A 72,089-nucleotide genomic window follows, 5' to 3' on the forward strand; every position below is an offset into this window, starting at 1 on the left:
AACGTAGACGTAGGACGTACGTTAACACGTACGTTTTTACGTAGCTATGTATTGCAGTGAGGCCACATACTTTACCAACGCTCGTGTTGTGGCGCTATGTCCTATACAGTACGACGGCAACTTCGTGACCTCTTTTGTTCGACAGAAAATTTATACGGGTTGGTGAACACGAGTTACGTAACGCAATGTTGAAATTTTAGCCGGCAAACACGTTTTATCAAAATAGCTCCAGAAATGGAAGACACGGGTCGTATATTGCTCCATTTATGTACCCTAACCACAGATAAGATATCAAACATTGTGTAAAGCAACAAATAACTTGTAAAAGTTGAATTAAATGGACAATAAAGAAGCTTGAACATGTCCAAAGTAGCTCGGAAAATGAGAAAATTGCATGTCACGAACACAAAATGTTCATATCATCAAGCAAGAAAAAGCGCCGGAATCAAAATGGGTGTCATGTTATAGAATAACTTAAGTGAGCTTGCCTGAAAATTTCATCAATTTTGGTTGGGGTATATTCCGAGTCGTATATTGAACATGTTGAAATGTTTATCTTTGTGCGTGACTACTGTCACGCGATATATTGTAAGGCCGATGTTTTTCCTGCAAAGAAACTTGCATTGTCAATTGTTCATTGTTGGTTATTTACCTTGAAAATAATACTCCCAACGTTTAAACAATTTTAAAGTCAGCATAAAGGTTTGTGTTACATTATTTGGACGGTGTTAATTCATTCCAGAAATAGAATATACGAGTGAGCCATGAGTGGGAATAACATTGCTATTATTACCGTATCTATCAAATCACTGGTATGGCTTGGTGGTAAATACCGGGGGTAAATTAAATATTTGGAAGTTCGATCTTGGTTCGAACCCCGCTAGCACCTCTCTTTGATTTTTGATTTTATTTTAACTAATTTTTTTTAAATCCTAGTTTTCATATTTTTATTAAATTTGAAGTTTTGTAATTCCAAAAATTATAACAATATTTATAATATTAATAAATAACTGTCAGGAAGGTTTTCACATTAGGCCTACATTTGAAGCAGGAGTAGCGAGATAAAAATGAAAGAAAACACCTAATATCTTGACCGCTTAACTGTGGTGTTCTATAATGGAGGATTAAATAAGACATCAAAGCTCTCTGGAAAACGAACTTCTGCTGATTCCAATAATCCGAGGTGTAAGTTGGACATTGTGTAAAAATGACAAATATGCCAAAATATTAGGTTTGAAATTCGTGCATCTCGTGATTTAATATGAATGCATAAAAGCTCATAAAATATGTTGTCGACAGGGAGGGTCTAGTCCAATTAAAAATCGTGAAAATCTGTGTTGATGTTCCTTTATTTGATAGGCCTATATATATCTTGAACTAAAAATTACTTAAGTTTGACATGCTTTATTTGAAATTATTTCATGAAAGCTACTGAACTTAAATGCAATTTTAAAAAAGATCAAATCAAATCGAATGTAGGATTAGGCCTAAATATGAAATACTTAGCAACAAGAAATAAATCATGAAAAAGGTGGGCCTTCAAGCTGCATTCATTAGGCCTATATTATTAAAGACAAAAGGGAGAGAAAAAAACGAACTGAAAAATTCTAAGAATAACATGATGGGAATCGAACTCTCAACCTTCCGCACTGCAGACCTTCGCTCTGTCCACTAAGCCATCGCATCTTGTTCTTGCAACGGGTATTATTTTGCTATGTTATTTCTCGTTCAACATGTTCAAGTATCTCACTCATCAACAGTCTTTTTAAAACTGCGTGTACTTAAATGAGATGATACTACCTTCTTTGACGACTACAATATTTCGTTACACAATAGAGTATTTTGCATTAATAAAATATATAACAATAGACGTTTTTAATTGCTATATTGATCAATATAACATGCATAATAGACAGCGCCGGCTGGGATCCATTTCGTGAAGCATCGTGACACTTGCAACGTGCGCTTACGACACGAAAACTCAAAGAACACAACTTTTCAACCTACGACTAGGTTGTTCCACCGCTCATTTTCGCTGAAAATTTAATACAAGCTCTGGTTAATTAATGTTTATCATAACAGAAAAGCATTAGACCGGCGTTTCCTCCAAGCTGTAGATATAACCATTTTAGTGATCGTGACATGCATTTTCTCTCATTTTTTAGGCTACTTCGCGCACCAAAAGCATTCATTTGTCCACAATAATTCAACTTTTACACGTTATTCTTTGCCTTATACTCATGTTTCATATCTTATCTATGGGCTCAATATGGAAAGGAAGGGAGGAACGACTCGTGTATTCCATTTTTTTGATGTTTTCTGAAAACCCGTATTTGCCACCTGATTTTCAACATTGCGTTACGTAACAGCAGAGGTCACGCCGGTAAAAATTACCGGAAGTGAGCTAAGTTGCTGTCGTACTGTATAGTCAGTCATCTGGTGATTTGTTTTGCATGAAATCAGCCCGGGGTAGTCGGTGGGGTCAGGGATCAATAAAGGGATCTTAATCCTCTCTACGTCATACATAAATTCGCCCAGTCTCATTTCCCTAATATTAAATTTTAAAAAATGGAATTTCAGTTCGGCACAGGTGGGCCTCGAACCCACGCCGCTGCTACATACAGAATACAGAAGTCCAGCGCACTAATCCACTGGACCACATGACAGTTCGGTAGCCATATTGAATTTTAAACATATAGGCTATAGGCAACTCCAACATTGATCGGGTATAGACCACTTGACATGTGACGTCATTGCCCGGCAGTATGCGCGCGAACTATGACAATTTCCATTGTTCTTTGTCCTGCAGTGTGCGTACGCATCGTAGTTTGCTCAGGGCACGTGCATTTCAAATCGCCACCATATTTCATATAGTACAAGAAAGCCATTGAACAGTGTAGCGGTTTGTTTGAGGATATCGACAGACGAGTCCCTCGCCTTTGTTGATAAACAATGATTTCATATTAGCATAATGACAGTACTCATCAGTTAATAGCCACTTGGTGAATAAATGGGCATTATCAGCTGTCAAAGAGATGTCTTATGCAGCTGCCAATCACGATAGAGGCTTGAACACATTTTGTTATAAACCCAAAAGAGATATAAGGACAAAACTGTGCATGTTGGTACTTGATTGTTTGGATTCTTATATGTTGAAAATCCCTTGTAGCAGACACAGACTTTAAGCACCGTATTTCGAGGCGCGGAAAGACACCAAATTGGTGTCGTATGACCTTTGACATTCTTTTGTGGCGAGGACATGGTCTTTCAATTCACGCCGAGTGTCCTTGACAGGCTTGACTATGCTTCAGTGGTCATGAAAGAATTCAAAAGATAACCTCTGCCCCAATAATCCCAAGCTATTGTCTGAAACTGCACCTCGGAAGATGTATGGTAACAACTCAGTCCTCAAATGATAGTCATATAACGACCAAAAGATAAGTGACTGACTATCATTGAGGACTGAGTTCCGCAGTCTACCCTTGTAGTAGTATTTTTTATGTGTAGTGTATATTGTTTATAAATTATACAGCTTTTCAATTTTGGGCATTAATGCTCTGCACTGTTTTCATCAACCTATTTTATCGTAGTGCATTTCTTATGTGTGTGAGCCGAAATGTCGTGGTAGATTGCAATCATGCTTTTGTTGAACTGTACTCCGCCATAACTACGATGAAGGACACAGGTTCAAATCCTTTGTTTGGAGCCAATCAATAAGAGAATGCAGGGCCTCTATAAGTTAAGAAGTGACGTAATAATCGCAATAGATGAATACAATGTTTGAATAGATCGCCCAACCATACCAACACAAGCAGATTGCACTAATCACCTGTGTATGTCTGCAAACATAGATTGAATATAATACAGCTCTTTTCAAAAATACTAATCTTATAGGTGCGAGTGAACCGTTGCCTTGCCAGAGGTCTATACTTTGAATTTGTGTGTTAATAAATAAATAAATAAATAAATAAATAAATAAATAAATAAATAAATAAATAAATAAATAAATAAATAAATAAATAAATAAATAAATAAATAAATAACCGATCAGGAATTGTGCATATTTGAACGTGTTCCTAATGTTCCTAAAATATCTGAGCCAAACTTTCCTTGCCCTCCCCACCCAACTTTCGACCTGCAAAAAATGCTTGTCCCCCCTTTGACCTGCCAACCAATCTTTGACACCCCCACCCCTATAATACTTCACCACCTCGGGGATACCCACATTTATTGCACCACCCCTCAGCTGTACAAGAAACACATGATATTTTGACTATAACATTCGTAGAGAAACACTCGTTCTCTACGTTTCCTTTACCTAGACTCGAGGTAAAATCAGCCTATTTCCACGTGGAACCATGGTGGAACGTACGTTTTAATGCTACGTTGAGTCCAAAATGTCAAATCGCAAGGTAATTTTATATACGCAAAGTATCACACACATTTCAATAGACAATCTCTGCGTATGAATATTGCGTTTAAATTTAGTCCATTTTTAACACATCGCTGTACCTTTATTATAATGATTTGTTACAAACAAAAGGATCATAATAATAATTAGACTTTCCTTCGTATGTTCATTATCCTTGACTGTCTCTAACATATTGTGAAATGAACAAATTTTGTGCATTTTCAACGATGTATCTACGTCGATTTCGCACGTGGAATATCTTCAAAAATAGCTAAATACGTGACCTCGCTTCGATACAGGAGAGTGGTTTTGAATAGATCAACGTACGTCCGATGTCTACGTTTGGAAATCGCAACCTCTCTAATGTGAATATTTTTTAGCACGGACAAGCGTTAGTTATATATATGATACTGGTTCTGGGCTAATTTTGATGGTGCATGTAGACATGCAGTATTATCCCGGGTTAAAGGTAAGATTACGTCCATTAAATATGTTCAGCAGTCGATTTTAATTAACCAATTGAATGTTTGAAATCGTGAAATGACGTCATAGGAAAAGTGTTAGCCAATCAAAAAGGACTCGTTTCTTATCATTGTTTGTGTGGAGATAGCGGAACGAAACTGGCGGCTGAATAACACAAAACGATTGTAACACAAAATGTCGGGTTATATAAAAGGTACGTATATAAAGGAATAAAAGTTACCATAACATTCAAAAACATTTGTGATAATCTCCTGCAAATATTCTCACATAATGTTATTGAAGTGTGGACAAAATATTTGGCAAAAAATGTTTGCCAAAAATATTGATACTTTTGTACTCCATGCATTTGCATGTCCTCTGGAGGAAGATTTGAACTAATTGTTTTTACGCCGCCTTCGGAAGCGATTTTTGTTTTTTAAATTTATTTTTCATTTCAATATTAATGTACACCTTTATACAAAGTTGGGTGGTGATTTTTTTTTGTCCTCACCAATATGGTGGCCAAGTGGTATCACTTTTACTGTCGCCGCTCGCTATCCATCGGTTTCGGGGCGTAGTTCACTTATCTCACCACCTGATATTGCAAGAACTTTCATAATATTAAAAAACGAATCGAGGCTATTGCATATGATAAACCCGATAAAAATTTCACAGCAGCATTAAACGATTGCATACCATTAATGTTACATTCATCGAAATATTCAAAATATATACAGATAACATGATCTTAGTCAAGATGAAATTAAACCTTGTCGTAATGGTTGCTGGAATTTTCATCATGTTTTGCAAATTTGCGAATTCCGAGAAGGAGGACTGTATCATACTCTGTCATCAATGCGTTGTGGTCTCGGATACACTTAGCCATATGGAATGCACTAAACATTGCGAGGAACTCGAGCAGAGAGATGGTGGGAAATTTTCGTGTCAGCTATTAACAGGTATCAATTTATAAGCGCTCTTTAAGCAAAGTCATTGTTCATTTACAACCGTATGACAAAACAAGCAAAAAATAGTAACTTTTCGCACAAGATTTGAAATTTAAAAAGAATTGACCATTGCTCATTGAAATGAACCTAGTAAACTTATATGGACAATATATGTGTGTGTTCTTTCATTTGAAAGGATCAATCGGGGCTTTGACTTTTAAAACCTACACATTGGTCAAGAATTGTGCGTGAAAACGCCATTTTTAACAGATTTACCACAATTGCCTTGTAATAAACATCTCCAATCGGCGACTCGTGGCTTATGTAGAGTATTTCCGGCATTTTTATACTAAATGTTTCACCAAGAGTGCCAGACATACTGCAGTTACTGTCCGTTTTCCTATACACAATACACAGTGCTCTCACCATTGACGCGTGACCTCTACAAATGATGTATGTTGGAAGAATGGACACTTGCCTAGTTAACATCACTGTGTGAAAAATAACCAGCCAATATTTTATTTATTCTCCAAAACTTCTAGCAAATATATTTCTCTAACATGACCTAAAATTACAGCTAGGTTAGATGTTCAGAAATGGTCGCACTTTTGTAAAATATGAGTGAGGGCAAAGCATAGCTAGCTCATAGCTAGCCAACTCCCCGTGTTAATTGAATGGAGATTTGACCGAAAATATTGAGCTATATTGGTAACGGACCGCTCCGTTCTGAAGGATGCCACAACAAAACGGTACAAGCTACATTTAAACTATTCTAAATAGGTTCTAGAAAATATAGTTTTGTAACATGTCCTAAATTTTTAGCTAATTTAGATGTTTGGAGAGGGTCGCACTTTTGTGTTTTAGGAAGGATATGTAAACGACAGATAACACCAAAAATATGAAGAAATTATTTCCAAACCGTGTTAAGGGATCTAAAATGAGCGTTTATTGCGTTTCGACAGTATTTTTTGTGGGACATGAGAGCACCTCAGACCTATCGAATTGCATTCTGAATACGAAGCATCTCTTTCTGATATCAAATAATTTTCATTTTTGAAAATCACAATATAATACAAATTTTATGACAAATTATAAAAATTTGATATTTTTCAAATTTTTGATATATAACAGTCCTCGAAGTAAATTATATAAATCTAATGATATATTCTTAAAGTGTATGTAGCAGGGAGGAAAAGCCGACGGTCAATTGAAAATTTTGACCTTTCATATTGAAGATATGGATTTTTTCCCAAAAGACCTAATTTTTTTTGTGTTTTGGGAAAAAAATCCATATCTTCAATACGAAAGGTCAAAATTTTCAATTGATCGTCGGCTTTTCATCCCACCTACATACACTTTAAGTATAAATCATCAGATTTATAAAGTTTGCTTCAAGTACTGTTAAATATCAAAAATATCAATTTTTAATGATTTGCCATAAAATGTGTATTAAATTGCGAATTTCAAAAAATCAAAATTATTTGATATCAGAATGACATTCTTCGTATTCAGAATGCAATTCGATATGTCTGATGTGTTCTAATGTCCCAAAATAAATACTGTCCAAACGTTCATACCCCAGCCCTTAAGTCAACAATCATTATGTTGCTCATTTTGAAGAATGCTGGTTAACAAAAAGCAGGTCTTTGTCTCATTTCGTGAACAAAGGTACACATACCATTGTTTCCTTTCGTTTCCTTTATAATCGGTTACTCAACTGAAGCTATAATACCAGCTTTATTGCGATGTCGCACATTGAAAACAGACACTTGTGCACAACCAGAGAAGATCTGATTTAATCAGTTGAGCTGCTTCAATGAATGTTATCTTGGTTTAATAGCTTTTAATGGGGTTTAAGTCCTGCAAAGGTCGAGATGAATTCTACTGTAGACATGACTGCATCATGAGTGGGCAAACCTTTTAACTATTGGACTAAATTTTCATATTTTACTATCTCGTTATGATTATGATGATATTGCGGATCTCCAAACTGGTATTTTTAAAATAAATTGTTGAACCCATAACTTTTCTTTTCAGCACCGATTAAAGGCAGTCCTTCCCTTGGAGACGAGATCAAAGCATTTAATGCGAGAGTATCAGACCTGTTTGCAAGCGGTGATTATTCTACCATTGCTGAAGAGTTATATGCTGACGATTGTGTACTTGTGACTAATGGACAAGCACCCGGATTTGGTAAAGAAGGTAAACATTGCAATTACTTCACCTCAATTTCGAAATTGAAGATCGTAACGCTCACATTGTATTATTAACCATAACACTTAATGGGAGGCACCCGTCCGAATATTGTGGTATTTAGTGTGGTTACTACCTGCGCCCTTCCAATCGCTTCACAAGACGCCCAACCACAAAAACCTACATACCATGCCATTCAAGAACTAAATGTTTTAAGAACTCGTTTGTTCCACGCACCATTGTCGACTAGAATTTGCCCACCTGATTTCCACTCATTTTAAGGGAACATATCAATTCTTCAGAAAGCAAGACGCAACCAATAATATCAAAAACTAAATCATAAGGCGGAGGCTCCCTTTTTAGCGATAGCTTTGGATATTTAATTATTTTATTACTCTTCCACCCGACTTACCTGGATGAAAAATCAATAAAATAATTAAATATCCAAATTCAACATTAAATAGGGCGCCTCCGCCAAATGAATAGCACCGTATTATGCAATCGCTCTCACACCAGTCAGGGTTGGCGGTTGCCAGCTCTTTCATAGGTGGGGAGAAGCGGCCCAATGCAGGCATTTTGCTGTGAATATATCTCTGGAAAACCTCTTTCACAACACAAACGTAAAGTCAAAATGTATAAGTATAATTGCATCTTTTAATACTACGTCATACCATGTCATGCTGCAATGAGGACGTGGCTTTAAAATAGTTTTGACTATGCGTGATGAAATTTCGAGTTCGAGTCCCAGATCCGTCTACAGGTCATTGTTTCGTATTCCATGTGGAATGGGCTTCGGCTTAAATTGATATTATACGCTCATGTGCCAGGCCAAATATTCTACAAGTTAAGAGTGTTTATTAAGAATATTAAGATGTTTGTTTCCCAAATGTAAAACAAATTGTTTGCCCTCGGATCAACCTACACGTATATGTAATGATGTGTGGTGGAATATGTGGCTGATTTCCAGACACTGGAAATCGGCAATTTCTTCTCACGAGTATCATCTATTGTTTTCCTCGCATAGATTGGTAAAATTGTCGCTAGCATAAATATCAGACTGGGAAGGTGTGACAGTATAACAGTAAACGTATTTTGTTATAGTTTTCAGTGGTTGCTCTAAAAAACAAAAATGTATGTATGATATATATCATTTACCGACATTTAAAAAAAATTGTAAAAATTAAATTAAAGACAGGATAAAGTGTACTTTTTTATACTTGTTTGAAAAGTCCGTAGCTTCTTTTAAACACAACTACAACAACAACAACAATATTTTTTCGGAAAAGTTGATAATACATTTTGTGGGACTTCTTCGCTTAGTAAACGATTTTATAGAAATGTCAATGGTGAGGTTAGCGCTGTTCTGCATGCATAAACTTTGTAGATGCATTCAATGGTGTTTTTGACCACACTTCTGTTGGGCCCTAATAGTCTTAAGGGGAGGATTGTTTGGAGATGCCCTGTATGCTGTCCGTCCGCCTCGTTGATATAAATCCAGTGGATGCGCAGTGCGCATCCATACACGCATTGATATTAAATTTTGACTCTTGCATGATCTTTCACCTACATATCTCGCTGAAATCACCAATGCTTATTATACTGCCAGAACTAATCTTCACTCTGGTCGGGACAAGAAACATCTGTGTATGTCCTGTGCTCATTCATTAGCTCGTTCCTCTGCCTCAGGCCCTAAAGTTTGGAACAATCTTCCATATCATAAAAGTCATTCAACATCACTTACTATAATAAGAACACTTTAAAAAGGCCTATTTTCAATGCTTAACCCTAGAACTACTGATTCATATTTTGTAACACGGACTACGAAGGGGTGTACCCCCCTAATTTTCAGTTATAAACGTCACATACCACTAAAAGCTATGGGTCTCCTCTATCCAGTGATACCAAAATAAGTACAAACATTTTCCACATAATATCGTTATGACGTCATAATGTGAGGCCAGGCGCCCATTTAAATTGAGGAAATTCTGTACAAAACTATAGGCTAAAAATTCACAAATACGATTTTCATCGAATTTTTTCCTAAATATCAAAGGAAATTACTATTTCAACCTAACTGATAAGTAAAAAGTCTAATTTGCCTAGAGTGAAATAAAAAAATCATTGATTTCAATGTAGAAACCAATGGTGGGCACACCAATCCCCTCCCCCTCTATTGTGATCTTTGACGACCGGTCTTACCCCCGGGTAATATGCCAAGGTAAAATTTTAATCACTAAAAATGAGCGCAAAGGATGGACCTACGATTACCTTAGGTCGTTCGGCGTAAAGGGGTGCATTTTTTGTGACGGATAAAAATATTACCAGCCCCCCCCTCCCCGTCGTAGTTCCAGGGTTAATATATATATTTCAATGTGTAGTAGTTTAAAGAATTTGTGTAGTACCGTAAACAATAGTATTATGTATTTTTTTAAAGATTAATATTTTCAGGCTTTTAAACACGCTGTGATACTGGGCTTCATATGTAAGATAATTTTATTGATACGTTCACTATGATATTACTATGATATGTCCTGTGAGTATGTCTTTCTGTGTGCTTATTGTATTATTTAATTTTGTTCAGATATTAGACAAGTTTTGGTCGACTTTATCGATAACTTTCCCAGCGTCAATCGGATATCATACACTTCTACTGCATTCGATGAGAATAATGGATATGTTTGGGAAGATGGTACCGGGAATGAATATCATGACGACGCCCTTATTAATTCGTGGCGGTAAGCTTAAGGAACTTCCGTATTAACATGATTAAAAAATAACTGTCTAAATACATTCGCCCTTTCTCGTCATTTTTTTAAAAAGGGACAGAATCCCCATTAACATACTAGCAGTCACAACGAGTGACAGAAAAATTTGCCACTGATCCTAGTAGTTATGGTACATGAATAGTACGTATAGTATCCAACCGCGGCTTTACCACGCTTAAGCTGATTTCATTCATGGTATAAAGTAGCCAAATAATCAATTAGCCTCAAAATGAGAGCTTTGCACAAAGACTTTGGCTACAAAAATCATAAATAGCTGCCCATATGTGTGCGTAGATTCCCTCTTATCTATTTAAGACATGGTGGCTCTGAAAAGAGCCTCTTTTATATTGGATTATCTTTTACTACAAAAGAGCCCCGTGTTCACTGATATTGATAAGGAGTCATTAACCCTAACCGAATAACAAAACTCAACTCTCAAAGCATATGCACGCCGATTGTCTCGCGTGATGAGATTGCGTCATCATGCAAACATTCATATGGCCACGGAAATCATGACCTGTCAAGCTAGACCCCGTGGGATGGTAGGCATGTACACGGGTGTAAGACCCGAGGGGTCGGGGGTTCATAAATTTATGAAAAGGATACTCTTCTTTAATAGTCTTATTCTCGCACTTCTTCACGCAACTTGGTAAACGCAAGCGCTTACGACACAATTAGTTTCTGCCAACCAAAATCATCATAGATACGTAGCTTCACCAAATAATGTCGCCATCGGTGGGAATAGATTAGGCGGTTCCGAAAAGAGCCGTTCAAGCTGGCTGCCCTTAACACCTTCGTAGTCGTGGTAGTTAAGGTTCATGAGTAGGTTCGTGAACTATAGGGACATTAACTTCTTAAATCTCAAGGGACGTTTTTGACCTTTAATGAGGTCAAATGGTCATCTCTATTGAACATTCTTTACGAACAGGCCGTTGATGCGGGGCAAAAATGATTTACGATGTGATCATGTAGGAAGCAATGATGAGAGATAGAAGGGAAAGGGGAGAGGCAAAAGGAAGAAGAAAGAAGAGAAAAAAGCGAGGGAGGGGTAGATTGTGTGGGAGAGCCAGGGACGAGATGGGATTCCATCATAACTGAGTGCAGTGGCGAAACCAGATTTTCGGAACGATGGTGGGGGTGCCCAATAGTTGTAAATTTTTGATCCACATTTTGTTGACCTAGAGCGCTAGGGAATCACAAATCTGCGGGGGTTGTTTACCTGGTATATTTTGAACATAAGCAGCCGAAAAGAAAGAAGCAAATCGCAGATTTTGGCAACATGTGCTATGTTTCTTCATTTCCCCCCTGGACTACTGGAAAACACGGAATTGTGAATTGCTGGCCCCAATTTTTACCAGGGTACCCTGGGGGTTTCGACGCCTTGTGATGTACAAAAAGGCCACGATGATCTGCGGGGGTATCTCCACTGGCTACATCACTGGATGAGTGATTGATAATTGGTGTGGCGACGAGAGTTGTCACCACCCTAAGCATCGTTATAAGCCAAATTGGAGTTTACCTGTTACATAACAATTTGGAGTACAGGGAGACCCATCCACCAAAATGCAAAAAAAAAAAATGGCAAAATGCATGATATACTAGTCAATAAGTAACGAGTTAAAGGTGAACTTCATTGAAAATAAAGTTATATATAAATAGAAAGCTTATGATGTCAGGATACTAAAAATAATTTTTTCTGATTTTTTTGATGGCCAATAAAGCTGAAAATTTTAAAACAAATAATGAATTTTTGGTCTTTTTTAAGGCGCCCTAAAAGCACCCAAATCAATCAACCTTGGGAATGCTCGTGACGTAAGCTCATGGTTCGCAGTCACGTGATCCTACTCGGAAACATGTAAACAAGACTTGCTTCCTGTACTTTGCAAGCTGCCCGGCAAGTCTGATTTTCACAATAAAGCTTGAAATGAGAGGAATCTTCAAGCTGCTGATTCCTTCTATATATATTAGAAATAATAGAATTATTGTCAACACGTACCCCAAGTAAATTTTCCGTAAATTTTTGACAAAATCAGTCATAACTGGCTGGGTATAACTGGGTAATTGAGTTTGAATTTCGCGCTGGGATCAATTCCATGCGCAAATGCTTGCTGCTACCGTTCATGTCATGGACTGAATAAACATGATCAAATAACAAATTAAATAACTTGTTTGTGACATTCCCTATTCTTGATTCATTTTAAGATATCTGATTTTTTTAAATATCGTCTTGTAGTATTCAAAAATTAATAAAACAAACGCCGATTTCATCAAATCCAGCCCGTATAAAGGTTTTCCGTATTTAGCGCATTGCGGTAATACATTCTTTCCACACAATCACGATTGAAAGAAACAGATTCCTTATTATAAAATAAATACAATTTAGGCTTAGTAGACCGTTATTTGATGGAATTCTGAAATCTGAATAAAATTAAAATATTGTCACTTGTGTCATGATTCTTTTTATGATAGTACAATCAGTGTACTGAAAAAGTGAAACATTCATGTTTTATGGATTACCGAACACGATGCGTAAATTACTGCTGAAGAAATTGCAGGGAGCCGATCAAGGTGGATATGCACACACAGCGACTCGCTTCGTCATCCGGTACAGTCCGGTAGCACTTGCGCCGAGTGTTTCAGCAGATTTGATCAATCGTTCCCTTATATTTGGAGCAAATATCAGATGTGAATATCAAATCGGTCATTTTGTCTGCAAGTACAGTACAGTTGCGGATACCGAACACTCGGCGACTGAGACTCAGTCAGTCACTGAGTTCATCCCGTATGTATCTACGAGTTCGCCTATCATACATGACCGGTTGTAAAGTTAAGAAATAATTAAAAAATCCTGTACATGTACCTTATTCTATTCCTTCATTTTCTCATTGTGATAAGTTCATCTCAACTTGGTGTGACGATCTGAACGAACTGGTATAGCACTAGCAGTTATTTTTTGCAATCTGTTTTCATTCCGGTTCTTCGGCGAATCTTCGCTCTTCGTGCTATTCCCTGCATATCGGGGATGGCTTGGCCTATCCCAAATCACCCCCGGCCAGCAGTTTCCCATTTTGGAATCCACACACTTTATTCAGGAACTTCATTCTTGATTTGATCATGATGTTTCCTTCATGTTATTCTTATTTTATTGAAGATATTTTTCATGTAAAGTAAGTTGACAATGACTGAGTTCGTGCGTTGGCCCACCACAGTAATGCATGGACATTGTGTTTACAATCAAACCCGGAAGTAACTGTGTGTCCCTGTGCTGACGTCATCAACGAAAGCGCCCAATTTGAACGATTTCGTTTTGTAATATCCAATTTTGCATGGAGATTATGTCTATCTTGGTACGTTATGCAAATAAGAAATATTCTTTTCTGCTTCCTGACATCATAAGCTTTCCATTGATATATAACTTTATTTTCAATGAAGTTCACCTTTAACAAGACTTTATTACCAAAATAACGTTAATAATAATTCTGCCCAAAATATTTTGTGGCTACTACCTGCAGGAGGAGGAGTATTATTAACATGACATAGACATATCATTATTTTGAAGCAGATCGTGTAGCTAGAAAACGTTACGGTTTTGCTAAACCTCGTTACACCTACTTTAGGCATTCTTTCTTGTATATGTTATTCCAAGAAAACCTGGCAAATATTTTCGTCTCCCAGGGAACCCTATGGCGTCACCATTTCTGAATTAAAAACGTAACACCTGTTGTGGGCATTATTTTCTATATTAATCCCTCAATTGCCAGCGCTATTACATTTGCATTCGTTTTCTTCCCGCAAATTACCCGTCGGTATATATATACCTGCGTCTGATACTTTCAACTACTGATATTTATAATTCAATAAGGACTCGTTGATCCCATGTTCCCTCGTTATAATTGGAAAAAGTTTTTTATGATTAAGAATGAGGTGGGATTCGATGAGGTGGGATTCGACTATCATCCTTAAATCTTGGATTGTTGCTAACAACTTCACAAGGAGTTCTTTGGTTCCTTTTTCACATAAATAAAGACATGGCAAAACCCAAAGGCGAAGGTGCCGATATCAGTCTAAATAGCAATTTCCATATAATTCATGAAATCATTTTGTTTTGTGTTTTTTCAGGTATATGTATGTTTACAAACGCGTCAATGGAAATTTGTTCCTTTTCATGGACATAGACTTCTAAGGAAATACAACAAGTTCCGTCTCTGCTTACAGTTTGCGAAATGAAGTTTGCTAATTTACTTCAACATCTACATCACCTGCAATTATATCGATTGATTTATTGCTCTGATTTACTTCTACGCAAACGTTTCATGGTCATATTGCACCAAGAGCGTCTTTGCGCTTTAACTCGGGACATGTATATCAATACAGTCTAAACGCAGGACAACCGATCTTTTGTTCTGCTTAGTCGCGCTAAAAGTCGATCGATACATGTTAAAATCAACACAATTCCGAGATACACCTTTTTTCTATGAAATTTATTTTCTCGGTCAAATATAAAGCAAAATTTTTTTTTTCTTCAGTAATGTCAAATAAAAACATAGTGCTTGGATGAACATTTTTTTTAAAATCCTGGTGTTAACATTAAGCATCAAATTGTGTCTTTTAGTGTGATATTTTTGATTTTTATAGGCCTTTAGTTCGCCCGTGAGATTTTTACAGAATTCATTTTTAGCGTCTCAAACTAATATAGTTTGCTAAAGAAAGATATTTCCCACCTCTGTAAAGCACATCGTGTGGGTCTATATATTCTAGTTTTGTCAGAATTTCCGTTTTTATTTTACCCTTTTCCCCTTCATGCTCCGAAAATGCCAAACTTAGTACTTTACCTCGAGAGCAACCAGCAGAAATAATCGATATTTCAATTGTTGTCAACCCAGGTCCCTTTTCCATTGAAAACCAGGATTGCCTGACCAGCGATTTGGTAGCCCAAATCCCCAATTCTGGTAAATGAGGTGGATTTTGGAAATTTGCTCCCGTGATAGCCTGCAATTTCAATTTATAGGGGCTATGGATTCCATGATTATGAAAACCATTTTGTCTGTGTGTTTGTTTGTTTGTTTATTTATTTACCTAGGATGAGGTCCATGGGAAAATCCACTGTCCAAACCTAGAAAAATTCGCGTGTTATTAGAGGGGATTTTAATTTTCTGTCCCTCCTATCTCCAGGTGAATTTTGAATGACCCCCCCCCCATCGCGGGTTGGCATTCTCATTACACCCTTCAGACTTGCGTTCGGGTTTGTGTAGGCCTATTTGTCATAATTTAGCGCTATAGGACCTACTTTCTAAATGTATAGCTATAGCCGTGCTATATAAATATTATAAGGTACCGGTATGTAATATTATGTAGGCCTATGGGGGTGGGGTGGGTACTCAACACATTTTAACCATGACTTACAATGCAAGGCTCATTGTTACCATAAATGATTTTTCCTTTAGGTCATTATAATAGGTTGTTATAAACTTCCGTGTTTAACCTTGTATTGTTTTGGCTGCTTCATTATGACTTTCGGTGGGTTTAAGCAATTTCAAACAAACACAAACAAAAGGCACTATACCGAAACACTAGGTAATTTCTTTGCTATATTGAAGTTCTGGCAAAACTGTATCCAGGCCGGGCACCCAGAGATATCGATCCACAATGCTAGTATTTCACGCGTGGATTTGAAATTTTTTCAGCTGGTAGTCAAAAATTATGGAATCAAAACGGAAATTCTGACAAAACTATGATATATCGCTCACGGTGATGTGCGTTAGAAAGTTGGGAAAAATCCTTCTTTAGCGAACTATATTACTTTGAAAAGCTAAAAGGTTGATCCAAAAAAGGCTCGCGGGCAGAGTTGAAGCCTATCAAAATCGAAAATCTTACACTAAATGACTGAATTTCACGACTAAGTTTAACACTAAGATTTGAAAAAAAATACAGTATCAAGCATTACAGTTTTTCGTGACATTTACTGAAAAAATGAAAACTATTGCTTTTCATTTGGCCGAGAAAAAAAATTTTACACTGAAAAGGTGTAACTCAAAATTTTGTTCATTTGAATACCAAATTCGATCGTTTGTATTGCCTTATTAAATGACTGAGTGAGCCTTGCAGAACAATAACAATCGGTTGTCCAGCGTCCTAACTGAATAGCTGATCAAAAGAAAGGCACGTAGAAAATGTCTACCTTTTGTTCTGTCAAGGGGATGTTTGTCAAACGACAAAAGACTCTACATTAGGCACTTAATTTAGATAAGTACGAGGGGTTCAGTATGTAATGAGTGTTGACTTGTAGTCCCATAATGGATTTTTGATGGCATTTCTCTATGACCACTGTGCTTTTGGCTTTCAAACAACACATGTATAAATTATAATCACGCACTTAATTACGTAACAGCATTAGGATAAAATCAATGGTCTACAGTCACTGGCTGAAAACAAGTCGTTTTTGTTAAGGGAAATATGAGTTTAAAATGAGATATTGCTGTATATTTTAGAAGAGTTAAAGAGTGCTGCCTTTTTGGAATAGTAGTAGAACACAGACTGCCAGCTCAAAAAACCACCTTTGTCGGGCTATAGAAAAATGTGCAATTCATTTATAATATGTAGTTAAATATGTGTTATTTTTTGAAAAAAAACAAGGGTTTTCTTGCTATAAAAAATGTTGATATTGCCAACAATAGCAAACGTGGAAATATGTGTCTGTTCTACTTACTAATCCCCAAATATCAAAAAGGAAATCTCTCTGGAAAATATTTGTAACCGTGGTTAATAAATATTTATACAATATGTAGTGGCACAGAGGGAGACAAACAAAAGCAAGGTGGCGCATTAGTTAGTGCCTTTAGGGTGTCCATAGATGTGGGGTCAAAGGTCATTAAGAGTTCACTTCCGGTCTGATGCGAAATACCTTCAAAATTCTGCCACAAACAACATAGCAAGATGACAGCACATGCAAATAGACATTTACTTATAAATCTAAACGCTCCTAAGTATCTTGAATGTTTTGCATTTTGATTAACAACATACAATTTGTCCCATAAAAAGGTTACATGTAGAAAATGAACCGCATTTTGTGATGGTACAACAAAATAATGTCGTTTTTCCAGATATTATTTTATTGATCCTTCTTGTAACTGTTTGCTAAGTTTCAATTCCGTATCTTAAGGGTGGTCTGAACCCTGGAATTATGAAAACTTTCGGGCCTCATAACTGCTAAATTATTAGTCTAAAGAATATAAAAGTATACATTTTAGACTGGAAATGACTTGCTGAATTCATCTGTGAGGTACAATTTGGGCCAAAATGCTCATTTTTGGAGAAAATCCCAAAAAACAGGTTTTTTGGCCCAAATTTTCGTGCAACGTAACAAAAAAATTGTTTGGCCAAAAAATTGTTTTATTAATTTTTAAAAACTAGATAAAAATATCTAGGGAGCGTTTTTTGATTTTTTTGATTTTTGACCAGCTTTGAGAAATTTGCACCAAAAATGGTCAAAAAATGCAAAATTTTCAAAAAAATCATTAAAAAAGCCTGATTTTCGCCCAAATTTCAAATATTTTTGGTGAAGTTGGTCAAAATTCAAAAAAATGAAAAAACGGTCCCTAGATATTTTTATCTAGTTTTTAAAAATTAATAAAAAAATTTTTTGGCCAAACAATTTTTTTGTTACGTTGCACGAAAAATTTGGGCCAAAAACCCGTTTTTGGGATTTTCTCAAAAATGAGCATTTTGGCCCAAAATGGACCTCGCAGATGAATTCATCAAGTCATTTCCATTCTAAAATGTATACTTTTATATTCTTTAGACTAATAATTTAGCAGTTATGAGGCCCGAAAGTTTTCATAATTCCAGGGTTCAGACCAACCTTAAAAGCAACTTGACTTAAGAGCGCAAGATGGCAGGGGTGTTAAGAGTGGCTAAGCATCAAAATATCGCGAAAGTTGAACATACGCACATCACCTTTGTTTTCTCTTATTTTTCATTGGTGAACTTATTGAACAAAAGAAACATATTGAAAATAAATCAGTTTTAGAACTTCTTGACTCTTGGTGGTTACAAATAAAGGAAGGTGTTCATTTGAAAAGAACACGTTTTGGTGAAAGCAGTTCTGCACGCTGTATCTCCTGTCATCAACATAGTGTAATGAATAACAATATTTTGGTTGGGCCTACTCAAGTGTCCCGCCAAATGGACGGTGGTATAATGAACCTCGTGTTGCATTATGTCACGTAAAGAGCTTGCTCAGGAATGTGTGGAATGCGGATTAAGTACGTAGCTTCTGAACTTGACATTCTCAGGGGTACTAGTAGAGGGTGCATAGATTATCTCATGAAAAGGATATCTTTATTTGTTAACATTAACTTAAATTATTTTCAAAAATCGTCATGTAACCTTTTTTTTGGGACACGGTATTTTAAACATAATTCCGTTTAACATGATATCAGTGAACCGGCTGTGTACCTTAATCGAGCTGCAGCTGTAAGTAAAAGCTCAATTAACTTAATTTACATTTTAAATGAAAATCTACCCTTCAAATAACTCCAACCAATTTCGTTTCTGATTAACATTTTATAATACATAATACAGTTAATCTTATATTAATTAACCAGGTGTGTACTATCATCGTGCTGTAGCTAGATGCAAAAAATGAGGTTAAAAAATCGAGTCGTATATGCACATTCAAAGTCTATATATTTTATGTAGCTTGTTTGGCAGAAGAAAGGCATATCACAAAATAATGAGCCGTTTGGTTACCATGTTCATTATTTGCAATACACAGTCGGATCAATCGTGTAAAATATTCTTAGAAACAAGAAGTTGTCTTTACGATGATATTACGCCAACATTAGAACAATTGTAAATAAAAATAACTATGTTATTAATCTTTTAATGGTGTTCCACAAGGGAAATTCTTGGACCACTGTTGTTTATATTATATTATAATAAAACCATCAATGAACCATGTGTGTACTGCCATCGAGCTGTAGTTAGATGCAAAAAATGAGGTTAAAATATTATCGAGTCGTATATGCACTTTCAACGTCTATATATTTCATGTAACTTGTTAGTTATGGCAGAAGAAAGGCATATCACAAAATAATGAGCCGTTTGGTTACCATGTTCATTATTTGCAATACATAGTCGGATCAATGGTGTGAAATATTCTTAGAAACAAGAAGTTGTCTTTACGATGATATTACGCTAACATTACAACAGTTGTAAATAAAAATAATTATGTTATTAATCTTTTTTAAATGGTGTTCCCCAAGGGGAAGTTCTTGGAATACTGTTATTTATATTATCATAAATACATCAAGGATGGTCCAATTTATTCTATTTGCTTATAAGAATATAATAATATCATACTTTGATCAGCTCGTAATCGGTTGGCCTTATAACATCGCGGATTAACATCAAATATATTTTATTTTGAGAATATTCTTGTCACACCTCTCCAGAAGCATCACCGATATTATTAATGTAAGTCCTATAACTTATCTACTTTCTGTAATACACAAAATAAAGACCGGACAGGTCAACTAATAGCTCTCTTAACGTGGGTATACTTTTCGGCGTAGTGGTTAAAGCCTAACAATTCCGGCCTAGCTATTACGAGGTGATCAAAGTTTAATATTAAAGTATTTTTATCTATCTTATTTTATCTATCGCCCAATATCTCTTCACAGTTTTTTTTTTCGTTGATCTCCTTAACCTTTCATTCGTTCTCCGTATCTATTTCTTCTTTATATCTGTCCGTTTTAATAATACTTTTTATTATCTAAATTGGGCTATTACAGTTAAAATTCCTACCCCTATGGAAGATGTGACCTTAAAGGGAGGTACCTCAATTGGTTAAGGATATGGATATCCCCTCCTCCTTCATGCGTGTGAGAAAAGGAGAACAATTCATGTGAGTATTTAGCGCAATTAGCAAGCCAATACGTTAGTATACGTGAAAGGCATTATGTTCCGGCATCTCAGAACACTGTCATGACTGTACATAACATGTTCAATCTGAGGCTATTCGCCGTAGAAGAGAAGAGTAACAAGATTAACTACCACAGCAATTCGCTGTAGAAGTGACGTAATAATCGGATTAACTACCCTAGCAATAGATGAATACAATTTTTTACTATATCGCCCTGCACTACAAGGTTCACGCGGTACCTATGCATTGAACCATATCATGCTGATCACTTGCACCTGTAAGATTAGTATCTTTGAAAAAGCGGTATTGTATTCGATCTATGATTGCAGACATACACAGGTAATGTGTGCAACTTGCTTGTAGTGCAGGGCGATATAGTCAAAATTGTATTCATCTATTGCTATGGTGGTTAATCCGATTTATTACGTCACCTCTACAGCGAATACGCCGTACAATGATGTAATAATCGAAATAACTACCATAGCAATACATGAATACAATATTTGAGTAGATCGCCCTGCACTAGAAGCAGATTGCACTAATCACCTGTGTGTGTATGTCAGCAAACATAGATTGAATACAATATAGTATAGGGCGCTATTGGGTGATATTTTAGAAAGCATTTTGTCTTGCTTCATTTTATAGTGGAATCAATGATTTTTAGCATCCGTACACCTCAAATGATAAAACTAGAATTGGTTCCATTTTTTCTATGCCCCTTATGCTTTCCACGAGCGGTCGAAGGTCATAATGGGGGCCCAAATGTTTTTTTTTCTATCATGTTATAATGTATCTTAACTTGTTCCTCTAATATAAATGACAATTGTCATATTGCACTAGGGTGCCCCTTAGTTTAGGAGTTATAGAGTAAATTAGGTCAAATGTCAAATATCTCAAGCATAGAGGCCAAATTTTCAAAATGCTCCGATCCACTCGCGTTTTGTCTTAAATTACTCCTCTCGACAAACGAAATAGGAATATATTTTGTTTGAGAAATGTTTAACATCGGAATCGGAAGAAATCATGGGTCAAAGGTTATGCATGTACATTTCTATTGGACTTGACTGCATTAACTCTAAAGAGGGGCCAGGGCAATGCAAATTGCACCAAATTTGTGAATTAAGAATATGTTTGAGATTTCTTATGTCAAGGGGAGTAATTTGATACCAGTTTCGATGAAATCAGACCATTTTTAAATTTTGACCCGTGTATGACAATTTTAACATTTGACCTATTCGACCTTATAACTCCTCAACTAAGCACTCAGCACTGTACAGAAATAGGGCGATTGAATTTGTATTCCCTGCGATGAGAGAAACAATTTGAGATAAAATACGACATGGTGGAACTGTTTTTAAGTTTTGGCCTCACTGTGACCTTCGACCCCTCGTGGGAACCACAGGGGACATAGAAAAAAATGAAACCAAATAAATTTTTATCCTTTCAGGTTTAAGGATGCAAAAACACTAATGTAGCAAAAGAAAATCCCAAACCCATAGCACACAGGTGCGAGTGTTCAGCCTTTCTTTGACATTTATGGTTCAGTGCATAGGTATCAAGTGGACGTTGTAGTGCTGGGCGATACATTCAAAATTGTATTCATCTGCTATGGTAGTTAATCCGATTAATTATGTCACTTGTAATACTTACATAAATGGAATAAATTAAATGGTTACATTTCACATAATTTTACATAATGTGTAATAATTACACTATTCTGTTTTACATGGCCTTTTTTACTTAACGTATGCAGATTTTCTGTGTGTGTACTCTAGGCAATATTTTTATCGCCCACAATTTATATAAATACGAATTTTGATTTGACAATCATTTTCAGGAGAGACGCCAACCAAATAGAACAACTGTACTGGTAAGTGTTTGATTTCTACAGTCTTTAAGCACAATACAAGGCCTTGGTGGGTGCTGAAATAATGATGGTTAATTTGTTTATGAATGCATAATGGGCGCAACCATTAATTTGATTAAAAACCACCTCGGAACAAATGTCTAGTCACGTTTTTCCTATGCATACCAAATAGTAAGATTTTGTTGTGGCAATTTCATATATTTTACTTCAGCACTTAACCACAAGGAAGTTGAAACTTAAGGACTCACTTAGTCCTCGATTCACATAATTTTGTCCAGGCCCATCATAATGATGCAGTTGATCAATTATGATCCGAAATTCTTTTTTATGAAGCAAGCTAAGCAACTCATTTCCCTTTATTTGTATCAATTAGTCTTTAAATATTTTTTTGTTGACAACTGCTTCATTTACGAACAAAAAAAAAATAATAGAGAGATTGCGATTTCCAAACTTTAGGGGGTGATCTCTGAACCACTTAGTGAGATATTATTTCAAAACTTGTGGACATAGCTATAGTGTTAGTGGGAAAATGCCTTTTGTTTCATCCGATTCGGTAATTTTACCTCCTGGACTTGGGGTCTGACGATATTGAGTGGTTTTTTTTGCAAGTTTCTGTAAAGGACTATAAATATTTTAAAACTTTGGTCAGAGATCACCCAACCCCCCTCCCAGTATTGGACGAATGTCGATGTATTCAAAACCACTCTCCTGTATCGAAGCGAGGTCGTGTATTTAACCAGTTTTGAAGATTTTCACGTGCGAAATTAAGGTATATAATACATACATCGTTAAAAATGCACAGAATTTGTCCATTTCCAATTATGTTAAAGACATTCAAGGATAACGAGCATAAAAAGGAAAGTATAACTATTATTATGATCCTTTTAGTTTGTAAGAAATCATTACAAGGCCAAGAAAAAGTTTGGTTGTACTACAACTGGTCCAAAAGGTAAGGTCGGTCGGTAGGATTTTTTTTTTATTTCTTTTTTTTTATGGCCTTGTGGAAGCAAAACAGGCAAAGTAAGTTAAAGACAATGTTTGTTGCATGGTGTTTAGGTTTATCATGTTTATTAAACACGTATGCAGTTGTACAACAACATTAATTCATGTATGAATTAAGTCGATTTCCGTTTGCAGTTAAACGGTAAAATGGCTGTTTAAACGTAAAAACATGTAAACGCCCTCCAGAGTATACCAGATTTTTATTTCAAACTTTTGGCTGCAAGATGCCCAAATGCTGTATCCAAAATCGTTGGTTGACTATATATCTGCCAAAAAATGTTTAAACGCACGGTCCACATGCTGCATATGGAACATCACAATCTCGCTAATCTTAAAGGGTTTTTTTGTGATTCTGGTATGTTTGAGTTTATAATCACGAAAAAGTATATTCCAAAAATTGGAGATTATTCACATTTTGCGTTTACGAACATCGCTCCATAGGCTTGCTGCGTCAAACGTTTGGAACTGTTGTTATAGACCTTTTTCATAATTTTTTCACTTAGTTGACGGCGTTTGGCTCTACTAACTCCAATTAGGCCGAGCAGAAAACTGAAAGCGAGGCCCAATATGTAAATTACATACTCCTAATAAATTATGTAAAGTTAATTTGCCAAGTAACTATAAGGACTACCTATTTAAGACTTGGAACATAACGTAGTACAAATAAAATGGAAGTATATTACGTTTAGAATTTTGCTCATTTCAATCTGCATAATCATGATGGATAATGGGACAAAAAAGAGGGCAAGACATTTATCTGTGGATCCAAGGAAGCCTATTATTTTTCTCTATTTTTGCATTTGTTAAAGTCACGGAAACTAAATAACTTCACTTAATATGGAGTTGTAAAAACGAAAACATACAGGTCATTAATGTCACATTCATCAAACCGTAATACAGGTAATATCTCAGTTAAGATGAAGTTGAACCTGGTCATCATTGTTGCTGGTATTTTCATCATGTTTTGCAACTTTGTGAATTCCGAGGCGGAGGACTGTATCACACTCTGTAATCAATGCGTTGTGGTCTCGGATACACTTAGCCATATGAGATGCACTAAGCATTGCGAGGAACTTAAGCAGAAGGATGGTGGTAAATTTTCGTGTCAGCTATTGACAGGTTAATGTTTGAATTTTTGCATCGTATTCTAGTATATTATTTTAATGTCAGCGATTCCTTACCAAAAGGCAAAGCCAAAAAAACACCAAAACAACAACAACAACAACAACAAAACAACAACAAGCAAACAAGCAAACAAACAAACAAACAACAACTACAACAACAATTGTTTAATTTTTTGAATCAATCCATTTAGTGCAATGGGGACGAATGTCGTAATAATTAGATGCGCCTAAGTTGAGAATTGACTGTCCCACTCGTTTTGTGAAAAGGTCGCGAACCCTTTTGGTGGACCCAAGTAACTGTAAAGTAAAAAGTGGGTAATGGTGAATCAAACGGACAAGGACACAAAACACATCAAGGATCAATAAATGATACAAGAGGATACCTTGAATATGAACAACAGGAAAGAAAAAAAGCAAGGTGCACCAACTTGATGTGGGAAAACAAATAAAATGCAGACTAGACAGTACGCAGGGGGACAAAAACAGCAAATGTAGGCATAAGAAGTAGGCAAAGTTCGATAGCCCAAAATTACCAGTTCCAAGGCCCACAGAAGTGCTGAACCTGCAAAAACAACAAGGTTCAATAGTAATACAAAACTGCACTAGGACAAGTGATGAAAACCACTGTGCATATAAACAGACACGCTAAACCAAACATCCAGAGTAGGCACAAAAACAGACAAAGTTCGATGGCCAAAAATTGCCAATTCCAGAGCCCACAAAAGTATCAGGAAAACAGTACACTGAAAGTGATGAAAATCACTGTGTACATAGCAGTCAAACAACACCAAACAGACAAAAAAACCACCGACGTTTCGTGCAGATAAACTGCTCTTCTTCAGGGACAGACAACAAAATATAAAGCAAACAACAATAACTACATGCTGTAGTTTAAAAACAAATTCAAGTCAAAAATTGAAGGCAAGTTCAAATTGAACTAAGTAGCAAATAAAGACAGCAAACTCAGAGCAAAATAAGCTGTGTCTTCTCTCAGAGAGAGCGAATTTACTACGGTAGTTTTTGTGCCTGCTCTGGATGTTTCAAGTTGGTTTATCGTGTCTGTTTATATGCACAGTGATTTTCATCACTTGTTCTAGTGCAGTTTTGTATTACTATTGAACCTTGTTGTTTTTGCAGGTTCAGCACTTCTGTGAGCCTTGGAACTGGTAATTTTTTGGCTATCGAACTTTGCCTACTTCTTATGCCTACATTTGCTGTTTTTGTCCCCCTGCGTACTGTCTAGTCTGCATTTTATTTGTTTCCCCACATCAAGTTGGTGTACCTTGCTTTTTTTCTTTCCTGCCTAAAATGAGGCAAAATTGAAAAGAAATGGGGTTTTAAATTGAACTTTGGAATTTGAAAAGTATAAATCACGCTGGGTCTAAGGCTGTGCTAATACTTTTCTTTGATGACTTTGACCACAACTTTTATTCTTTCAAATATCTTAAAAATACAATAATCTAAGCTAATTGAACAGACAGTAAAAACCAAGAAACATTTTTTACAGAACATGCCCGAAATATCTCGAATCGGCTATTTATGGCTATAAGGCTAAGTACGGATCTTTATACAAACTGGCATCATCTTGAATAATAACTAACCCTTACCCTTTCTTTTCAGCACCGAACAAAGGAACTCCTTCCCTTGGAGACGAGATCAAAGCATCTTATCCGCGAATGTATGAACTGTTTGCAAGTGGTGATTATTCTACCATTGTTGAAGAGTTATACACTGACGACTGTGTGATTGTGATTAATGGACAAGCACCTAAATTTGGTAAAGAAGGTAAACACTGGAACTACTTAACAACTCAAATTTTAAAATTCAAGATCGTAATGCTCACATTGTAATAGGTAATATTAACCTTAAAGGAAGTCTCCGGTAATCATAACTTTATGCCTTGTATGTTAGAAAAATAATTATCAAACACGAATCACATGGTTTTATTTAAAACAAACTCATATTGACCATAAAAACAAATAAAAACAGTCGGCTCTCAACACGCGATATTAAAAATTCCCGCGCCGAAATTGTTTAAGTGCAATGACGTAATGGTTATTTGTGCTCATTGTCGTCAGCCTTCATTGTATTACATGGACGTCATTGCCCTCGACAATTTCGGTGCCCGGGAATTTTGAATAGCGAGTGTTGAGAGACGGATGTTTTTATTGGTGTTTATGGTCACTATCCGCTGAGTGCACCAAATCCGCGTAACTTACTAGTTTAGTAGCTTACTTCTTTAGTAACTACTCCGCAACTGCCGCGTATCTTACTAAACTAGTATTTTTGGAACTTGCGCTGAAGCGTATCTGGCGAGTAACTACTTCTTTAGTATCTTCGTTAATGGAGCAGTGAATCCCAACCAGCACCTTTAATATCACGTTTTTAAACACGCGGTCAATTATTATTAAATTTTAACAATAGGCAGTGTTATGTCATTAAATACCCCGGTACAAACAAAATACCCTATCAGTGTATTTAGCGTGCTTTGTACATGTAGTAGGCCTATAGGTTTATGATTATGAAATTTTGTCACACCATGACAGAAGGGGTAACCCGCCGGGGTGGGGGAGTGTAGTTTTTATTAAAATCCTTTCGGGGTCAAAGTAGTTTACATGTTCAGTCGCGTATCAGAGTCAGTTGTAGGAGAGGGAAAAGACAAAAACAAAATTTGGTGGGCATCATTTTGGTCCTGTGTTATTGTGATAATTGCTAATTTCAACTTATTGTACACCATTTTAGCCCAAAATGATGGTGATATGTTTTGTTTTATAATGCCAATATTTATTTATTTTTGCCCAAATAAGGGTAAAATTGTGTGTTTAGGGGGTTGAAATTTTTAGGGGGTTGGTTTTAGAAAGTTGACATTTGTTTTGTGAGATTGGTTTTAGGGGGTTGGGATTTTCTTTGGGGGGCAACCCCCCCCCCCAAGGCACCTTGGTACTCAGTTCAAATGACCGTACGTCATGATAATAAGCCACAAATATGGATGTCACTTTGGGGCCTCTTGTATCATAATGGTCCCCATTCATGTACAATTTTAGTATAAAGGTTTGTATTTTTCTAAACATCACAAAAAGCGCTTTTTGTATTTTTAATAATATTTGGTAACAATGTCGCAATATTGTTTTCAATTTGGGCCAAATATCTGACAATCATGGGCCTACTCTATTCAAACATTAACCGGATGGGGTGGGATGGGGGTATATAGCGATGATCACCCCTTACAACATGCCTTGTTCTCCCTTCCAGAATAAATGCCATCATCGGCATTTCGGGTGATAATAATAAGTTTTTTCGTAGTGCCAACCTGGATTTCATCGCTTATGATATACCATCATTATTTCCTCAAGTGTTTGCCATTTTAAATATAATTAGTGTTCTTTTACATAGGCATACAATTATGTTTGAGCAACTATGAGGTTTCCATAGTTTCATGGTTAAGGCCAACCTTAACTTAAAATGTTCCGTCAGTAGGCCTACTCGAAAGGTTTGCGGTGTGCCGCATACGAGACGCTCCACGCGCATAATGCGAAATATCTTATTATTTACTTTCAAAATCTTATCAATATCAATGATTTTCTCCTCTATCTATGAATCGATTTGCGTACTCGCCAACTTACTCCTACAACGATGAAGAGTGCGTTGCCGAGTAAATAACAATAGCTGCAGCGTAACTTTACTAGTCTAGTAACTTACGCACATTTGGAAGTCACAAAATTCTGAGATACTCGCCAACTTACTCCGCAAAAGATGAAGAGTAAGTTGCCGAGTATGATAACAATAGAACTTACTAGTCTAGTAACTTACGCCGATTTGGAAGTCTCAAAATGCGAGATACTCGCCAACTTACTAAACTAGTAGCTTACTCCGAAGTTACGCGGATTTGGTGCACTCAGCGGTATGAGTTTGTTTTAAATAAAACCACATGATTCGTGCTTGATAATTATTATTTTTTTTAAATAACGCATAATGTTGTGATTGCCGGAGACTTCCTTTAAAGCTAATGAGAGGTACCCGCCTGTATTTTGTCATATTCATTGTGAATAGGATTAACCAAACTCGAGTTGAGCTACGTTGTGAGGTAACAGCCCTAGGCCTAGACACGAGGCAAAAATAGAAGGCGCTCGGGCGCCGGCGTGTTCAAGAGGACCCATAGCCGATACGGCACAGGACAGGGTTGGTGGTTGTCAGCTCTGTCATGGGTGCTGTATTCCTCAGGCCCTAAACTTTTGAACAATCTTCCATATCATAATAGTCATTCTTTATCACTTGCTAAATTTAAGAACACATTTCAAAGGCCCATTTTTTAACGCTTGATAGATATTTCTATAAACAGTAATTTTAAGAGTTTGAGTAGTACCGTAAACGATTCTTTGTAATTCTTAAGATAAAGGTTTTCATGCTTTTAAAGGCGCTTCATGGCTTCCTATGTAAGAGCACTTAATATCAATACATTCACTGTGATATTATGCTATGCCTTTCTGCGTGCTTATCGCATTATATAATTTTGTTCAGGTGTGAAGCAAGTTTTTGTCGAGTATAATGTCGAAAACTTTCCCAGCGTCAATCGGATATCATACACTTCTACTGCATTCGGTGAGAATGATGGATATGTTTGGGAAGATGGTACAGGGTATGGCTACCATGACGACGCCCTCGTTAATTCTTGGCGGTAAGCTTTAAGGACTATCCGTATTAACATGATTAAAAATAAATACACCCGTCATCTCTCGTCATTTTTTCAAAAGGGGCCAGAATCCCCTTCAACGTACTAGCAGTCGCAGCGAGTAACAGGAGAGATTGCCATTGATCAAATCCCGGCAGAGATTGTGTAGCGCGTACATTACCTAACCGCGAATTTCAGTCGTTTTTTTTTTTTTTTTTGTTTGTTTTTTTTTTTTTTTTTTTTTTTTTTTTTTTTTTTTTTTTTTTGTTTTTTTTTTTTTTTTTGGTTATTAAAATCGGTTGCCAACAAATCGCGTCATTGCAACTGGCAGGCAGCGAGCCGCCACTTGAATCGCACGCACGGGGCGCATAGGCCAACCTGCATGCCAGATACCAGTGGACGCAATATAAGGAAAGAAAGAAAAAATACTGCTGTATCGAATAATACAGCTACTTACTTACAATGGCAAAGAATATCAGTAAGTGCTAAACTTACTATCAACGAAGTGCATATAGTTTTATATTTTAATGGGGAAAACATTGGAATGAGGTAAACTTGTACCCACGCCCGGCTCGTCCGAGTCCGAAAAAAATGGCTCACCGGGTAGAACATTTTCAAAAAATGGAGCAAAATTTTACGTATTGTTTCTAATTTGAAAATTTTCAATACAAATTTGCTGAAAAAGAGATAATTTGAAAGTTTCCACATAATTTTATGGCATTTGGATTATAAAATTGTAGAACAAGATGGTCATTGGTTAAAGGTCACTACACCACAACACACACCGCTCCCTATAAACACCTACCCTACCAAACCTCACCCACCCACACCGTTGACATTTCATAATCATCATCATCGTCATAATAATAATAATACAGCCGACAAGGGGAGTTAAGGGGGGTGCGTTATCCCTGGGCCCGGGGTCCTAGGGGGCCCGTAAAAATAAAGAAATTATACCTTAATGGGTCCATAAAGGCAAAGAAAAGAGAGTACAGGGGGCCCGTTAAAAAGGGACCCGACGTTAATTTTACCCCGTGCTTGTAATGGCTCTCGGCGGCACTGTGTATAATATTAATTCTAAACATCTTTTCAAAATTAGACTGTCCCAAACAAAGGTGCAGTGAGTAGTGAACACACATAAACCACAGACACCCAAGCCCAATGGATGAGTATCCCAAGTTACTGAGTGGGAGCTGGTGTGTATGGTCCAGTGTGCTGTGCATGTTTCTCTCTTTAAGGATACATACAGTATACTGGTTTGATCGGTCGAAAAAAATATTTTTCATTTTTTAGCTAGCTGATATGAGTATGGATCATGTGAAATAAAAAAATCAATGAAAACAAATTGTGAAAGTGTCATTTTTCACCTATTTTGGTAATTTTGACTGGTTGTTAAGGATGCTTATTTGTCGATAACCATAATCAGTATTAGACTTGCTACCAGTCCTACATATACGTATATTTGGGACTGGCACACGGCGGCCAATGTGCCCTTCTAGTCTCAGGATCGGGCATTTAAAGTAAAAATTCTCATAATTCGGTTATTAAGTTTGTTGAGATAAATTTAGGGATCGAATGCCTTTCAGTGTCCAAAAGGGGCAAGATTATCGTCAACTTCCGTCGAATTTGGCACCCTTGCGAAGCCCTCTGACGAGTGCATTGGGAATAAAAATATCCGATCTTTGCGATCAAAAATACAAAATTACAACTTTGGACGTATTATGGTCAAAAAACACTATTGCCAAATAATATAGAATAGAACATTTGACGTCAAATTGACAAATTATTGAAGAAAATGTGCTGATAAACATTAAAACAATATGCTGAACAATTCTCATTCAAATGCGTGTGAAGCAGAACACTGGACTCAAGACTACTCAAAAGTTCAAAGTTCGTCGTTCCAATTGCGTAGCACTTTTTGGCACAACATAGAGCACAAGCTGTAAATATTAATGAGGTGACGTCATACATAGTATACTACTAGGCCCAAACCATATCCATATAATATATACTTGGTACAATGCAATTTATGAGGATGCTTGGAACTATATTAGAAGACAGATGCAAAAGATAGAATCAAATAAATCATGGCTACAATTTTGGAGATTAAAAGAAGGATAACAAACAATTGTATAACAAAAAACATACAACATGTTGGGGTTCTATTGGGGCTCTAATATTAAGTTACCGTAGGCCTACATGTATATTGGTTTTTTTTAAAACTAGGGATGGTATAACTACGGTATGTTTGGTGGTGAACTGTTGGGGGATTAATAGGGGACAAAGATTTTTGGCAGGCCGGGGGGGGGTGGCAGGCTAAAAAGGGGTGGGGGAAACAATTTTGGGCAAAGATATCATGGGCACTATTTCTATTTTCGATATAATACGTTCTATGGTGTAGAAACATGTTAGGAAACGTGCCCGTTCAAATTTTCAAAATTCTGGCATGGCATGGCACGGGTAAAGGAGCGGAAATATTTTTGGCATGTTAAAAGGAGGGGGCAAGCAATTTTTTGCAGATCCCGGCAGACCATAATTGACGTAGATGTTCTGATCCGCACTCATCGTCTCTAGGTTCCAGAGTCCTTCTCGCTTGGCCCTAATAAGGTGTTGAGATGTATTCAACTAGAACTAGAACCACCTGGGGTAGGACCTACACCGTAATTGGCCACAGGCTGTTTACAATGTTGAGCCCCCCCCCCCCCGATACAATTTTTAAACGGCGTGCAAAAATGCTTCAAGTACCCCCTTTAGGCCTGTCAAAAATCTCTTTCGGCCTGCCAAAAATACCCCCCCCCTCATTTGCACATGCCACATTTTTGGAATTCCAATTTGCAAATCTAATATATATTGCAATCGCAGCGAACAGGAACATTTGCATAATGCATTTACCCTGCATTTACCTATATAGCTCTATATTTTTTTCCTGAGCCTTTTTGAGCGTTTTATTTAAAAGGCCCTCATGAATGTGTGACAAAAATTGCTTGTCCCCCCTCTCGGCTAGCAAGCGATTTTTCGCAGGTCGAGAGGAGGGACGCAAGCATTTTTGGCACGCGTTTACTCCCCCTCCCCACAGGATGGGGGGGGGGGGGGTACAGACACAAACTAACTAGCTAACTAACTATTATGCCTACTCACTTATTTATTAATAATAAATCAAATAAATAATCAAATAAATAATTAAATATTCAAATTTGAAATAAATAAACAAACATTAAACAATTAATTAATAAATAATATTAATATTTCTAGGTGTAGGTCTGTACTAGTGCACATAATTGTAAAGCATCTAAGAAAATAGAAGTGAGTTATTAATGCCATGTATGTGAGTGAGTTAAAGAAAATTAAAACAAACCAACTCCATGATATTATAGGCCTAGGTTAATGGATAGATAAATTAAGTAAGTAGGCCAAGTAATCAAAGCTAATTAATTAAGTATTTTAGTATGGCCACATGAAAGTAAATAGGCCTCCGTCTACATGAAAAAATAAATAAATAAATAAAGCACTACATACAAACGAAGTTTTATACATTTTTTAAACTTAATTTGATATTATGAAACCTGGCACAAATTCCCCACAGAACGGATAAAACCTCATTAATATTAGCATGAAAGTTCATCTGTATTGGTACATGGTAATTCATATAATTATAAAGATTTTAAGTCTTCATTTCAATACAATATTTACCTCCGTAATTTTCCGATGTAAGGTCTACTATCTTACATCGTTCATCCAAGTCAGCTGAATATGATATCTCATTAATTATTCATGACCTACTCTACGTGGTAGCGTATAGTATTTATCAGCTGATTTGAAATGGCGTCGACGCGTCGTTCACAGTCAGTGTGTGGAGGAAAATTACACTTGTGGAATTTAAACATAATATGGATGACAGATTTTAAGTATTCTATTACGTGAACATGGTGGTCCAACGGCAGCTATAAACGTGCCCATTTTTAGCTGACCTTGTTATATAACTAATGAAATATAAACAAAATCAGACAGAATTATTATAAAATATTGGTACATACTATTGCCTCAAAGGTTACATATGCTTGTATTAACATATTCAAGGAAGTCTTGCAATTTTTTAACTTTTCGAAATAACGAATCTAACATTGAAATACAGCCAGTTTAAAACAAAATTGGGCATACGAGAAGTTGAGTGTAAAATTTGTGTTTTCTAGAACATATATTTTATATTTGCGAGACCCAAAGGTCAAAATTATACAGGCAGGATGTAACTTTGGGGTGTTTGATACATGTCTACAGTTTGGTAGGAAAATCAGGTAAAAGCAAATCTATGAAAAAAAAGGGAAAAGAAAGAACAGCGAGTGGCCCAATCGATAATCAAATGAATGCACTCCCAGAGAAAATCTGTTGAAGCTAAAAACAATATAAATGCAAGAAAAATAATCGGTAGGCCGTCCTCTATCCGATGCACCATAATTTTTTTGTTTCCGATAATTATTTGTTGGCAAATTTGGGTACTGAATATGGCAAACCCCCCCCAATTCTGAGAAAGAGAATGTAACCTTAGAAAGTTAGAAAGATTTTTTATGTAGTCCAAATATTTAATTGACAATAATGATTCTGTTATTAAAGTGATAGATAAATCTAAATAATTTGGTTGATATGTAGGGTTTATGACAACCCCAATTTGACAGCCCCAATTAATTTGGAAAATGGCCACATAATTATGTGAAGTCATCAAATGTTGACATTTTTAGATAATCATTTCACATTTTACATATATTTAATTGAACTGGACTTGGACCGGACTCGGTTTCGAGTCATTCTGAGTCCGAGTCCGAGTCCCAGTCCGAGCCGACTCTTTTTGTGTCCGAGTCCGAGCCAAGTCCGAGTCCATTAAAAGTGAACTCGAGTCCGAAATCGAACGATACATCACTGGAATGAGGTCGGGTCGGACTATCATCCTTAAACCTTGGATTGTTACTAACAACTTCACAAGCAATTATTTGGTTCCTATTCCACATAGAGACACGGCAAACCCAAAAGGGAAGGTGATATCAGTCTGAATATTACCTACCATAATTAATGAGAACATTGTGTTTTATCCTTTTGCAGGTATATATATGTTTACAAACGCGTGAAAGGAAATCTGCTCCATTTCATGGACATAGACTTCTAAGGAAACACAACAAGATATGTTTATTGTCCAGAGTGAGACGACATCTTTAGTATAAATACTAGTCTTCATAGTATTCAAAACTGTGGCTAATATTATAAGCAAATGCAAGTGAATTATATAACCTGTGACCCGTTAAAATTTCATTTAATTGCAACTTTCAAATTTTTGAAACTATAATCAAAAACAGAACCTATTTTCTTATTGCGTTACTTACATTGAGTTATAGCGGGTGTCCCAAAAAAGGTTACATGTAGATTTTTTTAAACCAAACACTTAAGGGGACTCGATCTTTTGTGCGTAATTATAAAGGGCCAGGGGATTCACTTTATCATTAAAAAATTATTTGAAGAAGTCAAAGGGCCCTAGGAATAAAAACTGTAGTGTAATTCACGCCAGATACAATTTCTTTATACAACAAAAATTAATTTTTGTAATCGATCAAAAAACGAACGTTTTATATCAATTTTAAATTTAGCCTGAATCCGTAAATATGGTACCTCTCGCCCTTTTTTAGGTCAAGGCTATTTTTACCATTATGCAGCGAACCATTGTTGAAGGTATTTCACATACATGTACAAAACATTCTAGAGAAAGAATGAGGACATATAGTGTTGAAATATCTTTTGTTGATTTCGAATGATAATGTCATGAAGTCGTAAATTTTAAGGTCAAATTCCTAAAACCAAAACAAAACATTGCGACGCAGATAATTCCCGACTTACGCAATTTCATCATCACATCAGTGTCTTTATTATTTGTTTGAAACCTTTCCCAAACGTGCGTGCTATTTATGCATAAAACGGCTAATCTATCTTTACAAAACGCGTCTTTTTTAGTAAACAAAAGGCTAAAGATGGCATTATGAGATTTATCTTTTATCATTACACTCATCCGCTCAACTGCCACGGTGGCCGAGCGGTAAAGCGCTAGACGCGTAATCGAAGGAGTTCAGAATCGAAAGTTTAGAATCGCTGGTTCGAGTCCCAACGAAGCCTGTAGAAACTTTGTTTTCTTCAAAATTCATGATCGCATACTGAAATGAGTCACTTGTCGGTAAATCATGTATCGTATCCTTAAGGGTGATAAAAAGAGTAATGGAATAAACAGAGTGCCAAGGTACATCTTAGACTTGGCTGTTTGTGTTTTAGGGATTCAACTATGTTTCACCGTTCGTGTTGTTCATCACCGTTTAACAACGATGCTACCGCGTCGACTGCGTGGTTTACTTTATGCTGCCCGAGCGAAGTAAACCACGCAGACGCGTCGGACGCGAGTTGTTAAACGGTGATGAACAAAAGTGAAACATGATTGAATCCCTTTCAACAACGAAAAGAAGCTAAAGATCGTATAATTCACATGATTATTTCATGATGAATGTCAGTTAATCATTGCCACTCAGCCTTACAAAACTTCGATGATTTCTCTGTTGATATCAGCAATAAAACTAGAATAAAACTGCCATGTTTAGCCGCTACCTGAAAAATAATGTAAATAAAACTAGTAAAGCTTGTATACACACACAGGTTCCAGGCATGACGAATTTTACGCGCTCTCGCGTAACGCGTAGTCTCGCTCGCGTTCGCGTATACGCTACAGTAAAGGTGTGGATTCATCACGGATTAACAACGGTTGGCTCCTGTACAAAGGTATTGGGGAAGTTGTTGAATTAGGGATTCAATCATGTTTCACCGTTGTTCATCACCGATTAACAACGATGCGTCCGCGTCGTCTGAGTGGTTTACTTCGCGAGGGCAGCGAAGTAAAACACGCAGACGCGCCGGCCGCGAGTTGTTAATCGGTGATGAACAACGGTGAAACATGATTGAATCCCTTTCAACAACGAAAAGAAGCTACAAATCGTATAATTCACGATTATTTTACGAGGAATGTCAGTTAATCATTGCCACTCAGCCTTACAAAAACTTCGATGATTTCTCTTTTGATATCAGCAATAAAACTACCGAATAAAACGGCAATGTTTAGCCGCTACCTGATAAATACTGAAATCAATTTGTAAGCTGGCATACGCACAAAGGTTCCAGGCATGACGAATTTTACGCGCTCTCGCGTAACGCGTAGTCTCGCTCGCGTTCGCGTATACGCTACAGTAAAAGTGTTGGTTCATCACGGATTAACAACGGTTGGCTCCTGTACAAAGGTATAGGAAGAGTTGTTGAATGTGATTTTAAGAGGAAAGGGAATATCCGAGGCGAATCCTGTTGTGGGGGTTTCATGACGGTTTACGTGGGCGATGTTTTTCATGCTTTTCATGCTTTCCTAGGAAATGAAATGGTGCGCCCCTAAGCAACATCTTTTTATTACCTATAAAATTATATAGATAAGAATATTTTTGATTTACAATCATTTATCAAAAGGTGCGCTCCTGAGCAACATATTTTTATTACCTATAAAATTCTATAGATTTTTGTTTTACAATCATTTTCTCTGGGGACAACCAAACTAGGTACTTCGACCACATCAACTGTTTACTGGTAAGTGCGTACTTAAGTAACCATTTGATAGGTGTTGATAAATTAGGGATTCAATCATGTTTCACCGTTGTTCATCACCGTTTAACAACGACGCGGCCGCGTCGTCTGCGTGGTTTACTTCGCTCGGGCAGCTTTACAACGGTGAAACATGATTGAATCCCTTTCAACAACGAAAAGAAGCTAAATATCGTATAATTCACGATTATTTTACGAGGAATGTCAGTTCATCATTGCCACTCAGCCTTACAAAAACTTCGATGATTTCTCTTTTGATATCAGCAATAAAACTACAGAATAAAACGGCAATGTTTAGCCGCTACCTGAAAAATACTGAATTCAACTTGTAAGCTGGCATACGCACAAAGGTTCCAGGCATGACGAATTTTACGCGCTCTCGCGTAACGCGTAGTCTCGCTCGCGTTCGCGTATACGCTACAGTAAAAGTGTGGATTCATCACGGTTTAACAACGGTTGGCTCCTGTACAAAGGTATAGGAAGAGTTGTTGAATATGTTTTCTATAACTAATCTTTGCATTTCAATCCATATCGTCGGCCGTATCACATAGTGACGTATTCAAAAATTTTAGCATTTTTGAGAAAATTGGTACATTAGTTTGGTATGTTCTACCCTATATGTTCACCAAAAACCATGCGTCAAAGTGGCTTAATTAGTAACATATTAATTAATTCAATTATGTCGTATTTGCACAACCTTGAAATGTCTGTATCACATAACGATCATCTATACTGCGCAAGGCCAGTATGCCGTATCTGTAATTTGAAGAATTTGCCGTTTCACATAGTTACGTATTTGCGCGATGTATTTGCGCAACTTTAATGTCATTACATGAGAACCAGTGGCTTTTTTTGGCCGAAAGTGATCCCGCCCAGGCAGGATCACTTTTCCTATTTCCTCCTTTAATCATTGCTCGACGGCGAAACTGATAAAATTGCATCATAGTTTTAATGTCATTGTACGGTAAAATTGTTGTTTTGTCCTTTTCACATATTGACATATTTGCGCAACATTTTCACGTAGTAACGCATTTGCACGACACAATTGTCATTTGAATGGCGAACTTAGTCCTTTTTACATAGTGACGTATTACTTTTTAAAATTATTAATAAGTTAAGCTCTGTTAGCGATAAGTGAAGTACCGAAAACATGGTCAATTTGTATTACTTTTAACCAGGTTTTAATCGACAATGTTTCAATCACGAGTATGCAGAAAATGAAAATATAAGATAACTAGATTTCGCGGTTCTCGGGTCGGGCGCTTCTCGTGATAGGCCTATTTCTAATTACCCAAACCCGTTACCCATATACCTGCCCTGACTTTTAAACTACTATGAAATGCGTCTCTCAATGATCAAGACCCAACTTGACACAACTTAATCAACGCTGTTTGTTTTATAGGTGTGATGCTTACTTCGGTAGTTCGGTAGGCCTACCCATAATCTGGAAACCCATCATTCGCCTCTTCCAAGCCCTGCCCTGTTACCACATTTAGAGAAACCGAAATTAGTATCTGGACGTGGATATAGGCCGTTACTAAAGTAATGAAAAATCGCGAGAAACGTGAACGCAAAAACGGTTATAGGCCTTACCACAACGGATAATTTTATGTTAACCATTCTGGAGGATTCCGGAAATAGTCATGTTCTGCTGAAATAGGCCTATATGCACGTGTTTGGTGTGTGCACGTGTTCGGTATTGAAATATGTGTTGAAAATAAGGCCTATAATTAATTATTGGTCCGATGAAATGCACCTGTTAGTCACACTGTAATGCTTTTCCGACTCCGCGATCACGCGATAGTGCACCGCGTGAACGCGAACCGCGAGGACGCGAACGCGATAGCGCGTGGACGGATGGACGGACGGACGGACACGCCGTTATTAGTATTAAGATGTCTAAATACTGTGGTCACCGTCCACATTACATATAATCAACAGTTGATCAGACATTGAACAAAAGAAACATAATGAAAAAGAGGGCTAGATATATATCTGTGAATAAGTTAATCCTTCTCAAGGAAGCCTATTATTTTTCCTATTTATTTGTGTTTGAAAAAGTCACAGTTACAATAAATTTACTTCAAATGAAATTATAAAAACAAATACAGGAAGCTATTAGTAATATCACATTCATCAAACCATGTATATACAGGTAATATCTCAGTCAAAATGAAGAGGAACTTGGTCGTCATGGTTGTTGGTATATTCATCATGTTTTGCGAGTATGCGGATTGTGATACGGATGACTGTATCACACTCTGCAATCAATGCGTTGTGTTATCGGATACAATCACCCATATGGGATGCACTAAACATTGCGAGGAACTCAAGCAGAAGGATGATGGTAATTTTTCGTGTCAACTATTGAGAGGTAAATATTTATATGTTAGACATTCCTTACCAAAGACAAAGCAAACAATCCAAACAAACAACCAGACAAACAAAAACAAAACAAAAAAAACAATTGCTGAGGCAATTCAACGGATGGTTGCCGGTATTTTTATAAACTCGGACAATAATATTGGAGCTCTACTGTTCATCATACATTTTGCTCAAATAGTCTGGTGCTGAAATGAATATTTGGATTGACTCAAAAATAACGTCCGCACAATGTTTTTTGATGTTTTCTATATCTCTGATACCTACTGATTCAGAATCTGGCGGGTGCCACCCTAGTACCCTTGAACATTTTGAAATAAATTACCCCAAAATGACCCCATGTGGTTATACAGGGGTCACAAATTGAAAATGTTCAAATATCACTTCAAAGTATATCAAATTATTCGTCTAGCCCATATGTAATACGACCTATGGTTCAGAGATAATGTGCCGCAACGGGCCAATGGTCATTTTCCAGTTTGCATAGGGGTCAAAAATTAAAGTTGCTCCGATTTTTGTGGAAGTTGCAGCAAATTTTTCGTCTACCAAAAAGAATTCGGAAACATAATAGTTTGCATTATCTACAATGTAAAATTATTAAGATAGACGATACCAAAGTTCAAACACCAGAGGTTGCCATTTGATCCTGAGATTATTGACCTACGCAATATTTGTCTCCGTAACTCATCAACCAGACATCTTGGGCCATTCATTTCAAAATTCCCAAGTGTGACAGGGTGGCACGCGTTAGATTCTGAATGCTAGGTCTCGGAGATATAGAAAACACAATAAAAACATTGTGCGGAAGCCACTTTCAGGTTTTTGGGTTAGGCACCAGACTAAAATGTACATGTATATACTCTTGGTGCACAGTGAATGATCATAATGATATGCACAAAAGTGGTTAGGATAGACATTGTGTTCTAAATTGTTGGTTGATATATATGCTTGATTGTCTCCCGGGGTACTTTTTATTTTGACGGAAATGTGCGGCTCGAGATGACAGAATATGAGAAGGGGAAATGCAATTTGTCATGTCCGTACACACACCTGTCTATCATGTCTATAGACTGTTTCATCTCAAGTTGAGAGTAACGCCATGTCGGATTTCAGAATGGTAGATTAAAATCACGCGCTAACCTAATCCCGTGGGGTGTAAGTACATTGAACACGCGTAAAAGGTGATTCGTCCGAATGCTGCCGACGCAAACGCGACGTAAACAGCGACGTAAACGCGCTGATTAGAATATGCCGCTTCAAAATCCAACACGGCGTTACTCGCAACTTGAGATGAAACACACTACGTAATTTATTAAATAGGTCATGTCGAATACACATATATAGGTCTGGTACTCATGAGAGCTCTGTCACTGCATCTGTCACGCTCATCCCAGTGATCTTCTTTCTTGATATCATCTAACCAGCTTGCTGCTGGTATTCCTCTCTCCGCCTACCTTCCACCATCCCTTTTACAATTGATCTCTCAAGGCATACGTAACATGTTTAAAATATGACAGCTTTCGATGTAGTGTCTTTGTTCCTATCTCTAGCTCTCCTAGGATCCTCCTTATGACTCTGCGGTTGCACCAAAGTTCGAATACATCTACCATCTTTCAATTTGTCTATGATAATAAATCATATGATGCTATTGCGAAGACTGTTGACTTGACAAGCCGTACCTTAAGGATATTTGGAAGTCTACTTTACCAAATCTGAATATGATCGTTTAAATACCCAGTTTTGGCCAATAGGCCTACAGAAACACTACACAGTCAGCCACCTGGACAACCGATTCTTTAGAAATGCTTAGTCGCGCTAAAAGTCGATCGATACATGTTAAAATCAGCACAATTCAGAGATACACCTTTTTGCTATGAAATTAATTTTCTCGGTCAAATATAAAGCTTGGTGCTTGGATATACATTTTTTTTTTTTTTTTTGGTGTTAAAATTAAGCATCAAATTGTGTCTTTTAGTGTGATATTTTTGATTTTTATAGGCCTTGAATTCGCCCGCGAGCTTTTTACGGAATTCATGTTTTAGCGTCTCAAACTAATATAGTTTGCTAAAGAAAGATATTTCCCACCCCTGTAAGGCGTGTGGGTCTATATGTTATAATTTTGTCAGAATTTCCGTTTTTGTTTTACCCTTTTTCCCTTCATTCTCCGAAAATGTCAGACTCAGTACTTTTATCTCGAGAGCAACCAGCAGAAATAGTCGATATTTCCTTTGTTATTATCCAGGTCAATTTTCCATTGAAAGCAAATTGCCCGACCAGCGATTTGGTAGCCCAAATCCCCAATTGAGTGTTCTGGTTAAACATGATCAGTAGGAGCGCTTTATAGGCCTGGGAATTTCTTTGCTACATGAAGTTCTAGCAACACTGTAGCCATGCCGGTATTCCTATTAAACCCAGGGATATCGATCCACAATGCTAGTATTAGCCTTAGATTTCACGGGTTGATTTTGAAAAATTTTCAGCCGACAGTAAAAGATGGTGAAATCAAAACGGAAATTCTGACAAAACTACGATATATCGCTCACGGTGATGTGCGTTAGAAAGTTGGGAAAAATCCTTCATTAGCGAACTATCTTACTTTGAAAAGCTAAAAGGTTGATCCAAAAAAAGGCTCGTTTAAGCCTATCAAAATCGAAAATCTTACACTAAATGACTAAATTTCACGCCTAAGTTTAACACTAGGATTTGAAAAAAAATACAGTATCAAGCACTACAATTTTTCCTGACATTTACTGAAAAAATGAAAAGGATTACTTTTCATTTGGCCGAGAAAATTAATTTTACATTGAAAAGGTGTAACTCAAAATTTAGCTCATTTCAACACCAAATTCGATCGTTTGTATTGCCTCATTAAATGACTGAGTGAGCCTTGCATAACAAAAGAATCGGTTGTCCAGGTTGCTGAGTGTACAATCAACAAACACACGCAGTTTGTACGGTACATGCCCGAATTGTCTCGAATTGCTATAAGGCTAAGTACTTCCGATAGTTTTTCTATTGATTTTTCACACCGAGGGCCGAATGGCTAACTTTATTTATTGTAAATATTAAATATATATGTATATACTAAATGTTCATATTCTACCTACCAAAATGTAAATTTCTGCACTTCTCCACAAATATTTCTTTTTTAAAAAACTTTCTCTACTAACCAAATACAACTAACCAGATGTACGACGTTTACTGCTTATCTAAAAAAATAAAAAGCAAATTGGACGAAATCAAGAACTTGAACATTCATTTTGACCATAATTCACTGATAATTTGCATTCCTTCATCCTGATTTCCCCTGAGTGCCATTGAAATCGGCGAATGTCATTTGCAACATTTGTGAAACCTATCTATCTTTTTTATGATGATACCATCGTTGCGGATCTTTATACGAACTGGCATCATCTTGGATAATTTAACTGAACCCTTACCCTTTCTTTTCAGCACCGAACAAAGGCAAACCTTCCCTTGGAGACGAGATCAAAGCATTTAATGCGAGAGTGTCGGAACTCTTTGAAATCGGTGATTTTTCTACCATTGCTGAGGAGTTATACACTGACGACTGTGTGATTGTGATTAATGGACTAGCACCTGGATTTGGTAAAGAAGGTAAACATTGGAATTACAGGGTGTGTCTAAAAATTGCAATAGGGTAAAGAATCGATATTTACGTGAGAACCAAGTTGAACTTTCCCACTGTTGAAACTTTCTATAAATTAAAAAATACTATTACTCAATAGTGACCTTTTGTGAACAATGACGTGAATCGCAGCTACCGCTTAATTTTTATGAGTCTTTTCTGCTGTGATACCCAATTTTGGTGGGTTTTTTGTCCACGAGGCACCACGTATTTTGAATGAGCACTCAATGGGTAATAACGACATCAGAAATCAAGGTTGAATTTTGTATTCTTTTAATTTTTATACCTCACCGACTCCAACTCCAGTCTTTTTATTGCCAAGTTAAGGGATACTTTGTAATTCACTCCATTTCGATTTGCACGCATTTCCTTTCGGCACTTAAAAAACCCGCCAACGAATTTGTATTCTTTTATAGAGAATGAACATATTTGAAGTAAAGGTAAGTATGAAAAGTGGGCGTTAATAGGATTAATTAATCACTGGTTGAGGCTAGGTTGTGAGGCTCGGCCTCCGGGGCTATCCTCATTGAAGGATTACGAGAGTGTGCCACGATGTTTGGGTTATTTTCTTTGGTATATCGATGGATAGGTTTTCGGTGGAGACCCATTTGGGCAAAAGTATCTTTAAATGCGCCCAATTAGGGCAAATCTGGGTGTTTTTTGTGAAAAATTGGTAGTCTGATGTGTTGCAAATACAGCAAAAGGTAGGTATAAAGAAAGTCAGCATCCAAAAGTCTCGGTGGCACATCCCGTGCAAAATGTTTCAATACTTGTGAACCACCTAGAATCAATCTTCACTATGTGTATGACAAGCTAGAAACGTTTGTATGTTCCCTCTGTCCATTCATTAGCTAGTGAAAATGGTTCCTCTGCCTCAGCCTAAACTTTGGAACAATATTCAATATCATATTCGTCATTTGACATCACTTGCTAAATTTAAGTTAACTTAAAGGCTCATTTTAATGCTTAACATTATGTTGCTTACTTACTTGTTTATGCACAGTAGTTTTCAGATTGTGTAAAGTACCGTAATTTACGATTATTTGTTGTATGTCAAGATTTGTATATATTATGTTTTCATGCTTCTGAAGCGCTACACATATCGGTTTACATTATATAATTGTGTTCAGATGTGAAACAGGTTTTTGTCGATTGTGCCGTTAGCCATCCCAGCGTCAATCGGATATCATACACTTCTACTGCATTCGGGGAGATTAACGGATATGTTTGGGAAGATGGTACCGGAAATGCCTACCAGGACGACGCCCTCGTTGGTTCGTGGCGGTAAGGTTATGGACTACCCCTATTCCGGGGGGGCACTCAACTGAAATTTTGTTAGGGGTGTGCGGTGCGGAGCGCCGAACTTTGGGAACTAAGAACTGATTTTTGGAAAAATAGGGGCTTGATGAACTGAAATGTCAACATTTTTGGTGGGTCTTGTGAACTAAAATTGGGCCAAATTATAGGCTTTGGAGCTAAAAAATTCCAAATTTTCCAAATTTTGGTTAAAGAGCTACAATTGCCAAAGTTTCAGGCTCAAAGAACTGGAGCATGATCCCAATGGGGGTCTTAAGGAACTGCCGGGGAGCCTGAAAAAGGGACCCTTGATCGCCGCACATACCCATACCCCATTTACATGTGAGTACCCCCTCCGGGCCCCTATTAACATGATATTAACAAAATAGCTGTCTACAGAATGCTTATTTACTTTCTAGCGGTCGTAGCGAGATACAGGAAAGATTGTACAGTGAACGTACATTAACTAACCGCGCTCAAACTGATTTCAGTCGTGTTAGAAAGTTGTCAATTAATCAATTAGCTTCAAAACTGTTGGGAACCTTTCACATAGACCATCCTTCCCATGGTTATATATGGCTTCCCTGTTTATGCATGCGTAGATAGCCCCTTGTGTATTTAATTGATTGTGACTCTGAAAAGAGCTGTTTATGATCTCACACCACCAAATCAGAGTCCCATAGAGATATGTGCTAAATTTGCCTTAAGAAAACGTCATTTTTTCTTCACAGGAGCGACTCAGTTTTAAGCGACAGCTATGATGGCTGAAATCAGCCCTTGCCTGATCCCTCTGGCTGGGAAAAAATATAGGTTGACCGTCATTATTTTTTATGACTGGCCCTCGAAGTCTACGATGTCTGGGAATTGCCTATTTTACAGGCAAAACCATGCCAGTGTTTCTGTTAAGAAAAGGCTGCTTAAAATCATTAAAAGTTATTTGATCTCGACCAGCTGTGGTACACTTGCAGGAAATAATATTACTAATCATGACCAATCCAAATTTGGCTAAAATTATGCACATTTCTGCTCATTTTAATGCTTAAATTGAGAATGCATGGGTTTTTCTAAGAAGTGACAACGATATAATTCTATTTGGTGGTGTGAAATCTGAATGATCCAACATGTTTCTGATTGTCCTTAATTTCAGACTATTTTAATCTAATTAACTTATTTTTAGCATAATTTGAGCAAGAAGCTGGTTAAAAAAAATTCAAGCAGAATCATTGTGTCTCTGACATCCGCTATCTACTGAAGATAGCATTGTGATTACCAAGTTAAAAATTCACCAAGACTTAGGCTTTCAGCAATTTACAGTCATGAGGGACAAGAAGCCAGGCAGACACACAGAAACAAAGAAGAACATGTCCACAATGCCTGAATTATAAGTGTTGAATTATATGGCCTATTAGTGAAATCTTAAATCTACCCCCCCCCCCCCCCCATAAGCTTACCTGATCCATGGGCACATTTTATGAGCTCCAACCAGTGCCCTAGCCCACGTGCCACCATATACTGATGTCTTCTCCATCTGATACTGAGTCACTGCATACCATCATGATTGTAAACATTACATGGGTTACCAGTAGTGGAATCATAAGCTTAGCCTACCCCCCCCCCCCCAACACACACACACAAACCGTAAGCTTACCTGATCCAGGCGCCTATTTCATGAGTTCCGACCAGTACCCTAGCACCATACTGATGTCTTCTCTATCTGGCACTGAGTCATTGCATGCCTTCGTTCCTTCGTTCCTTTTAAACAAAAAAAGGCATGGCAAACCCCATCGGGGATTGAAATATCAGCCTAAATAATACCCTCCATAACTCATGTGACATTGTGTTTTGTCTTTTGCAGATATATGTATGTATACAAACGCGTCAATGGAAATCTACTCCTTTTCATGGACCTAGAATTCTAAGGAAAAACAACATGTTCCCAGTCTGCTTATATTACATTCTCCAGACGAGATGGCATGGTCGTCGTATATCGTAATTTTTATCTCATTCGAATTTCTAACCTGCTTCCACCAAGCTGTGAATTCTAGCTGAGGACCCTAAGATTACATGTCAGCGTAAAGTCGCAATTTGGTAGTTTCAAAAATGTTCTTTGTTTGATGCACATCGTCGGGTGTATTACATAGTGACGGATGTTGAACTTCGCCAGAAAAAAGTTTTTGAGTTAGACGCGATCAAAGAGTACGCCGATTTGTGATCAACCATAGCAGAACATTAACAAGTAAAATCCTCCAAAAGTTGCTGTATTTTAAAAAACTAGTATCTAAAGTATCTTGAAACATCTATCACATGAAGAATTATTCGATATTAAATCAGTAAAATGATTACAAAGTTATACGTCAGTATGTAAAACGTTGCACCCTAACATCCGTCACACATCCGTCACTATGTCTTGCGCCAATATCGCGCACGCTAATCTGGTCTCTCGTGTTGATCTATGGACATCCGTCACACATCCGTCACTATGTCTTGCGCATAAAAGTCGGATCAAGGAAGGACTTCGAAGCATCCGTCGGTTCTTTACGTTTATTATTAAACGCTTTTTTCATGATAAACCCGACTCGTCACGAGTGCCCACGACATACATGGCATATTGTATTTGAGTATTTACTCCTGATCTTACTAGTTCTCACTCTCATGATATAGCTAATCACACAAGCTGTAACTTCTTTTTACAAAACGCCAATGATTGTATTCAGTTTTTACCAATTTACACTGTATTATCTGTCAATTTGGAGCCGCCTCTAAACGCCTCTGAACATATTTTGATCATCTTTCAATAACCTACTCATTAAAAAGGATCATATTTTCATTTTTTATTACTTAATCATCCGTTTTATATTGTAAAGCTTTGAAATAATGTCTCTAAATAATTGTTGAATCAACTCCAACCATTAAAAATTTATAAAAAGTGATATTTTACTAAAATAATGATCCATTGAATATCTGCTCTACGTAAACGTTTTTGGTTTATACCCAGTTATCAACATCCGTCAAGAAATCATGTAGGTTTCAATGAACAATATTGAATTACGTACGTTCAAATTGAAAAATAATGTTTTTACATAGTGACGGATGTGACAGATACGCCATACAATTTAGTTGTTTTTCCGAGTAAACGGCGTTTTACATAGTGACGGATGTTTACATACGCCACTATGTAAAACGTCGGGTAATGCAATATATCAACATCCGTCATTTGCATAATTAATTATGCAAACTTGAGCTTCAAATCTTGGTAATATTATACTACTCACTATTTAAAATACATTGGCCAATTTTCATAAAAATGACAAAATCAACATCCGTCACTATGTAATGCACCCGACGACATGTGCAAGCCAGTAGTTTGTCCTTACAGTCTTGCATTTTGTGGCTCATTCACAAAAGACATGCTGCTGCCACAGAGAATGTCCCATGTACATGGGCCAAAACTTTGACAAAATGGCCAAAAATGAGCTAAAATGTACAAAAAGGGCTACAAAGACTTCTCACAGGGGAAAGCTGCTGTCCCCCTTTGAACCAACCAAGCGGGTATTTTGAGGGGCTTTGGGGCGCGAGCCCCCGGGGTAAAAGCAGGGGGCGGCCAAAACGAAGGGGCGGCAGAAGAAGAAGTGGCGGCAAAAAGAATTAGTAAAGAAAAAAAATATGTTGCTTTTAGGGCGCTAGCGCCAATATTCCTTTTTCTTTTTCTTTTCTTTTTTTTTTTTTGTCTTCACTTTTTCAAACCACCGAAAAAAATGGGTCAACCCCCCACCCCCACCCCACCACACCCCAGGCTACGCCACTGTTAAAAAGTCATATGTTCATCGATCAGCAAGCTTTGTTTCTATGTCAATTTGTATTAACAATGGAGACCATAATCGCCGTGATTCAAATGTCTACTGCTGTGGCATAAGTTTACTTTTACCATAGAATAGTAATAGCCTTAGAGCCAACAAATACGATTCCATTGGCACAAGATTTACAGATTAGTATTTTATTGAACCTTACAACCCTATAATAAGGATATGATCATCGATTATCTAGCTTTGTGTCTTTGTTAATAAATTTTTACAATGAAGACAATGGGCCGCCACGCCCAGATGGTTCATATGTTTGCCGTTTTTGTTTTGTTTATGTTGGTTTTCTCCATCAACAAAACGAAGATTCTCTAGTCCAAAAATATGGTTGGCAATACACAGTGTATGCAAGAGATTAATTATACATATTAGATACTGGGGGTCTTTTTATCTTTTCAGTTTCCGTAAGTCTATTGTTCAGATACGAAAACGCAGGGGATTCAGTAAGTTTACTGTAATCTGACTTCATTGTTAACTTTGAAGTACCAATCAGGTTATTTCAATACAGGGGATGCCTATGTCAATAAAAGCGGGAGAGACAAAGTTATGAAACACCGGTGTTAACACCGGTGTTTTTAATGGTCTAGCGCCCTCTCGTCTGACATTTTTAAATTGATCTACATTAATTTGACAAAATGCATGCCAATCCGAATGACAAAGTCCACGTTTTTCTATAAAAACGTTGAAAATAAACCTTTAAATCACAAAAGGTCCGATTATGAGCCTGTCGCACCCCAATGCACTTGTGCGGGGCCACAGTGTCGCCCTTCCCTCGTATCAATGTCCATCTCCCTATTTTGCTTCCTCCTGCCCCCCCCATGATCAGTCTCCCCACTCCCTCCCCGGTCCCTACTGTCTCCTCTCGAGTTCTTCTCTTTCTAGTCTTTACGTCTCTCCCTCTCCACTCTTTATTCCTCACCCCCTCCCACTCTCACTTGTTCAGTCTCAAGTATCTCCCGCCCTCCCTTGCGAAATTTATCAGTATGATCCATGACTGAAAATAAGCTCTGCAAAAATAAACATTTAAAATAAACCCAAGGGTCTTTTTATCTTTTCAGTTTCCGTAAGTCTTTTGTTCAGATACGAAAACGCAAGGGATTCAGTAAGTTACTGTAATCTGACTTCATTGTTAACTCTGAAGTACCAATCAGCTTATTTCAATAGAGGTGATTGCTTATGTCAATAAAATCGGGAGAGAACAGATTATGTTAACACCAGTGTTTTTAATGGCCTAGCGCCCTCTCGTCTTTAACATTGGTAAATCTATATTAATTTGACAAAATGCATGCCAATCCGAAGGACAAAGTCCACTTTTTTCTGTAAAAACGTTGCAAATAAGCCCTAAAATCACAAAAGGTCCGCTTATGAGCCTGTCGAACCCCAAAGCACGTGTGCATGGCCACAGTGTCGCCCTTCCATCAATGTCTATCTCCCTATTTTGCTTCCTCTTGTCCCCCCCCCCATGATCAGCCTCCCACCTCCCTCCCCAGTCCCTACTCTCTCCTCTCGAGTTCTTCTCTTTCTAGTCTTTCAGTCTCTCCCTCTCCTCTCTTTCTTCCTCACCCCTCCCACTCTCACTTGTTCAGTCTCAAGTATTTCCCTCTCTCCCTCCCTCCCTCCCTCCCTCTCCGTCCCTTGCGAAATATATCAGTATGATCCATGACTGAAAATAAGCTCTGCAAAAATAAACATTTAAAATAAACCCGAGCCTTGCATATAGACCCAACCAATTATCAGATTAGCTTGCCAGTGATACGAATGAATAGAATACATTATCTTTGCTCCAATGCAATCCTTTTGTATTGTATTTCAATATAAAACATGATTACCAAATCACCACTTGTGCGCGCCTCATTGGGAGATATTTGACTATTTTAGACGCTCGTTTCATCGCCAACATGAAAGACTTTTGCTTATAACTTGGCAAATGGTTAGTATATATTTCAATGCAAGACAATTTTTACGAGCCACTTACGTCTAGGCGTAAGTGCATATACACCAAACACAAGTCAATTGAAGCCGTACAATTTACCGCGAATTTAGGACCGTAAAATTTAGACTCTTCGTTTGTCTAGATTACCACCCAACCGCACATCTGAAGGTTTTATGTAAACAATCTATATAACTTACCAAAACGAAAACTGAAATTCACGAGCTTCAAATTTTCAGTAACTAACAAAAGGCTAGAATAAAAGATTGGCCACACCTGGGAGACTACCACTTCAGAATAACAATGACTTACAAAAACTATTACGGTTACGGAAACAGAAACTGAAAAGATAAAACGACGGCAAGTCTCGCATATAGGCCCAACCAATTATCAGATTAGCTTGCCATAATTGCTACGAATGAATAGAATACATTATCTTTGCTCCAATGCAATTCTTTTGTATTGCATTTCAATATAAAACATGATTACCAAATCACCACTTGTACGCGCCTCATTGGGAGATATTTGACTATTTTAGACGCTCGTTTCATCGCCAATATGAAAGACTTTTGCTTATAACTTGGCAACATGGTTAGTATATATTTCAATGCAAGATTATTTTTAAGAGCTACTTACGTCTAGGCGTAAGTGCATATACACCAAACACAAGTCAATTGAAGCCGTACAATTTACCGCGAATTTAGGACCGTAAAATTTAGACTCTTCTTTTGTCTAGATTAGCACCCAACCGCACATCTCAAGGTTTTATGTCAAAAATCAATATAACTTACCAAAACGAAAACTGAAATTCACGAGCTTCAAATTTTCAGTAACTAACAAAAGGCTAGAATAAAAGATTGGTCACACCTGGGAGACTACCACTTCAGAATAACAATGACTTACAAAAACGGATACGGTTACGGAAACAGAAACTAAAAAGATAAAACGACGGTGGGTTGAATTTAGTGCTTGAATAGATCATGTAGATCATTATGTCTCCGAAGCTAATTGTGGTCCAATGTAAACAAAGAAATCAATAAACGAATTTGAAATAGTTAAAGAATAAGTCATGGATTCTCCATCTAATTTGAATTTTATCTGAAATGATTTACATTTTTCACTAACAATAACATTGCTTATAAGTATGTTCATGAAAGTCATAATCAATATTGCTTATTGTTTAGAAATAAGTCGTCGGCAGAGTGCTACACTATCGTAAGTGCATTTTGGACAATTTTACAGGAGGAGCATTTTTGTGTTTTGCGTAGCCGTTTGTTTCCATGTTGCCATAAAATTACATGGGAATGTAAAGCAATTTAATTTTAATAATATAAACTATATAAATAGTGTTAAAGTTAATAAATCGATGAATTATTTACTGATTTAGATGTCGTAAGTGCCACATACGATAGTAATTAGTGTAGAGTGCAACACTATCGTATGTGCCACATACGATAGTGACACTCAAATTAGAATTGAATGTAGAGTGCAACACTATCGTATGTGCCATATACGATAGTGTAGCATTAAGTGCTAAATTAGATATTCGTAATATCGTCTCAAATTTCCAATATATGCCATTTTATGTTAATTAACAACTGTTAATTTATTTCGGCACATAATATTTACAATAGCAAGACACCATTTGCCCTAATGTTATTTCTCAAGATTTATTACTGAATCTAAGAATAAAAACACCGGATTTGTCGTCTCTATTACCAGTCATGGGAGCTATGAACTTAGCCAGCTTGGTGACAACGCATACAGCCGTCAGCGTCACAGCCAGTGATGTGTTAGAGACTGTTTTGCATTCACGATGGTGTAGCATTCCGTGATTTTGTTGTTTAGGCCCAATAAAGTAGCGTATGTGGCACATACGATGGTCTTGCAGCAAATGAAAAACAAAATTAGCGTGCAAGACTATCGTAAGTGGCACATACGATAGTCTTGCATGCATTTATTAAAATTGCATTGCACTTGCGATATTTTATTTTATTAATTAAAAATCTCAAACCATCTGCTTTCTCTGTCCAAGATTTTAACATCCTTGTTGTCAAATGAATGTTTTGTAATGTTCAAATGCGTATAGTGCTGGCTCGTCAATGCTGGTACATGCGTTTAGCAAGTGGTTGTTTAGTCTCCCCTATATACAGCTCTTCGCATCCACTGTCTTGGCACTGAATTGCGTAAACGATGTTGCTTTGCTTATCTTTAGATTGTTTATCTTTGGGGTGGACTAGCGCTTGACGTAAAGTGTTCTTGGGGTTGAAAGATACCGGTATCTGTGTGCGTGTCCTTGCACACACCTTGGTCTGGGGCGGACATTTTATAAATGAATTTAGAAGAGCAGCAACGCCACCACTTGCATTACATTCCAGATGTTAAATCTACATCATATGCAACATTTGAGGAAAAATGAACGCGTCAGTTTTATTTTAGGGCCATTTGTCTATAGCTGGTCTTTACATGTAGCCCTATGGAAAGAGTGCCCGTTGATGGCGCTATAATCCCAATTTTAGGAACAAAAATGTGATTTTAAAAAAACTGACCCGTGCGAATTTTCAAATATTTTCAGAGTATGTAATATGAACACGTAGAAATATAATCAAGTAGTTGCCCTACCTGCTCTTCTCTGAAAAAATAAAAAGTCCTATACCTCAATGATAATGAAACCTAGGTGTGCGCTATAGGCCTACAGATGTTTCTAGGATGCCATCGCTTTGCGTCCAGACAGTCTAGAAACGCAAGTTTGTTGTCTTTTAGTTCTTCCTGAGTGAACTTGATATGTTCGTGACATTATTGATATGATCGTAGAAAGGGGCTAGTTGATCTTTACGTAGCTATACCCAAGTGTCATCAACATAACGATATCAGTGCGAAGGGGGAGGGGTACCAGCATACGATGTAAGGGCCAACTGTTCAAACTGTTCCATAAACAAGTTTACGACAATCGGTGATACCGGTGACCCCATTGCGCAACCAAGGCGTTGTCTGTAGAACTTGCCATCGTAGACAAAGTAGGTCGTGTTCAGACATAATTCAAGAATTTCACAAACTTGGTCAGGACTGAGGTCTGTGCGCTCCTTCAGTGTATTATCCGTTGATACTACAACATCCGTTTCACAGGTCAAACTTTTACCACCAGATGATCAGTATGGGGCTGATGATGTAAAGTAAAGTTGACTAGATTATAGTTCAGTATTAATATTCGAGTGGATATTCATACGTAGTGGTAGATAAAATGATTAAAGAGTTTAACTTCAACACTACACTATTTTTCGCTCACCTGGAACGTTTTCACTAGTTCGACTAGCGTCTTCAGCAGATGGTGATGCTGTGATGATATCTTGTCTACAATCGGGATATCTCTCACTGATGACGTCATATGATTGACAGGATGACGTCATAGGATGTTACGATCCTCTGGATACTCTGGTCTGTCGTCAACAGGACGGAACTCTGAAAGTCAAAGTGTACCGAAAACCGACACACACAGAGCAGTACCTGAACTTCTCCTCTCACCACCCACTTGAACACAAACTCAGTGTGGTAAGAACGCTACTCCATCGCGCAGAAACAGTTGTCACAGACCCGGTAGATAAGGAGGAGGAGATCGCACATGTGAAAAATGCTCTTAAAAACTGTGGCTACAAAGACTGGACTTTTTTCCGCGGCCAGCCCAAAGAGAAAGACAGTGCTTCTCAGAACCCGGACTCGGAGACGGCCAATAAAGGTTTTGTCACCTTGCCTTACATAGAAGGCCTTTCTGAGAAGCTTCGCCGAGCGTTTAGGACCGCAGGAGTGTCTACCAGCTTCAAACCTCAAAATACGCTTAGGAGTGCTTTAGTAGCCCCTAAAGACAAGACAGAACCCATTAAACAGTCTGGTATTGTGTACGAGATCACTTGCGCTGATTGTGATGCTAGTTATATTGGCGAGTCAGCCAGGAAGCTCGAGAAAAGGATCAGTGAACATAAATCCACCGCTGGCAGTTCCAAATCAGCTGTCAGGGAGCACGTCGTAAGATCAAAAGGACACCAGATTGACTGGGAAAATGTAAAAGTTCTTGAACGGGAGCAAAAGGAATATTCCCGTAGAGTTCTAGAAGCAATACACATAAGGACTCAGAAACCAAGACTGAATCGTGACAAAGGTCTAGAAATAGACCCCATCTGGGATAACTTGCTGATGCCCAGGGGGGGCGGCGCTACATCGTAACATCCTATGACGTCATCCTGTCAATCATATGACGTCATCAGTGAGAGATATCCCGATTGTAGACAAGATATCATCACAGCATCACCATCTGCTGAAGACGCTAGTCGAACTAGTGAAAACGTTCCAGGTGAGCGAAAAATAGTGTAGTGTTGAAGTTAAACTCTTTAATCAGTATTAATATTGTTTACTATATGGATGAATGATAATCTTCACAAACGTACACACCCTCATAACAGAACAAGAGAGAAAACCCGACGAACTTTCAACCACCAGCACTTATGGGGACTGGTTTAAGTTGTTGGGATTAGTGACGTCGTTTTTCGTTTGTTGCACATTTTTGAAGTGTAATAACACCTTCAAAGTTTCATTTATGGATTATCAAATTCTGAGTACACAACCCTATTGTTTTCCAATAAACAAGATTTCCTGAGTTTTCATTGGGATTCATTTATAAATAGGTTATATAAATAATAATGAAACTGCATACATGTAATTAATCAAAAATGTTTAAAGAACACTTAAAATGGCAAGTGCAAAATGGCAACTACTGATTCAACACATTAATAAAATATGGCACTGGGCCATTAGCAAACCGGGATGTTCGGACTGGGGTTTTTATTGTACTTGAATTACGATGATTTCTACCGTGTACTTCAAACATGGTGGGAGGAATGAGATGTTTATTACGAGCATTAGTTGATAGCCCTTCGGCAAATGAATGACAGAGTAATTCTCTTCTGTTAGTTTAAAAAAAATCAAGATTGTACGAAGTAATGGCATTATTATCATATGAAGTATAGTTCCAACCAAGTATTGTACGGTTTGCTGCATGCCCGGTTTTGGATTTTAAAATATCAGCAGATTACATAACGCATGCCTCAATTCACTTAATTCCAAGTTTGAAAGAAAGATCATACAAGTATATAACACAATAATTGGTTTTATATTCCGTTCGGTGAATCCTTTTCGTTCTTTTTAAGCAATCTTTTCTTGTAAAACATTTAATAGTTTTGTTCAGATTTAAAACACTACACGATATTCAAAATGAAAGCTTGCATGTAATATGATGCTCGGTACTTTCAAATATCCTTTTTCGTTAATGTTGATCATAATTATTGCATCAGGTATTATCGTTAATATCACTAATATTCTTCAAAATCTGGAGTGGCCTTCCCTTGAGCAGCGAAGAAGACAACATAGATTAACAAGAATGTATAATATTCAAAATGATGAAATTACAATACCCATTCCTGAATGTTTAAACCCAGTTAAAACTAGCCAATACCTCTCCCAAATGTTTAGAGTTATGACAAATCACATAAACACCTAATATAAACCTCCTTACCAAATCAGCTGATTGCTTCAGTACTTTTATTAATAATATGTAATTATATGTCTTTTGTTTTGTCTTCTTCTCAGTTTTGTATAGCCATGTTGATTTGGCGCCTTTAATCACCTCATCCACATATTGCTTTCATGCAACTTTGTTGAGTATTTATGTAGATGGAGATTCATAAAGAACACTAGCTGGCTAAAAGGTTTTCTAACACACAATATTAAATGTTTTTGGAAATTGCAGTTCAAAGTTGTATTTTTTTAAACACAATGTTGCATGATATCAACAATAACATGTAAAGCTGTAGGCACTTGATCATTATCATTCTTGGCTCAAAATGTTCTTTGGAAAGTTAAAATTATTTGCACAACATAAAAAATTAAAGCTCCAATTGCAGAAATCAATGTTGTCGCGGACAAACTTTGATTCGATTAACTGGTTGCAATTCACTGGTCTACAGCCAAAAAGTATCTGAAATAAAAGTAGTCAATCTTGACTAATTTTGGGTCACTGAGTCCAAAAATGATGCTTAAAAATGCTCTTTAGCTCTTGTTTTAAAGATACACAACCCTGTGGTATACTATGTGTCCACAACAGGCAATATAGGGAGTGATACGATATGGAGTATAGAAGCTTTATTCACTTTTTAGTAATTATACCTGCTATGTGTATATGTCCATTGAAGGTATTGTTAGTGAAGTAGGACCATTAACTGATGATGACAGAACTTGTATGAGCTTTTATCTTCACTGGTAGAACCCATGATGTTAATGGTTTAATGGAAGCCCTCAACATTACACATAATCCTAATGAGAGGAGACTTTTCATTGACGGATCAATATTTAGTCTTAAAGCAGTTTTCTTACATGTTGGCAATGTTTTATCATCCATTCCAGTTGGTCATGTAGTCCACATGAAAGAAACATATGACAATATGAAGCAACTTTTGAAATGAATCAACTATGACAAGTATCAATGGCAGATTTGTGGTGACCTGAAAGTCATTGCTATTTGGGCTCCAGCAAGGTTACACAAAGTATTGCTGTTTTCTCTGTGAATGGGATAGTCGAGCAATATCTTCTCACTACCTTCAACGAGATTGGCCTCTCCGTCAATCACTGGAACCTGGAACTAAAAATGTGCAATGCCTTCCACTTGTAGACCCAAGCAAAGTTTTACTACCACCCTTACATATCAAACTGGGACTCATGAAGAACTTTGTTAAGGCTATGGACAAGACAGGAGCAGCATTCCAGTACCTTGGTACTAAATTCCCAAGGCTGAGTGAAGCGAAAATTAAAGAGGGTGTGTTTGTTGGTCCTCAAATCCGTGAACTTCTGAAAGATGAAGAGTTTGACCGTATCATACACGGAAAGGAGGCCAAGTTGCTAACAATTTCCTTGGAAATAACAAAGCTGACAATTACCAACAACTTGTTGAAGACATGCTGCTGTCCTATCAAAACCTGGACTGCAATATGTCCTTAAAGATCCATTTCCTTCACTCCCACTTGGATTCATTTCCAGTCAAATTTTATAATCCGGTGATGTTTGTTGTTCATACTTCCACTGAAGGGACGCATTATTTGATTCTTTGATGCATGGGAGTTTGGGTCAGACGGATTTTTTTTAAACCGAAGCGGCGAAATTGTACTTTATTTTAAATGTTAATGTATACTTTAATACAGAGCTTTTTACTCATGGGTGGGCGATTGTTTTTTTGGTTTTTTTTAAATAAATAAAATACTTTTCATGCCCCCCCTCGAAATCAAATGGTGCGCTCCTAAGCAATATTTTTTAATAACCAAAAGCAATATATAAATAATAATATTTTTTATTTACGATAAATTTCTCTGGGGACATCAACCAAACTAGATACCTAGATCACATCAACTGTTTACGGGTAAGTGTATTAAACAAAATATAAGCTCTTGTTGGATGTTGAAATATAATTAATTTCTACAAGTAAGGATAATCTTTACCTTTCAACCCACATTACACATCGAAAGTTAAGGTTATTAATTATTTTAAACTGTTGCGATTTGGTCATTCACAGCATCTTGCGAATGGTAGTGAGCTTTGGCAAAAACTGCATTGCTCATTTCATAGCGAACGTGTAAAAGAATTCAAATATCACAGATATATTTGGTAGGTCCTGTGGTTCTTGAGTTATGTTGTAAAGAGGGCTGAAACAACAACACTTTTGTAAAACGTACATAACTCATTAACAATAATAAATTAAGCAAGTTTTCAAGGTATAGGATTTGTAGAATGAAGTTTTGCAAAACATCAAGGTGTTATTTTCAATAATATATGGATCTAGATAATGAAAATTGATTTTTTAGTTGTTTCGACCAACAATACCTCGTCTACCCTTAACATCAAAATTCTTCTTTACTTCTGTTGTGTGCATATTATACAGGTTGTGACAAAATCAATAATACAATTATTTAGAAAATAACATTAGGCAAACATGTCACTTACTGATTGGACAGTATTGAATTTAACTTGGTCGTCAATGTAATTGTTTTACCTACTACAGGAGCGTTGTTTCAATAAAATCGGTGATCTGCGAGACAAGATATTGTGTTTTGTCTTGAAACAGCTTAGGCTACTTTTGTGTCTTTGTGTAGCAAAAGTGATTGAATTGAGTTGAATCTTGAACCATCTGGTCGGTGCTCATAAGATGTGTAATTTTAATTGGTGGTACATTTGAATTGGTATTTTAAAGCCATAATGTACGATCTTATAATATGAAATTGGTTAATTTTTTTCCCAATCTGCTTTTTTTGCATATTTGTAATGTTTACACATGTCCCAACTTGCACCTAAATGTAATCAGCCAAATTTGTTGTCTTTGTAGGTTAACAAAGCAAAGTTCGACATATTATCATAATTTAAAAATTATGATAATATGTCCTCCCATAGAATTGCATGTTAAATGGCCAAAATAACCAGCCAAAATAACGGCTTATTCGTGCTGTACGGTCACATATTATTTTAACATTTTGAATAAAGACTAACAAAATTAAAATTTGACGGAAATCGTACATTAGGCTTTAATTTATGATTTTGAAATAAATATCACACTATTTTTTTATCAATGTCAATTAAGTGAAAGAAAAACATGAAAAACCTTTGCTTTTGTTCTGAGATCTTTGACGATTAGCATAAGAATTCGTTGTACGTGGTATAAACTTGTTGTATAAAATTAACAAAAAGCGGCCCAACTCGGGTGATTAAGTAAAATCGTAGCAATTGAGGAAAGACACCAAGTAAAGTTTTTCTTATAGCCACCATATTATTTTTATTTTACGTCAGGACCCCTTTCATTTCTCACTGAAAAGCGAAAATGCAATTCATGAAAGTCGATTATACGCAATGCAAGTTTGATATGCGCGAACATATCAAAAGTGGCCCAACTAGTTTTCTGAACAATTTAGTTAAAAGAGCACGCCATTTGAGCCCGAACTAGTAAAGAAACTAAGTGAAGTTTTTCTGTTAGCCAAGATATTACTGATTGCACTGCATATAACAATGTTATTGCCATGGTATCTTTAATTTTTTTCCGAGAAGCAAAATTGCAATGTATAATTTTCATTGTTACAGTTTTTACATAATTATATGCACAAGGAATTCCAATATTTTTCTTTATTTTTGTGTTTGATAAGTTACAGAAACCAAATAACCAAATAATAATCAGTCAAAATGAAGAGGAACTTGGCCATCATGTTTGTTGGTATTTTCATCATGTTTTGCGAGTATGCGGAGTGCGATACGGAGGACTGTATCACACTCTGCAATCAATGCGTTGTGGTCTCGGATACAATTACCCATATGGGATGCACTAAGCATTGCGAGGAACTCAAGCAGAAAGATGGTGGGAAATTTTCGTGTCAGCTATTAACAGGTAAATTTTTGTATTTTTGTATCACATACTAGTTTATTATTTCAATGCCAGAGATTCCTTATCAAGGGAGGGAATTAAACGGATGGTTGACCGCCTTTTTTACACTCTGGCAGTAGATATTGGTACATTTTTGCTTAGCTCACATTTCGTTCAAATGTTTATACTTCTGACGCATAGTGAATGATCAGAATGATAGGTACAAAAATTGATATGGCTAGGTAATATACTCCAAATTGTTGTTTTGTCCGCGAAAATATTTGCTTGATTATTTCCCGGGGGTACTTGGATTATTTTTGACGGAAATGTGTGACTTGAGGTGATAGAAGGGTAAATGCAATTTTTCATGTCTGTACACCAATCTATAGAGTGCCAGATTAGAATCGCACGAGCTAACCTAATTCAAAGGGGCGTGTGCACTCGCGTAGAAGAGCGATTTGTCCATACGCTGCCGACGCATCCTCGTAAATGCACTGATATTAGTATCTGCCGCTTTAAAATGCAACATGGCTTTTAACTTAACTTAATTTGAGTGTTGAGACGAGACACACTATATACAAGCTGTATCAAAAAGATTTGTACCATTGATAATGGATGAGCCTGACACATCAAAATTCAACATAAGATCAAAATAATTTGTAGATTAATTCCAAAACTAGTCATAAACTACAGCCTACAACTTGGGAGGGCGAGTTGGCGAAGCGGTAGTTCGCTCGCCTTGCACCACTGAGAACTGAAGCACAGTTTTAAATAGTGCCGAACCGACCAATCCAGCGCTTCCTAGATATATTGTATGTCCCCTCCAAACGGTGAAAGGCATCATAAATAAAAATATTCCTTTAAACATATTCCTTGTTACATGATGATATAATCGTCGCGGATATTTATTCAAACTGACATTGTCACTTATTTTCAGCACCGAACAAAGGAAATCCTTCCCTTGGAGACGAGCTCAAAGCATTCAATGCGAAATTATCAAAATTGTTTGCAAGTGGTGATTATTCTACCATTCCTGAGTTATACACCGACGATTGTGTGATTGTGCTTAATGGACTAGCACCTGGATTTGGAAAAGAAGGTAAACATTGGAATTGCTTGATATCTCAATTTTTAATTCAAGATGCACATAGGCAATGTGTAATACTAATACACATAGGCATAACCCTAATACGCATGGGAGACAACCGCTTATGGTATTCTGCGATATTTAGTCGGGTTAGGATTAATTAATCACTGGTTGAGCTAGGTTGTGAAGCTCGATCAAAGGCTGGACACTTGAAAAATAGAGGGCACCCGCGCGCTAGTATGTTTAATATCAGGACTCATAGCCGATACTGCACAGGGTTTGTCTGTCATGGGTGACGAGAGGCGGCCTTTTCAGACTTCTCCCTGTTAATATACCTCCAGGAACATCGTGCTAGCGCTATGTAAATACTCCATAAACCTTGTAGATGCATTCAGTGCTATTTTTGGCCAACGTCTGTTGCACACTTTTGACCTTGGGGCTGAAGGGGAGGGTTGGTAGAAGATGCCATGTGTTTTGAAAGCCCCGCCTCGATGATATAAGTATAAACTCAACTGGCTGACCATTCATGCACGCATTTTATTTAAAGTTTAAAATCTTGTATTCAAATGTCTAAATGGTCTTTGACCTGATTTTCTGAAATCATCAATGCATATAAACCAGCTATACTCTGATCAGCTCGTAATAGGCGGAACTCAAAACATCGTGGATTGATATAGAATGGCGTACACACAGCTGGGCGCAGCACCGTACGCCAACTAAGCTCTGTGTATTGCGTGAATAACACGCGTGATTGTGAATTTACGCGAGAGTAAAGTTTTGACTCGCGCAGTAACAAACACCGAATAATTCTCGTGTATTACGAGCTGATCATAGTATAGAACTTAATCTTCACTGTGCTTAGGACAATTTCCTCTGTTCATTTTTTTAGCTGGTGTTTTAATGCTTGTAAAGCGCCGTAATACTGGGTTTCCTATGTAGTAAGAGCGCTTTATAAATACATTCACTTATTCATTTACATGTTATCGCATATAATTTTGTTCAGGTGTGAAGCAAGTTATTGTAGATTATGCCGAAAACTATCCCAGCGTTAATCGGATGTCTTTCACTTTTTCTGCATTCGGTGAGAATAACGGATATATTTGGGAATATGGTACCGGGAATGGCTACCATGACGACGCCCTCGTTGGTTCGTGGCGGTAAGCTTAAGTACTATCCTTATTAAAATGATCAAAAATAGCCGTCAAATCCCACCAGAGATTGTACATCACAGCACATATATGTGACCGTCCACGGCGAATGAGCCGTAAATTCCTCCCCCGGTCAATTTTGTTTTATTTCGTGTTTAACAAATAAACATCATAAACTTAAAAATGGTATATCATTTGACTTCAAACGATATCCAGAAGCGGGGTTATGGTCAACAAAATTATAGCTTTTTACATTTTTACATGTGTCTCTTTTTCCACATTGCTGGCAATATATATCAAACAGTCATAATTGGCGGTCATTTCAAATCATCCCCAAGTCAACGAGGTTTAAGAAAGGTCTCTCATTGTTAATTGTTGGTTATGCATACCTGTACAAAATACAATGCCTGATAACCCACCACTTGAACAGGATTTAGCAAAAGCAAACAAAGACCAGAGCTATTAAAAGTTCTATAGCCGGCCATCTAAGGTAGAAGCTTATTATCCACTTCAACAATAGGATTATTGTTTATGACTATCAAAATGAGTCGGATGTCGGGCCAGCTTAAGTTATCGATGAATACGACCTTCGTACACATTTTACACCGTAACACAGAATACAATTTAGGGAATTTACGGCTCGTTTGTGCTGCCGGGTCACATATATTAACTAACCGCGCTTCAGCTGATTTCAGTCGTTTTAAAAAGTTGCCAATTAATCAATTAGCCTCAAAGAGTTTATTAAAGAGATTGTGGTTAGAAGAGAGCGCCGTTTATAGGGGGTTCGTCTTTTCTACTCTATATTTGGTGGCCTTCCAAAGAGCCGATCAAGGGGACTGCGACTTGTCCATTGAAATGTTCCAAACTCTGAAATTAGTAGGTGATCCACTCTCCCAAACAACCTCTGAAAACAGCCATTCAGAGGGGACTGCCTTTAACACTTTCGTAGTCATGGTAGTTAAGTACTCATAGATTCAATCAAAATATGGACGTTTTATCTTTTGGAGTAATGAATGAATACGTAGGTTACCCCACTCGTGATACATTTAATGGATCTGGAATGATCGTTTTGAGCGTTTCGAAAGGATTTTTTGTGGGACACGAGAGCACATCAGACATATCGAATTACATTTTGAGTACGAAGAATGTCTTTATGATATCAAATACTTTTCATTTTTTGAAATTCACGATATAATACAAATTTTTAAAATTTGATATTTTTCACATTTTTGATGTATAACAGTCCTCAAAAAGACCTATTTTTTTGTGTTTTGGGGAAAAAATCCATATCTTCAATACGAAAGGTCAAAATGTTCAATCGATCGTCGGCTTTTCATCCCACCTACATACACTTTAAGTACATATCATCAGATTTATAAAGTTTTCTTCGAGTATTGTTAGATATCAAAAATATCAATTTTTAATCATTTGCCATAAAATGTGTATTACATTGTGAATTTCAAAAATCAAAATTATTTGATATCAGAAGGACATTCTTCGTATTCAGAATGCAATTCGATATGTCTGATGTGCTCTAATGTCCCACAATAAATACTGTCCAAACGTTCATACACCATCCCTTAAGTTATGAAAATCCCAAGAAAACATCATTCATCCCTAAACTTTTACTGGGCCACTGAGTATGCTGAGATCGGTATATGGGCTTTTCATTGATACTAAAATCTTTATTTCGATGGAGAAAACATTGGGATGAGGTTGACGATCGGACTGTCCTCCTTAAATCCATGATTGTTACTTGCAACTTCATAGGCAGTTATTTTGTCCAATTCAACATCAATAAACGCATGACAAAATTCAAAAGGGATGTAGATATCAGCTTCAATAATACCCTTCCTAATTCATGTTTCATGTTGTTTTTTTTGTCTTTTTGTAGCTACATGTATGTATACAAACGAGTCAATGGAAATCTGCATCTTTTCATGGACCTAGAATTCTAAGCAAAAACAACATGTTCCCAGTCTGCTTATATTACATTCTCCAGACCAGATGGCGTGGTTGTCGTATATCGTAATCTTAACTGTATTATTTGTGACCTACTCCCACACAATGAGCATAAAGTCGCAACTTGGTAGTTTTGGAATGTTCTTTGATGTCTGATGGATTACGTTCAAGCCATCAGTATGGTCTTTGCGGATCCCCTATTGTGCATGCTATGCTCCATTTACAAAGGACATACTACTTGACACAGAATGTCCCATTCATACTTCCGGTATGCACAGGTAGCAGGTGCACATCAAACAAAGAACACCAAACTGCCAACTTGCGACTTAATTAAGGGTGGGGTGATTTTAACCCTGGAATAATGGAAACTCTCGGACCTCATAACTACTAAGTTGTTGGTCTAAGTATATAAAAGTGTATATATTTAGAATGACAAAGACTTGACAAATTCATCTGTGAGGTCAAACTTAGGCAAAATGCTCATTTTGACCCAAAATTTAAAAAAAAAGTTTTTTGGCCCAACTTTTTCCGTTCAAAGTAATTTTATTAATTTTTAAAGACTACGTAAAAATATTTAAGAAACGATTTTTTTTTTAAAATTTAGACCCAACTTCACAAAAACAAAAATATTTGAAATTAGGGCGAAAATCAGGCTTTTTTATTATTTCTTTACAGATTAAGCATTAATTAATTCAAAAAACTAAAAAACTAAACAGTTTCTAGATATTTTCATCTAGTTTTTAAAAATGAATATAAAAAATAGCCCAAGATCTTTTTTGTTATGTTGAACGAGAAACTTTGGTAACAAAAACCCGCTTTTGGCATTTTAAGCCAAAAAATTTGGCTCAAATTAGACCTCACAGATGAATTTATCAAATCTTTGCTATTCTAAATGTAAATATTTTTATATACTTTAGACCAACAATTTAGCAGTTTTGAGGCCCAAAAGTTTCCATAATTCCAGGGTTAAGACCACCCTTAACGCTAATTTCACACATTATGACTATTATGTATATATTTTATTGAAAATGCAAATGAATTAAGTAACTTGTGACATGTTAAATGTTCATTTAATTAACTTCATAGACTTGGTAATGTCACAGGCTTTTATGATTTACTATGGCATAATTATATTTAATTTGTTTACTTGAAAACGCGCGCAGAGCACACTCCCAACAATAAATATTTACAAAAGCAATTTGCTATTTCCGATATAAACTTGTACGGAGTTTCAATATATTCAAATAAATAAATAAATAGATAAATAATACAAAAATAAATCTAAATCACTTTCTATAGTACACTAATCTGACGAGCCAAATGAATGTCAGAGTTCATTCCGCCATTACTGGGGGCCAACTGCACCAAACTGGTGTTGTAATTGCCCAAGTTGGTGAAAAAGAACTGCTTCAAAATCAATTTTATATTGTATTGCATTTTAAACTTTCATCCGTTTGTTACACGAGTGATTGGACACAGTTTAAAATTCCCGCAACGCCTGCATCATTTCACATTTCAGGTTGCATGCCCCCATCAATGGCTGATATTGATGTGTAGGAATGCGTGAATCGAATTTGTCTATACGTTGGTAAACAAATAAAGCGTCATAAGAATAAAAGATGAAATAATAACAAGTGGGTAAAGATCCTGCGTAATAGAAAAAAGCACGGAATATGCATAAAGGTTCTATACATGAAACCCTACTCACCAAATAAAATATAGCCTATAGTAGGCATATCATCAGCTCAACAATAAGTGCAGCAGAAACACGTTATTTAATGTTTCTACGTGAATGATCTTTATGAAAGCTTAACATTGTGATGCAGTGTCAATTTTAAGATGCTTGTAACAGGAATGAAAACCTGCCACAAATGGCTATAATGACGAAATTGGCACATTTTTGAGATTTTGACGGCTTATTTGGACACTTGCTTGAAAAAGCAACATTAATTTAAGTATCACAGATTAAATGCCTATCTTTTCTAATTTCATTAAAGAAAACAATATGTTAAAAATATAATATCTCATTGTATAATTTTTATAAATCAAACAAACACACTGTTTTTTGCAATTAAGGCCAATCTGCAGACAAATAAAAGCTGAAAAATTACCAAGTCCAGCTAACTAATGCACAACTGATGACAATAGAAAACCGTACATGATATGAAGGTGCGTGGTTTTTTTTGCACACATATGCATACAAAGTTCTTTTGATAGCAGAAATATACAAAAAGTAAGTAATTACTCCCTATTCCAGAAAAATGCAGCACTAATTTTTTGGGATTAAAAAAATATTATCCTGTTTTGCCAAATGAAACATAGCTAAATCCTAATCCTTTAGTTAGTCCTAACTGGCAATAAAAGAAAAATTTTAATATTTGGCCAATTTTTGGAATTAAGGGCCAAAAACATGCGTTTTTAGGGTGTTTTTCGTATGCTGTAACAATCAAGCCTAAAGACTTGTACTAAGACTAATTTCAGTTTATGCATTCTAGTTTTTGGAAAAGACATGTTTCATTTTTATAACCAATTATTTAATTATAGTAACACAAAAAAGTGGGAATTAGAGCAAAATTGCGGCATCTACTCTTAGATTTTGAATGCTTAGACTTGTTACAAGTCTTTGATTCTTGTGACTCGATTGTCAGAAAACATGCCAAAATGCATGTTTTTGGCTCTTTTCGAAAAATTGGCCAAATATTAAAATTTTACTTTTATTGCCAGTTAGGACTAATTAAAGGATTATGATTTAGCTATGTTTTATTTTGCAAGACTTGTTCATATTTTTTTAATCCAAAAAAATTAGTACTGTATTTATCTGGAATAGGGAGTAATTATGCAAATTAGCTGTTTACAACTAATGAATACATCATTAGTTGTTATTAATTATGTTAATTAGGCATTTGGAGTTTTGTCTTTTTTCAATATTTTATAAATTTTCTATTCATACACCGTAAATTAATCAAATATGAATATGTTATGATGTTAAATATAGATAGTGCAGTTAATTAATATACAGTTATTAAATATATATTAATAAATACAATAAATTAAATACAAAGTTTGACATTTTAATGTTGTCTGGAATAGAATTTCCATTTTCTTCTGTTAACATGGTATGCATCACTATTGCACAAAGCCAAATCCGAAAAGTAAAAATTAAAAATTAAAATTTAAAATCTGGATTAACATGGGAGGACATAATGGTGAATGGAATAGCCGTTCCACTACAGCGTATACCAAATAGTGTTCAAGCACAATGGCCTATCGTCCAGTTTCTCTCCTACCGTGTTTTTCAAAAATTCTTGAAAGGTTGGTTTTTAACAGATGTACGGATTACATTGACAATAAGCGAATCCTTAACCCCAAACAATTTGGCTTTCGGTCAAAACATTCGACCTTTATGGCTGTAGAGCAAATGGTAGACAAAGTTACTGCAGCAGTTGAAAGAAACGAAACGACTATTGGAATATTTTTGGACTTATCAAAAGCCTTTGATACAATCGATCATAACATACTCTTACATAAATTAGAACACTATGGATTTCGTGGTATTGTGTTAGAATGGTTCAGAAATTATCTAAGTAACAGAAAACAGTATGTCTATTATAATTCTTATGAATCAGAATCACACGATATTATATGTGGTGTTCCACAAGGATCAATCCTGGGGCCACTTCTATTTATACTCTATGTCAATGATATAACCAATGCATCTAAAGTACTCGAATTCGTCCTTTTTGCAGACGATACCACCATTTTATACTCTCATAAAAACGTAGAACGCCAGACAAACCTTGTTAATGAAGAGTTAAAGGAAGTAAGCAATTGGTTTAAAGCTAATAAATTGTCAATTAATGCTACCAAAACAAATTGCATGATACTTGGCACACCCAAAATGACATCGATGAATCAAGACCTGCAAATCACACTAGATCACTCGGCTTTAGAAAGAGTGCATCAAACTAAATTCCTTGGTGTACTAATAGACGAATGTCTCACTTGGAAATGTCACATAGATTGCGTATCTAGAACAATTTCAAGAAATGTCGGTGTCATGAATAAATTGAAACATTTTGTTCCAAATCGTATTTTATTTACACTTTATTGTACGTTAATATTGCCTTATTTGAATTATGGAGTACTTTTATGGGGAAATACATGTAAAACTTACTTAAATAAAATTGTAAAAATTCAAAAATGGGCTATTATTAGAACGGTGGCAAACGGTCACTATAGAGACCACACAGCCCCATTGTTTGCTAATTATAACATATTAAAAGTTGAAGATATGTACACACTGGAATTAGGTACATTGATGTACAGGCACTCTATAAATGAGCTGCCTTGTTCATTTGATAATTACTTTACCAAACGTTCTGACATACATAACTACAAGACACGATATGTAAATGACCTAAATCTAACCAAAAATAAGAAAGTCTTTTCTGATCATGCCATACGTACAAGAGGTCCCATTCTTTGGAATTCTTTAGATAAAAATCTGAAAGCTTCAAAATCTGTTAAACATTTCCGTAATCAATTCAAAACAAAACTGATCTCTAAATATAATTAATCTTTTCCGTGAGCACCCCCCCTTCCCTTGTCTTTTGGTTATGTTATGTGATGTTAATTTATTTTGTTAATTTCATTTGATTTCAGGGAAAGGCTAACTTTCAGACCTTTTTGGTCTTCCAGCATTTTCCTCCATATGTACCGTGTTTATATATATTATTTTTTATGTAATGTCTTTGATTTTTATGGAAATAAAATATGAATGAATGAATGAATGAATGAATGAGCGATTGTGGTTTTGAACACTACTCCCTTCAAAATGTTGTTTTGTAAATTAATTTCAAGAATATATTACTTCTAACTTTAATACTACTGTATCAGTGGCGTAGCTGGGATTTTTTTTTTCAGGGGGGCAAGCCTGTATGGGGCGGGGGCCCAAATCCACCAGACACAAATTTTGCAGCCCTTCATCAAAAAGGTTGACCCAATTTTGTTTTTTTCGGTGGTTTGAAAAAGTGAAGAGCAAAAAAAAAAAAAAAAAAAAAAAGGAATACAAGGGATAGCGACTTCATTTTGATATAATATAGTTCCATTTTTTAAACAAAATTTTAAAATTGTTCAAATTCTATCCGCACCTTATATCGTTGGCCTATGGATCCTCTCTTTCTCTTTCTTTTCCCCTTTTTCCATCTCTTTCCAATGGGGCGGGGGCTCAAATAGGCAATCATTCTATCAATTGGGAGATCAGACAGAAATTCTAAAAGGAGCATGATCAGATATCAGCTTTAATTCGACGGTAAGCTTTAATACGCATTGAACACGCCAAAAATGCCGTCACAAAATTCATAATCTTATTAAGGAAATAAGATGCTGAAATAAGGTATTGTTGCACTTTTTAAATTTTCTCAGGAATTAAAGTATGGAGAGTGCTGCCTTTTGGAATAGAACAAAATATATTTAGGACTTAATGTCGTAATTACGACATTAATTCAAATTGCTCTGTTGTGCCAAAACATCAGGTTTGAAAAAAAAAATTATAGCTATATACACATACGCATTACAAGATATCATTTACCAGTTTTGCATTAAATAAAACATAAGATTTGAAAAATTTGACATTGAACCTAAGTTTTATACACTAGTTTGATAGCAGGTACTGGTGGTAATCATTTTAGGACACCATGTAAAAGACACAAATTCTAGAGTATGAAGATGTGTTTTATAATCGACAGGCGAAAGCCAAGCGATACACTGGTACAGCCATTATCCTGAAAATACCATTTTAATTCCTCAATCTACATGGATCTACCTGAAAGAACATGAAAGATCCCTACACTGGATTACCACTGACTGCTTAATATTCCATCAGGAAAAAACAGGGTTGGTACAATTTGTGACCCTACTTTTCATACCCGACTTTTCATACCCCACTTTGACCCGACTTTTTTTTCGTTACAATAAATCTGTTTAAATATTTCAATGAATACCTAATAAAGTGTAAATGAAGTCTGCCGAATTGACAAGGCTAAATCGGTGCGAAAATATTATCTATAAACCTCGCTCTTCCTCGTTCGCTGCCATAGGCCTAATCTCCAAACCAGTCGTTTATCTGCCTGTCGCATTAAGGTGGTATCTGAGGCATTGTGGAAGTGCTCTATGCATGTTTAAAATATAGACAAATTCAGTAGGGCAAAGAACACTGATCAATACGCCTTATGATTTAAGCAAATCGGACATACGGTTTTTATAATTCCTACATTTTAAATTTCTTTATATTGTATTATTTTTTATCAATAAACTAATATGACTCGAAAGTGCTCATTAATAATGTAATAACATTTTTATTTAATAGAATACTTGTTTCAAACTTGGTCAAAGTGTTCCTTATGACTTCCAGATAAATAATTAGTAAGCTGGCCTACTTTGCATAATTAATTAGCTAATTCTGCAAATTAGCTCATTAAGTATGCAAATATGCAAATTACAGGGCGGCTAGACGATAATAATAATATCTTTCTTAGTCGGGGGGGAACAAACATTCCCGGTTGCATCATTTTGACCCCGGTATATAAATAGGCCTATACCGGGTTTTATTTTTGTGTGTGTTTTTTTTGTGTTTTTTGAAAGAGACTGTTATGACTGTAGGCTGTATCCGACGTGTTAAGTTCGAGCTTCCAAAAAAGAGCTTTAAATATTGAGACAATATTTTTAAAGCTATGTGGCCCATGATCGGGATGAATTTTGGTGAAAACCGGGCTCTTTGCTCCTTTTCTTCTCCTTTGCCTTTCTGTTTCTGTTTCTGTTTATTGGGAAACTCACAGACAAAGCTGCATCTTCACTAAGCTGGTTAGACCAGTTACATTTTTGATGAGAAACGTTTTACGTCTAGGTTTATCAGTCATGCTGGCTGACCATGTAGACGTCAGAATGATTTTTACTCTTGGACCTATCAATTGATTGAAGTGAATGCAGCGACAGAGGTGGGGGTTCGAACTCGCAACCTTGTGATAGTACTTGATTGTAGGTGATTGCCTTCCCGATTATCTCTTTAACTTTTTGTCAAGTGGACACTTTTCTCCCTTCCCCCACCCCCTCCCGCTGGCTACGATACTTTTTTCTGCACTGTATGAAAACATTACTTCTTTAGTTTACGTTGACTATTTAGAACTAAGCAAAACTACTTGGAGCATTTGGACTTGAATGAAAACATTTCTTCATTCATTCTTGTTGAATGTCAATAATGAGTCTACCCCATAAATGTTTCTAGTTTTCATGTTACTTTGGTTATTCATTAACGAAAATGTTTACAACTAAATGATAAAATTCCTGAATGCCAATAATGTACCTCCCCATGCATAGTGTTTCTAGTTTTATGTCGCTCTGGTTATTAAAATTCATTTATTTTCCGTCTTAGAGATGTGGCAACCATACTATTAACTCAAAATCAAAATGAAAAACAACCACAAAAAAAACAAAAAACCGAAAGTAACAAAATTATCTATACTATATGATAAAAGAGTATATTAAAAAGTTAGGCCAAACTTAACGAATTAGATCTAGTCAAACAAATCAAACTCAAACGATTTATTTTCAAATTACATACCTTAAAATCTTCTGAAAGTCACAAACGCTTTTGTCTCAGCCATTTATTAATTTCTAGAACATGCCTCAAATACCACCTTAAGATCTACGCATGACGACATCATAAACTTTTTTTTATTGTCATTGCATGCAGTAGGCCTAATTAACTCTTTTACTGCTAGCAACATTTGGCATTAATTGAACATTGACTTCAACGTACCACCCCACTGGGTTCAACCAAGATTGCAGATAAAGGTATAACCAGTTATTGACTTTTCTCCTGGTAATTGGTCAATAAGCAAACACTTATTGTTTGGCTTGAGCAAATTAGTCCGAGCGATGTGTATTGCACAGGGCTCAAAACTCATCAATGCTAATTGTATCTAAATATCGGTGAACGAGGCTTTGAAATTAGCGAGAAAAAAATGCTTGGAAATGCCGTTATTTTAATCGATAATAAAGGAAATGTGTATGACATTTGTTTAATATTTAATTACCTACTGAATTCGTTGCGAATATCTCACAAAACGTTAAAAAAAGTCGGGTCAGGTGGGGTATGAAAAGTCGGGTATGAGAAGTAGGGTCACAAATTGTACCAACCAGAAAAAACATGACAATATTAAGGAAAAATCATGATAATTTATTTCAGAACCCTTGTGACTGTCAAAATGTTTTCCTGGAATGTCCTGACAGAGGATTTGTGGATATAGCAATTATTT

General features: G+C 36.5%; 1 protein-coding gene across 1 annotated transcript; it reads left to right on the forward strand.

Moving 5' to 3' along the window:
* The first annotated feature begins 22,512 nt into the window (after positions 1-22,512).
* Positions 22,513-35,995, forward strand: LOC140143836 (uncharacterized). Its single transcript, XM_072165645.1, has 5 exons — positions 22,513-22,570; positions 24,470-24,688; positions 26,314-26,478; positions 29,212-29,368; positions 34,454-35,995. Exons 2-5 carry the CDS (start codon positions 24,487-24,489, stop codon positions 34,515-34,517), a joined length of 588 nt encoding a protein of 195 aa, XP_072021746.1. The 5' UTR covers positions 22,513-22,570; positions 24,470-24,486; the 3' UTR covers positions 34,518-35,995.
* The last annotated feature ends 36,094 nt before the right edge of the window (positions 35,996-72,089 follow it).

Source organism: Amphiura filiformis, unplaced genomic scaffold (genome assembly GCF_039555335.1).
Source record: "Amphiura filiformis unplaced genomic scaffold, Afil_fr2py scaffold_29, whole genome shotgun sequence".
Classification (NCBI taxonomy): domain Eukaryota; kingdom Metazoa; phylum Echinodermata; class Ophiuroidea; order Amphilepidida; family Amphiuridae; genus Amphiura; species Amphiura filiformis.

What these genes read in the sequence shown, in the direction of transcription:
- LOC140143836 (XM_072165645.1), top strand. Translation starts at nt 24,487, where the DNA reads ATGAAGTTGAACCTGGTCATCATTGTTGCTGGTATTTTCATCATGTTT. An exon ending in ACCTAAATTTGGTAAAGAAG is followed by an intron (nt 26,479 to 29,211) that starts GTAAACACTGGA and finishes AATTTTGTTCAG; the next exon opens with GTGTGAAGCAAGTTTTTGTC. An exon ending in GCCCTCGTTAATTCTTGGCG is followed by an intron (nt 29,369 to 34,453) that starts GTAAGCTTTAAG and finishes ATCCTTTTGCAG; the next exon opens with GTATATATATGTTTACAAAC.